Source organism: Primulina eburnea, chromosome 15 (assembly GCF_022965805.1).
Source record: "Primulina eburnea isolate SZY01 chromosome 15, ASM2296580v1, whole genome shotgun sequence".
Lineage (NCBI taxonomy): Eukaryota > Viridiplantae > Streptophyta > Magnoliopsida > Lamiales > Gesneriaceae > Primulina > Primulina eburnea.
In genome coordinates, this window is record NC_133115.1 from 25474722 (window position 1) to 25546810 (window position 72089).

At 35.4% G+C, this 72089-nt stretch overlaps 2 protein-coding genes and 3 long non-coding RNA genes across 5 annotated transcripts; 4 read left to right on the plus strand and 1 right to left on the minus strand.

Moving 5' to 3' along the window:
* Nucleotides 1-11954: 11954 nt before the first annotated feature.
* On the plus strand, nt 11955-19403 carry LOC140815296 (uncharacterized). The gene is made up of 8 exons (XR_012114331.1): nt 11955-11969; nt 12086-12198; nt 13056-13152; nt 18103-18247; nt 18322-18773; nt 18873-18997; nt 19133-19211; nt 19337-19403. It is a non-coding gene; the product is annotated as an uncharacterized lncRNA (long non-coding RNA).
* Nucleotides 19404-19561: 158 nt separating this feature from the next.
* LOC140815298 (uncharacterized) lies at nt 19562-20259 on the plus strand. Its single transcript, XR_012114332.1, has 3 exons — nt 19562-19717; nt 19827-19947; nt 20028-20259. It is a non-coding gene; the product is annotated as an uncharacterized lncRNA (long non-coding RNA).
* A 4054-nt stretch (nt 20260-24313) lies between these two features.
* On the plus strand, nt 24314-39149 carry LOC140815582 (AT-hook motif nuclear-localized protein 5-like). The gene is made up of 6 exons (XM_073174659.1): nt 24314-24818; nt 25673-25740; nt 26032-26163; nt 36761-36977; nt 37068-37099; nt 38479-39149. The coding sequence occupies exons 1-6, from the start codon at nt 24473-24475 to the stop codon at nt 38686-38688; spliced, it is 1005 nt and encodes a 334-aa protein (XP_073030760.1). The 5' UTR covers nt 24314-24472; the 3' UTR covers nt 38689-39149.
* Nucleotides 39150-56332: 17183 nt separating this feature from the next.
* LOC140813506 (uncharacterized) lies at nt 56333-57620 on the plus strand. The gene is made up of 3 exons (XR_012113964.1): nt 56333-56551; nt 56648-57004; nt 57410-57620. It is a non-coding gene; the product is annotated as an uncharacterized lncRNA (long non-coding RNA).
* Nucleotides 56580-62624, minus strand: LOC140813505 (probable copper-transporting ATPase HMA5). Its single transcript, XM_073172007.1, is given in 7 exon segments — nt 56580-57053; nt 57360-57632; nt 57634-57840; nt 57915-58037; nt 58134-58388; nt 58552-59943; nt 62269-62624. Coding segments are annotated over 7 exon segments (2928 nt in total). The 5' UTR covers nt 62530-62624; the 3' UTR covers nt 56580-56636.
* Nucleotides 62625-72089: the final 9465 nt, after the last annotated feature.

The following is a 72089-nucleotide window of genomic DNA, read 5'->3' on the forward strand; positions in this document are numbered from 1 at the left end:
AAAATAAAATAAATTATAATTCTTATGCAGGTTACATTATTTCACAACTTATACAAAATTCAATGTGATACTTTTGTCTCACATCTTAAAAATGAAATATTTAAAATGAGTTTATAATGGCTTACAATGGATTTCTATAACAATTTGGCTTAATTATTTTCGTTAAGCGATGACGGATACGAAGTAGTTTCTATAGGAGCTCATTGTGCAGTCACGTAGGCGCGGGCCCGAGCTCGGGGCGTGACAGAATGGTATCAGAGCCGGTCACCGGCATGGAAAACCGAGAAATAAGTGCTATGCGGGGCAAAGTGCTACGTGCATGAGAGCCACCTCTTGAACCTGCGGGGCAAAGTGCTACATGACGGGAGCCACCTCTTAAACCTGTAGGAGTCATCTCTAGATTCTCGGCGTTGGTAAATCGAGTGGTCAGGCCGCGACGAGGACGTCGCGTTCTGAAGGAGGGGTGATTGTGATACCCTTGTCCCACATTTTAAAAATAAAATATTTAAAATGAGTTTTTAATGGCTTACAATAGACTTCTATAGCAACTTGGGTTAATCATTTTCGTAAAACGAGGACGGATACGAAATAGTTGCTATAGGAGCCCATTGTACAGTCACGCAGGCACGGACCCGGGCTCGGGGCGTGACACCCAAACTTTTAGGATTGTGGTTGTGTTTATTTAGCCTAAAATCAGTAATAAATAAAGTATACAATAATTTTGCAATTTATGCGGTTTGTTTTGATTTTACAATTTGGTTCGGTTTCTGAATACAACTAGTTAGTACATAAAAGGGTTATGATATCATACTACTAAAAAAGTATTTGATTATTTTCGATTTTTTTTTTAAAAAAACAAAATCAAGCATTCTCCAAATATACCATATGTTAAAGTTTGAAATATCATAAGTGTTAGGGTCGAACATACGAGTGAAAGTGTTTAGAAGGAGGTTGAATAAACACTTTAATATTTTCAAATCTTTTTTGATGTGGTGAATTAATTTAGTGATAAACTAAATTCAAAAAAAATCTTGTTGTCGATGTCAATCAGTTAACTAATACAGTGCGAAAATAAACTGACTGACTGAAAGATTGAATACTAAAAATAATTAGATCAGAGAACACGGAGATTTTACGGATGTTTGGAGACTTTAAATGCTCCTACGCCCCTTCTATCACAAGGATATGATTTTATTAAAAGACTTTGATTAATTATAGAAACTGTAATAACCCACTTCAGTTTGATCTTAAATACTGCCAAACTGAAACTCTTAGTATCTTTACAAATTTATCAGTAAACTACTGATATTCTTTTCTTAGCACAACTGATTTCAAAATATTGAATACAATAAAGAAATGTGCTAGTACTTTTGTTCGAAAGATAGCCTGAAAGCTATGAATGTATCTGATAAGTGTGAGCTTTTTCGTAACTGATCTTTGAAAACTTTAACTCACAAAATTTCTTGGAATTGTTGTACACAAAGTCTTTTCCTCAGCTGAACTCCTCAACTATTTATAGGCTTTGCTTCTAACGGTAATATTGAATACATTTGAATGATCTATATCTGTTGATTTGTCCTTTCTGATTGTGTCAATATTCTTCTGACAATAGTACACTGTAGCATTCTGATATGTGGCACTCCCACTATAGGTTACAGCCTGCCATGTACAAATTGTCGGTTGTTAGATATTTTTCAGCTGATGACGTGTTCAACTGATTATCAGTTGAATATATAGCCGATTAGATGTGATGAGTATAACTGACATCTCATAACTGACAGTTCAGTTGTCTTCATACATTTAGTTGGTTTTGATCAGTTCGGTTTGCTTTTGATTATTTAACACATCATTTATCAGTTCAGGAAACTTCCGTTTGAGTAGATTCAGTTAAACTGATCAGTTCTGCAATCTTCAATCATTTAATTTGTCAAACTCCGAAATTATGATTCCAACAATAAGTTTTGATAATGATAAAAACAACATCGAGTTGTTTCAAGGTCCAACTGTCGCTCTTATGTATTTAATAGGTTTCCAACTGTTTAACAAGTCATGTTGCTCATCGCATTATCAGAAACTCAAGTTGCAGACATCTTCAAAAGAACATCACTTAGATCTAGTTGTTCTAACCAGATCGTTTTATCGATGAAGTATTCATAATCAAACCATTCAAACTCTAACTGCTCTCCAATCGATTAGTTACAAGCCGATTAATACGGATACTTTAGACTCGAGCTACTCAATATCATCATATTAAATGTTATAGACAGTATCCTACCAACTCTTGATTTGACAGGAATGTTTCCTAAAATATCAAGAGTCAATCAAATTTTCAGAAGTTAAAAGTTCCAAATCCGTAAAAATCAAAGAAACATTAAATTAACATTTATTGCAGTGTATGATGAAGAGAAATTGACAATATCATGTTATATAAGACAATATTGATGATCGTTGAAAAAATTCCCGATCGTTGGGAACTTTGGATACTTATATGCAAATTCAAAACATCGAAGATAACAAGATTTGAACATTTTTCAATCTGCAATATACAAGATTTCGAGCACTTTTATTCTTTCAAATATCAAACCGCTCGTTAGCACAATCTTAAATTATACATTAGATCATAAAATTTTAACTTGTGCTACCTCAATAGCTCTAAAGATTCAAAGTTGATCGTTGGAAGGCTCGTTGTTTTTAGTGAACCAAAGGTTTCTTAAACAACCAAAGTTTGTTGTGTGAAGTTATCACTAAGAGTTTCGATTTAGGCAGTGATAAATTCTAATTGAAGTATAGCTTTGTACAAAGGTTATACCAATTAAGGTTTTTTAATGGATTCCTTTCTAAGTAGAATAGGGAGTGAAAATCAATAAAATTTTGTTCCTTTTACTTACTCATTTATTTTTTTTTTCCTGTTTATTTATCTAGACGATTAATTATTCGATTTTTTGCATTGAATATATAATTTATCACTAACTAGTCGAATTGTTTCCGTATTGAAATTATTTTCAATGATCCAGTTCAATCTAGTCATTGAAGAAAGGTTTTAAAAGATAAAAACTATTAAAACCAAATAAAATTGAATAAAATGTTTTAAAGTGTTTATTCACCCCCTCTAAATATATTTGTGATCCCAACATCATACTTTTTTTGTTTTTAACATATAAAAAAAGAAAAAAAATATAACTATAATTAAATGAATAATAATAATGAGAATAGTTTACTCCACATTTCACAAATAACAGTTCACTTTTACCTTTTACTTTTTTAGTTGACAAAAGCATCCCTAAAGATTTCTTTTAATCTCACAAGAATATAATCTCGAAATTTTCTAATGTTGTGTTTGAATTGATAAACATGATTTGGAGAGGAATTAATTTGGAGAAATATTTGAAAGATGTATTTCAAACCAAATATTTTAAAATGCATGAATTTTAATTGAAACAAAAATATATACTTGAGCATCATAAATGATTTCAAATCATTTATTTAAATTTTTAGCGAAATGAATACACTTAAATACTTCGTCATAAAATTTATTTGAGATGTGCATTTGAAATCAATCTACTCAAATCCTTCCATCCAAAATACATATAGATTTTTTCAATCCAAACAAATAAAAAAACTACAAATTAACGGATTTGAATCCAACATCTTAAATCCGTCAATCCAAATGCAAACTTACTTAGTCGCCCATTGCGATCTTAGTGGCATGCAATTAATTTAGTAAAACAAGATTGTAGGACCGAGTGCTTACCGCTTTACCAAAAGCTATAGCTAGTGGTAGTGATGCAACTCAAATCTTTTAAACCGCACAGCAGCACAAGCACCACGGTTTGATTGCTTTACCAAGTAGGGACAATTATTACACCCAACAAAGATTATCAATCTTAAACAACAGAAACATTGTATTGAATAATCCTGAAAATCCAACATTAACTTCCTCTTTATTTGTAAATAAATGCATTAATTAAGATTATTAAAAATAACCTGATGGGAAGTACTTGTAAGTTACTATGACAAAATGGTCTTTTTATCCATGTTAAATTACACATATATTCTTTAAAATACTTTATTTTTCCTTTCACCTTCAATTTATAATTAGGTTTCTCACCATCCATATTGATATTATTATTATTAATTTTCCTCTACAATGTACAAAACTAGGTCACGAATAGACAAGAGAATTATTAATTCGACTTTAGTTTTTTTAAAATATTTAGCGATTTATTTTTTAAATTATTTATATATTAATTTAATAAAAAAATAAATTAATCATCATAGGCGATTTGCCCCAGCAAACCTATAAATTAAAAAAATCCAAAGAAATGTTAATGAATAATTCATTCCCCTCGTATAGCTTTGCATCATTTTCTTCTCACACATCTATAGACACAAAATCCAAATGGTTATGGCCACTGTCATTTCCCCTTATTTTTCCACTTATTCCCAAAACCCACACAAAGCATGATTTTATTTCACATAAACTCGTAAGATAATATTATGGATCAATTTTGTAAGACGTATTTCAAGCCGACTCATGTAAATATATTATTTTTTATGTCAAAAATATTACTTTTCATACAAATATGAACTGAATCGACCAGTCTCACGGATCTTATATTTTTATTTTTTTATGTCAAAATTTTCTTGTATTCTCTTCGTACACAAAAAAAAAAAATTTGATAAGATCAATAGGGTAACAATAATTGAGTTACAATAGTTTGGTTTTAGAAATATTGAATATCGATTAATTAAATCGAGTTTGGTTTTCAAACTAAGCAGAAAATATTCATAATAATTATATATAGAAACCGATTAAAAATTTTGGCAAATTATTTAAAAGATAAGCAAGAGTCTATGCTACACCGGGAGATCTATTCTCGGTTTTTGTTTTGTATAAAATGATCGGCTGACGTAGATGATGCGAAATCGGCCTCTGATTTTGTATTTATGCTCGATGGTATGGTTGTCTCTTAAAAGAATTCCTAACAAGACACTGTTGCGGATTCCACAACTGAAGCTGAATATATTGCTATATCTGCTGCGCCAAAGAGGCAGGTTGGATGAGAAATTTCGTCGAAGAGTTGGGTGTTATTCCTAAATAAGTTGATCCAGTCTCGGTGTACTGCGATAACACTGGTTTCATTGCACAAGAAAAGGAACCAACATGCAAGGTCTCATGTTGCATATTTTCCGCTCGCAAGCGCATGATTTTATAGTTTTCATATAAGAGAGTAAAGTATCGTTCTCACAAGGAGTGTATATAGAAAAGTATATCAATGCTTGTAATTAAAATAGTCATGAATTTATTTAGAAGAATTAATAAAAGTGTTGGTCTAATTAAAATGAACTAATCGGAAATAAATATGAATCAAATCACGGAATTGAGAAAATATCAATGAAAGAAAATATCTAGATGAGTGATTTCACTTAGTTTCCATGATAATCATTCCCAGTTACTTTTTATTCATGAATTCCAAACGTTTAACAGTCAAGAACAATTAATTATTTTATTCATCTTTTTTCAAGTGACGAATAAATTGTATCATTCAAAATTTGATTCAAACATCCCTAATAAAAATCTGAGTTCAAATGATATATTAAAATGATGATCTTACCTAGATCTCGCTAAAGTTATACGCCTTCAAAACAATATAAACATTTAACTATGTGTCTCTAATTATCCATAATTCTAGTCCCTTTCCCAAGTTGTATAATTAATCAAATAACAATCTATTTATGGCCAGTAAATTGAAATCGAATAAGAACTAGAAAATACAAATAAATCAAAAGAAAATTCAACCATATAGACAACTGAGACAGAATTATTGTGTAAACAAAGGTAAACCACGAATGTTTGAAAGTCTAGACATCGCAAACACAAGAAATTAAAGGTGAAAGAATTAGATGACAAATCAGAAGTGGCATCTCTGTCCCCAGATTCGTCGTTCTTTGTCGTTGCGATCAATTCTTGTGCTCAAGTTCTTTGTCTCGTACGTGTGCTCTGCGTTTCTCTCACCTTTTTTCTTCAGAAAAGTGGCCGTCCCTTTTTGTTCTAGCTTTTTTTTCCCTTTTATTCACTCTTGGCGGCTCTAAGTTGGTTTCTACATGCCTCTTGCGCGCGGGTGCATGTGATCCGGTGCTACCGCGTGCTTGTTACTGGAGTGTGCATCTACATTGTGTGTGTGGCTACGCGTGATCCGGCGCGGCCATGCGTGCCCTTCTGCCTTTCTGCTGCAACCCGTGTGCGCACTCTGTCCGAATAATGCTTCTCTGTGTGCGCTGCTGGGAGTGATCTGGTGCGGCCGCACGCTTTCTTCTATTTTTCTTGCATCAATGTGGCTTCATGTACATCTTTTTCTCCATTCCTGTATTGACATTCAAAAAAAAATCCAAAAACGCATAATTCCGTTTGAAACTAATGCAATTCAAATAGATTCTCGTATAAATTACTTGCAATTTTTGCACATACCGTTCATCGGCGATCCAAACATATGCTAAGGAAATTCTACATCATCCGGGAAATTGTGGGAAGAGGAGATATTTTAGTTGAGACATTCGCCTTTGCAGATAACATTGCTGATCCACTTACAAAGCCTTTGTAGGACCATTGTTTGAAAAGAATCGCGAAACAATGAGATTGAAGTTTATGGATAGTTGGCTCTAGGGTAAGTGGGAGATTGTTAGAGTAAATGTCATGTAAGTCAATGATTGGCTAAGGAATTTATCAACTCAGTTGTAATTAACGGTCATAATTTTAATATATAATTTATACATCATGGTTTCATTTTACTTTATATGTATACCCATGCAGTCAGCATAGATAAAGTCCTTGATTATGCTTTAATATAAATGAATCATAATTCGAACATATAATTCGTTCTTAGTCGATTCAGGCGGTTAAAAATAAGGATAAACGCCTCTTGAGCTTGAGACTAAAATATGTGATATTGTATATTGTGTTTCATGGTAAGAGCATAGAGATGTCCAGTCATTCGGATGGGTAATCATATGATGATTGTACCGAATAACCCTCCATTGGACTTTCCAAGTGGTTATCATTCATCGAGAGGAAAATCCGTAGTTGTGATTGTACATTATTAGTCCTTAAGACCCGTGACAACACTGATGCTCTATATGCTAGGATTGTGCTTTGACTCGTTTACCGACTCCGCGAGGGTCACAAGGTGGTGAGGTTGGGTGCAATTGCGAAGTATGTAGGAGCCAGTGCATTGTAGTCAAGAATTCACTGCTCACCTACGGGTGTTGATATATTATGTGATATAACGAAATAATTGTACATGAAATATCTTGCCAGAGTGCGAGATATACATTAAGGAAAGAGTTCTCTAGTTGTGCATGTGATGACACTATGAATATTTCATGATTGTATCACATAAACTATCGAATTTAACATGCAACCCTCGATGAACCAATGGTTGCATATTCGATCGATATATATATATATATATATATATATATATATATATATATATATACATATATATATATATATATATATATATATATATATATATATATATATATATATATATATATCGATCGAATATGCAACCATTGGTTCATCATGGGGCGATTCTATTAGATGCTTTCTAATTATCAAATGTTGGTGAATAGAATATGGCATTTTAGGGTAAGCCCGAATTAAAGAAAAAGTCCTGAATCACAAAGAATTGTGAACCCACGGTTAGCTGTATCCCTAAACCATTGAGGATTACACAAGCACTGAATTATATGTTCACGTTGAAAGAATAAATTCAAGAAGTTGAATTTATAAAATTTGAGAAAATTGCATTCCAACGCAACATGGCAACACTTGTTGTTGAGGGAATTTTGTGATTTGTGGTATTATAAGCATTTTTTAAAACCATGAAGAAATAAATATTTTGATCAACATGGAGTCATGCCGCCTGACTTTTCTTAAGGAAGATGTTGGATGTATATTTAAAATTACACTCAATCTCATATTTTATACTATAAATTACAAAAGTACTATTAATTCCAATCAAATATTTTTTTCACTATCACATATGAAATGGAAAATGTCATATTTGTTTGTTATATCTAAATGTACATCTAGTATGATTCTTTTCTTAAAGCCATGATTACTTCCCTACGTACAAGTTTTAGCGGTAAATCACTGACTTTGAGATAAAACTCTATTGCTCACAATGACGTCTTTTACCATTATACAAAGAGTTTAGAACTAATCCTTATTCACATTGCCAAAATATAAAGTATTTTGTTATTGTATGTAGAATAAAAAATTAACTAGTGTTGAAACTTTTCAAGTTCACAATCTTGATTTTGATGATAACAAAACTTGTTAATTTGTGTTACTAAAAATCTACCTTAGTGTGCAGTAGCTAGGATCACTCACGAGCTGTTTACATCGCAAGCTGAAGACCCAACTGATCGCACAAACTGAATCAGTCAAACTGTTACGTCATTTGAGCAGTTCAGCTGATTGTCCAGTTGATAGGTGGTTCAGCAGGAGAACCTCTGAAGCCTGGTTAGCCAAATGAGTGTTCAATTGATGAAGAAACCCAGCTGATCAGTTCAACTGAACGAGAGTGAAATCAGTTCAACTGATGTGTCAACTGATTTAACCAGCCCAACTCAAGATCAATTCAGCTGACCAGTTCGAAGCATCAGTCAGAATCTTTCATTTTTAGATGAAGAAAAACTCTTTCAGTGGATTCCAGCTATGCGTGAAGGTACAAGGATATTGTACAGTTAAAGGACAATAATTGACGTTGAATCAGAGCATTATATTAAAGACAAAATGTTTCAGAAGGGCAGTCAAAAAGTCGAGACACAAAGTCCAAGAAACGAATTCAAGATGCAACATATACAATAAATGAATCTCACTGTACGTTCAGTTTTCCCGCCTATATAAATAGAAGATCAATGAAAACTCAATAAGAAGAAGCTAAAGAAAAAGAACGAGATACAAAACAAAAAAAAAGCTTCTTCAAGAGAGAAAAGAAAGGGCACACACATTGCACATCAGCTTTCAGAAGCAATCAGCCAGAGGGATACCAAAGATATATCAGCTTAGATTAGAAGCTATTTTCCCTCAGTGTGTGAGAACATCCTTGTTCAACACAAATTCTTTCAACCACTCAAATATTGTCTTACACAAAGACGTTAAACTTGTGCATGTAGTCTTTGGCACATAGACGTTAAAGAAGTGTTGGCTGGAAGGTGTTGCCTTCAGTCGTAGCTAGGAGTTCAGTTTAGGAAGTAGTGTAAGTCCTAGCTGAGTGAGTTTGTACGAAGTGTTGTATAAATTAAAGTCTTCTAGTGGATCCTACCCGAGGCGGTAGAAAGGGTGACATAGGAGCAGTTGAAGTCTCCGAACATCCATAAACATATCTTTGTATTTAACTGGTTAACTGCTGTTTTCAAACTGTTTGGATCAGTTGGAGTATCCGTCAGTTCAGTTGTTACCATAAATGAACTGATGAATGCAAAAACCAATCTAGTCTCTTTCAGTTATTCAATTTACATGATTTAAAATGTTTTCTAATATAGCAGTCTTGTTTATGAAGAATTACTTCGAGTTTTCTCCGCTTAGTTTTAAACCAAACTCGATCTAATTCATCGGTATTAATATTCTTAGAACACGAGCTATTGCAGCTCATTGGAGAATATAGTGTTTGAAATGTCTTCGAAGACATTAGCACACTTGATCCTTCAACTAGTAACACTATCAAGCATGCACAAAAGAGTATCATAAATCAAATAATAAGAGAGTCTTAATTAGATCATAAAAATAGAACAAACACCGTCATATTTTATATAATAAAATATAATACATATATAATACATTGGAGGTAAATTTTGTTATTCGAATTAGATATATTTGAGCTCGATCACAATTCGAAACTCGAATATTTTAAAATTTTAGCTCGAATTAGAGTTAGAGTTAGAGTTCGAATTCAGTTCTAAAATATTCAAACATGTTCACGAGATATATTAGTAAAATATTAAATCTAGTGAATGACAGGAGGACTAGCAAATATAATAATTTAGGCTCGAATTCGATAATTTCAAATACAAATCAAGTTTTTTTTCGAGCTAGATTGATTCATTTGCATACCCATATTAAAAATCGAGTTTGACTCGAAATACTCGATCATATTTATGAGCTATTTAAACTATTACTTGAAAGTAAATACTCAAAATATATTTATTTAATACTATTATTATAGCTTATTCCTGCTTCAGCGTTGACATAAACTTCTTTACTAAATACTTACTAGCCCATAAAATGGCCCCATATTATGAGATAGGAAAAAGCAACTTAGTTTTTTTTTTTTTTTTTTTTTTTTTTTTAAGTCAGTCAATTGCACCACGCCTTACGTATTTATATTTGAAACTTCTATAATAAGCATATTTTAATCATTTAAAAAGAAGTAACATAACTAAGGATAATAATTAAAAAATAGATTATAAAAGTATTGAATATTTTGGAAAAAAATTCTAAAGACATTACAGTCGTTAATTTAAAGTACAATGGATAGTAAAAAGTTAAAATATTACCCTCAAATTTTCCACAACACATTCTTTACAGTTTATTGCAATTAGTTATTCTTTAGTTATTTTAATATTTCAAAAAAAATATAACTATAAATGAGACGGTTTCAAAGATACCAGGTAAATTTAATGATACGAATATCGACCTGACCCAACTCATAAAATAATATGATTTTTAATAAAAAAAATATTAATATTATTCATGATAATTATAAATTTGATTAACCAATATCACAATTATACCAATAAAACTATATGATAAGATACTTAAAAAATTTTGACCCATTCTTGTCCCATGACTATATTTTCTTTCAATGCATGGACGAAATGCTACACATCTCATCTTATTTTCTGTTGTACATATTATATTAAGATATGTGGATCTTTCGTTTTCATCGTTTTTACACAAATGAGATGTTCGTCGACGAAAATAACGGGGGATTTGAGATAATTAGTCATAGTATTGTCGTCCATATTTGATATATTGAACAAAATGAATGCATTAAATAAGTGAAACAAATCAAGTGTGAACCAAATTTATTTATATTAGATGGGACAATGATTTTTTATATTACAACACACGTGGGAAGAGGAATCGAACCCGGGGAGGGGAGCCAACTAATCTGACGGGTGAGATCACTGGACTACGAGCCCGGTCTCTAGTGGGACAATGATTAAAAGCCTAATTCTTCTCCTGAAACAAAACAATGTGTTGGGCATGATGTAGTGTGACTTTGGAGCAAGAGATACATTTTTACAAGAAAAATTGTTTTTTATTTTTGGAGGGGGAGATTTTTGATTGGTTTTTTTTGAAATATTTAAAAAAATCCAATAGTAGGAAGCCAAAAACAACTGATCCTGCGGTTTCTCTCTCTATTTCCCTTTTTTAATATTTAAAAAATCAATCCAAAAATTTAAAATTGGGTTTAATTAATTTTTTCAGTTTAAAGAATATCTATATCTACTTCTACTATACTAAAAGAGGGAAAAAGTTGGTGATGGCCAGTTTCCTTCCGGTTGCAGGTGAAGCAAAATACACGTGTGTGACATACCCATCTCCACATCGATAAAATTGATTTCTCACATCGTGAACAGATCTTGAATGGTATTTACCCAACCTCCTCTTCACAGCAACAAGGGACAGATCTCGCGTAGTAAATCGGTGGAAGGAAGTGCAGTAATCTCCTCTCTTTCGTCCTCACAACTTCTTCGGTTCTACTCCTGCTTCGCTCGACGACCTTCTGCTGCTTAGGTTCAAGCTTTGTCTAGGTTTGTTTCCTTGTTCTTCTTTTTGGGTTTTCTGTGTTCGTTCTATTTTTTGTGTTTTCGGTTGCACTCCTGCTTCGCTCAGCGACCGTCCGCTGCTTCGATCGGCGACCGTCTACTGCTTCGGTTCAAGCTTTGTATAGGTTTGTTTCCTTGTTTTTCTTTTTGGATTTTCTGCTTTCGTTCTATTTTTTGTGTTAGGTTCTAATTTGGGCATTTATTCTTCTTTTTATGTTAATTTCTGGTTTGGGCATTCAAGCTTCTCGGTGTAAGGAAGTGCAGTAATCTCTTCTCTTTCGTCTTCACAAATTCTCCAGCTCCAGTCATGTTTCTCGGTGTACCGTCTGCTGCTTCGGTTCAAGCTTTGCCCAGGTTTATTTCCTTGTTCTTCTTTTTGGGTTGTTTGTTTTTTTTTTCATTCTTTTTGTTCTGGTCGTTGGTTTTGGCATTTAAGCTTCTTCCATATGTTTGCTTGTTCTTGTTTTCCCATCGTTATCAATTGGGTTTCTTTTTAAGTTTCTTGGTTCGATCTTCCTAATGAACTAAGTTATCAACTGGAACAAGCTTTGGGATTTTTTTTTTGGGTTTGTGAATTTCTTCGGACTACCAAAGCTCGTTAGCTACATCAACTTGCTACAACAGATTCCTCTGCCTCTGGTTTAGAACCTAATACTGACTCAAACTTTTCTAAAGCCTCATTGTATTTTCCAATCCTTCAGTATTTTTTCAAAGAGCTTAAATTTTGAGCAGGAAAATAGCTACTATTGTACCATAGTAAATTAATACTATTTGTGCAGATAATGATAATATAATATTTTCAATCAATATAACTAAATTATTTCCTCGATTGGCTCCAAATTAAGGGTTTCCAGAACACCTTCAAAACTGACAAGGGCATAAACACTACTAAATCATCTTCGAACTAAATCATATACAATATTAGTCTTTGACAACAAACAATGTACTCGTAGAAAACAAGAGGAAAATAAGAAGTATAATCCAAACGACAAACTGGCAAAAAAATCCCTTAAATCTTCCAACGATTCAGTAGATGCTTAGCCGAAACACCTCGCCCAAAAATAAATATTTTTTTACATATTGGATTACACTTTTGGTAAAACTAAAATGCTGACTTTGCCTCTGTTAATTGTAATACTTATTTTTCCTCAAGGTTATTTGGGTTATGTTGAATTTGCTTACGTTAATTGCTATACTTTTTTTTCCTCAAGGTTATTTGCGCTTTGCTGTGTGAACATAAACGATCTGCATGTGCTGAGGTATATTCTGGGAAAAAATGGCCAGCTCCTCGACTCAGTCAGCATATAGGTACGCGTTTTCTTAGTGTTCGATAACATTACATTTAGGAATGAAAGCTGTATATTTTTCTTCTTCTTAGTTCATAAAATTAGCAGCAATGTCACACAACAAAATCAACAATAATTTAGATGCCAGTTGTGTAAGAAAATGTCGTAAAAGGAAATATGCCTGCCTAGAAGAACAGAGATTAGAGAAAAATTCTCGACGAGCAAAACAAAATGAAATACCAAATTTAGATACTTTTGAGACACAAAATGTTGAAGGTGACCCGTTAAAATTTATAGCAACAACTCCAGATCTGCTACCTGATGTGCCAAATTGTGCATTTTGTGATGCTAAACGTATTTATTCAGAGTCACCTGCATTTTGTTGTTCATTAGGGGAAATAAATCTCTTGTCGACAGAAATGCCTTTCGAACTGGTACAATTTGTATCTTGGTAATGCTGAAAATGCCGAGGAATTCAATAATTGTGTTCGTAGTTACAATAATATGTTTGCATTCACATCGATGGGAGTACATTGCGACAAATCTTTTGCTAGAAGAAATGCTGGAATTTATACTTTTCGTGTACAAGGTCAAGTTTATCACTTCATAGGACAACTAACACCATCAAATCATGAAAATCCCAAAAAATATTCAACTATATTTTTTTGACACTGACCATGAAATCTTGAACCGGATGCGTATTAGCTCAAAATTTAAAGAAACCCTTATAGAAAAAATGATACATATTTTAACGGTAAATCCTTATGCAAATTTTTTCCGAAGTCGTAATAGTATTGACAACCTACATGATTATAAAATCACTTTGCAAGCTGACCCTGCTATTGACCAACGAGTTTTCAATAAACCTACTGTATCTCAAGTTGCGGGAATATGGTTAGAATCTGATGAAAGCGAACAATATGCGAGTCAACATATACAAGTGTATCCAAAATATAGTCAGCCACATATAATTAAACATTACTTTGCTTGTTACGATCCCATGCAATATCCTCTTATATTTCCAAATGGAGAATCTGGTTGGCATCGAAAAATTGAAAGATTAAACCAACAACAAAAGAAAATATATCCTAGACCAACATGCAATAATGAAACCCTTTACAGGATCCAAAATTCTACGGATAAAGATTATCTCATAGACATTGAAAATCGGGGTAAGTTAGAATTGTTCCTTTTTGTTTCTATTTTGAAATTTATTCTTCACATTTAGTTGTACTTACATATTTGTTTTATTGTTTATGTAACTTTGAAAAAAAACAGCACTCAAAGATCAACAGTGTCATGTCGTGAATATTATTGTTATAAATTACAAATTAGAGATAACGACAAATCTTTTTTGCTACATACTGGTAGGCTTCTGCAACAATATATAGTAGATATGTACATCAAAATTGAAACATCGAGCTTGGACTTTTTTAAAACTTCAAACATGCAAAATCGTTTAAGAAATGAAGCATATCGTGGTTTACTAGATAGTATAACACATGGATGTGAAATGGGTGCTGATATTGGAAAACGCATAGTATTACCTACTTCATTTATTGGAGGTCCTAGAGATATGCGCAGAAGATATATGGATGCGATAACTTTAGTTCAACGTTATGGGAAACTTGATATTTTTTTGACAATGACTTCGAACCCAAATTGGCCAGAAATAAAAGCTCTATGTCTACCTTCTGATGAAATACATAATAGTCCTGACTTAATCACTAGAATATTTCGTGCAAAACTTCAAGTTTTAAAAGATGAATTGTTCAAGAAAGACATATTTGGTCATTTTATTGCTTATGTGATAGAGTTCCAAAAAAGAGGTCTACCACATGCTCATTTTTGCTTATTTTCAATCAAGCATCAAAACTCTTTTGTCCAGAAGCATTTGATAGATTTGTTAGTGCCGAATTACCTGATCCACAAACTCAACCATATTTGCTTTCATTAGTTGTAAATCATATGATGCATGGACCTTGTGGTTTGCTTAATCCATCGTGCCCTTGAATGAAAAAAAATTCCTGTAAATTTAATTACCCTAAAGACTTCTCAGAGTGTACAAAATATGGTACAAATTCATATCCAATATACCGTCGTAGAAATGACAACCATATTGTTATTGTTAGGGGTTCACAACTAGATAATCGGTGGGTAGTACCTTACAACCAATATCTATTGGCTAAATTTAATTGCCATATTAATGTTGAAATATGTTCAACAATCCAAGCTATAAAATACATTTACAAATATATTTACAAAGGACACGATAAAATTTTATATACACTAGCTACAGATGAAAAAGAGCATGTGGTTGATGAAATCAAACAATTTCAAACTGCAAGATGGATTTCACCTCCTGAAGCTGCTTGGCGAATTTTCAAATTTGATCTGAACCATGTGTATCCATCAGTAATATGTTTACCTATTCATTTAGAGAAAGAAAAAGTTATAACTTTCCATGCTAATCAATCATTATACAACATTGCTAATAACCCTACAAATAAAAAAACAATGCTAACCCAATTTTTCTACATGAATAAATACAATGAATATTCTAAAAAAATGAATTGTTTATACGTTGAGTTTCCTGAATATTTTACATGGCACATTGATTCAAAAGAATGGGAACCGCGTAAGAAACATGAGGTCATTGGTAGGATTTTTAATTGTCGTCCTTCAGACGGTGAAAAGTTTTATTTGAAGTTGCTATTAATGTATGTTAGGAAACCAACATCTTTTACAGACTTAAGAACAATCAATGGAGAAACTTTCAAAACTTTCAGAGAGGCTGCACAAATATTAGGCTTAATAGAGGCTGACAGAACTGCTGATATGTGTATGCAAGAAGCTGCTGCTTACTTAATGCCTCATGTTTTACGACAATTATTTGCTACTGTTCTTGTATAATGTAATCCAAAAAATCCCCAACATTTATGGCTCAAATTCGAAACTTTTCTTTCAGAAGATTTTAAATACAACAATGCTCTTTCTCCTAACGTAACTAAACACAAAGTTTTAACCATTCTTGGTAATTATTTGTACTCGATGGGAAAAAAATTAAAAGACTTCTTTCCTGCAAATGACGACCTAATTAGATGTTGTCATGATAATATGACAAAAGAATTACAAAATGAACAAAACATAGTTATACCTGCTGAAGATCTCTTAGCTGTTGAACAACTAAATATAGAGCAAAGACAGGCATATAATCGAATAATGTATCATGTTAACAATGATTTACCAAATGCTTTTTTTATTGATGGCCCTGGAGGCACTTGCAAAACTTTTTTATACAAAGCTATCCTTGCAACTATTCGCTCAAATGGTCATATAGCACTTGCTACAGCTACTTCAGGAGTAGCAACATCTTTGCTTCCAGGAGGACATGCTTTACATTCAAGATTTAAAATACCTTTAGATGAAAATGATTCGAATTCTTGTAGCATTAGTAAACAAAGCACATTAGCTCATTTAATCAAGCTAGAAAAATTAATTATTTGGGATGAAGCTACAATGGCTAAACGTAGTACTATTGAAAAGTTCAACAAAATGCTTAAAGATGTAATGGGTTTAGATAGATTATTCGGTGGTAAAATTGTTGTGTTCGGTGGAGATTTTCGGCAAACCTTACCAGTAATTCTTAAAAGCACTAGAGATGCGATTATAGATGCCTCAATTATTATGTCACCTTTATGGAAAGAATTTGACAAAATAAAGCTCAAGGAAAATATGCGAGCATTTCTCGATCCTGAATTCTCATCTTATTTGCTCAGAATTGGTAATGGAATCGAATATACTAATGAGAAAGAGGAAATCCAAATACCAAATAAAATAAACATTCCATTTGTAGATGATGTTACTTCTTTACATGCATTCATAGACATGGTATTTCCAAACATTTCTAATCCGAATATTGATTTCTCTTCATTTGTTAAACGAGCTATACTTACTACAAGAAACGAATTCGTTCACGAAATAAATGATCTCCTAATTAGCAAATTTTCAGGCGAGGAGAAGACATATTTTAGTTGTGATGAAAACACAAGTAATTGTATCATACCAAACCAACAAGAATTATTCCACTGTTTGACTCCCCAAGGGCTTCCTCCTCATAAATTAACTTTGAAAATAAATTCATCAATCATATTGCTAAGGAATATTAATCCTACCGAAGGTCTCTGTAATGGAACGCGTCTTTTTTGCAAAGGATTCAACAAAAATATTATATATGCTGAAATTTCAGTAGGAACTCATGCAGGAAAGCTAGTATTTATTGCACGTATAACATTAGAAGCTCCACATGACAATTTTTCAACAATTCCATTTAAAAGAAAACAATTCCCAGTACGTCTATGTTATGCAATGACTATTAACAAAGTACAAGGTCAAACTTTGGATTTTGTTGGTATCTACTTGAAAGAACCTGTTTTCTCACATGGTCAACTCTATGTTGCTTTATCAAGAGCGAAAAATATTGGTCAAGTAAAAGTGCTTATTAGACCATCAACACCATTAATTCAAAATACGAATTATACAAAAAATATTGTATATCACGAGGTTCTACAAGCTGCAAATATACATTAATATAGGTAAACTGTTACTCTATTATTTTTCTATTTGTTAGGTATTTTCAATTACGTTAAATATTGTAGACAAAGCATTGTTATATTCAAATTAGATTTCTGCCTTTTCTGAAAATTTCTTACTCACAGTGGCTACATTTTTATTTAAAACAATAAGGTTTAATTTCTTTATTACAACTTTTCCACATGTTAATTGGTCCCAAAACTTTTACATACCCTAAAAATTATTTTATACCATATTAAAGTGTTATTCTTAAGAGATATCATATCTAAGGTATAAATTATATTTGTCATTTCTTATTGTGATTGTTAACAAGAACTTATCTGTTAGAATTATCTAAAATAGCCATTTATATCTTGCTTGTTCTTCCTATACCATGCAGATCAATGGATGAAAAATGTACAGCTTTTCCAAATCTTAAACCAGAAACTCGCAACTGGTTTGTAAGGGTTTTGGTTGTAGAAAAAACCCCCTTCCGTTTTTCGAAATGGGGAAGACAGCAAAAAATTATTTTTCTGGATAAAGAGGTAACATTATTTTAAAGCATTGTAAAAAAAAATTGTTCTTCATATGGTTTAATTACACGCTTTATTTCATCCAGAATACAAGCATGTAAAGTATCATCTATGAACAAGAGGTGGACCAACTAAACAAGTTGGTTGAGCTTTACAAAACTTACTATGTCGGGAATGCCAAGATCAAGGAAATAATTGGAAACACACCGATTATGGCAGCATCAAAACATCAAATGATCTTGAGTCGAAGCACTTACATTAAACTTGCAGATGTAAAAGAAAAACTTCCCGTGGACCATGCTTACGAACTTACTCCGTTTGGACAATTCCCACAAATAGCAGACATGCCTAACAAACAAATCAGCTAAGTTTTTTCCCCAATTTTCCTTTCACATCCTGAAATGCCAACTAAGTCTTGTTATTTAATGAACAGGTCTTGTGTTTTAGACTTATTGTGCAGTGTTATGCATGTGTTTCCACCACGGTTCGTTGAGAAAACTAAAAGACACTTACATGACTTTGTCATTGTCAATGAAGAGTAAGTCATTTCATTTCAAAATATACAATGTCAATTGGTGCACTTCAGATTTTTCCTAATCATATTCAAAGAAATATTACAGTTTTATTATGCATACAGACGCAGGCCTTTAATCCTCACATTATGGGAGGAATTTCTGGAAAACGAAGCTCCTTATCTGGTTGAAAATGTTCACAACATGCCCATCATTTTGGGAATGAGGCTTTCTGTGAACACATTTTACGGTAAGATAAGCTTGATTTTATTCCATTATATAAAAACGTTACTAAGTAAATCTGAATGATAAATAGCTAAATATATATTATAGCAAGTTATATTGATATATAGTAGTCTTTGCTCATTAAAATATATTATCACAGGGTTGTCCATTGGAACAGTGCCAAATAGTACTATTTTATTTGAGCCTCCCATACCACAAGCCAAACAACTGATGCTATGGTAATTTATGTCCCCTCACTATTAGTTATGTTACTACAATATTTGCTTCATATTCCTTAATTGTATACAAAAAAACTGCTATTTTGAGTGAAAACCCAATAAATAATTTAGATTTATCTTTGTAGGATAAACAACAACAAAGAATATATTGAAAGTGTTGTTACCGAGAAGTTATATGAAAAAGAAAAACAAGCAATAGCCCCACCTCATAGCTTTCAGATACGGAAAATCAGTCAAATTCTTAGCTTGACTGAAATGGTAATTTTACATTCATTCATGCATTGCTTTACCTGCATTTACACTTCAAAAATATAAACTATTCTAAATAAATATATGCATTTACATGTCAAATCTTTTTGGATCAGAGCTACGCTGAAAATAACTGATTCTGAACATCGGTTATACTTTTTAGCTTGTCCAAGTTGTTCTAGAGCATCTGGAGGAGCCTACAAATATGAATTTACATGTTTCTACTGCAACAATGATTTCCCAAGCCCAAAACCATTGTAAGTCATAATTATAGTTTACATAACTACACCAGCAACCAACATGTTATCTTGTACTATATATTTATATTCTAATAATCTTGCATTGTAACCAATTATATATATTTAGGTTACGTTTTCAAGCAGATTTGTACGATGGAACTGGGAATTTACGTGCTTTTGTGGAACATAACGAGGCAAAAATACTATTAGGCATATCTGGCGAAGAAATAATCGAAGCAGAGCAACATGTATATTTATATAAAATCCATTTCCCTACAATAGAACAATCCCCATATCTGTTAAGATTCATTGCACTTATTTATGACAGGAAAGAAAATTTAGTCTTGATAGTATTAATGAACAATTCAAGAAACTACAGTTCCTACTTCAAATCAGAACATCAAAAAACGAACTCAGGGGGAGAGTTTTCGTTCGACATACAATAATCGCATGTCTACCAACATCTGATTCATCGTCAACATCAGACAGCTCCGAAGAAAAAAGCACATCTTTACATACGCATAAAGACCATGAGGCAGATATTGCTATGATTGAATCTCAAGAAATAGGAATGTAAATGAGCCGAGCCCAGCCGAACAGTATCAGGCTTGGGCTCGGCTCGTTAAACTATTTTCTCGGCTCGGGCTCGGCTCGGGCTCGTTACGAGCCTTTGGTTTGAAGCTCGGGCTCGACTCGTTCGGAAGTTATGAAGCTCGGGCTCGGCTCGAGCTCGGCTCGTTAATGGCTCGTTTATCTTGTTTAAGGAGCCTGGCTCGGATTCGAATCGTTAAAAAAGCTCGTTAAGCGAGCTCGTTTCTGCTCCGAATCCAACTCCAAATCACATTTTTAATATAATTTTTAATTTTTAATTTATTATTATTTATCATACATAATTATTTTAATATTGTAACTCATTAATTATCTCAAATTCGAGCTCACGATCTACCTAAACGAGCCGAGCTCGTGAACCACTTAAACGAGCCGAGCTCGAGCTCGAGCTCACGAGCCAGCTAAACGAGCCGAGCTCAATTTTGAGCTCACGAACCTATTATCGAACATGTTCACGAGCTAACGAGCCGAACATCATTAATATCAAGCTCGGCTCAACAAAATTGTCGAGCTCAAAATAAGGCTCGGGCTCGGCTCGATAAGCTTAACGAACGAGCCCGAACGAGCTTTTTAACGAGCCGAGATCTGAAAAGCTCGCGAACAGTTCGGTTCATTTACATCCCTATCAAGAAAGCCCCTCAAAAACACCAGAGGAACATCTGGCAATAGAACTTGTCGTACATCAAATTGCCTCAAGTGGTCAAAGAAAACTTGAAGCTAAGAAAGATATGACCAAAGAAGGCTTGAAGCATTCAAAACAAGACTAAGGTACTTACAAACTACACACTATAAAATACGATAACTTTCACACAACTAATAAAAGACATATTTTGGTGTCCTTGGTTATTGGAATTTGGAGCCTCTGCTTTGCTATATTTTGTTGGTGTAAATTTTTTGTTTTGTTATTCTGTGCTTTTTTTTTTTGTATACCAGCTCAACAGCGCCTTCGTTTGCAACGACTATTGGTGGTGTCAACGCGCTTGTTTTTTGTGGTTTCAATGTTCCGATTTTTGTCCAAACTCCTTAGTAATTGTGGTTTATCCAAAGTCCTTAATAATTGTGGTTGGAAGTTTCAGTTTGATTTATATGTTCTTATGCTCGTAGTTTAACTCTCTATTTTTGTTTGTTTGTGTTCGTTGTTTAGTCTTTCGCCTCACTAAATCTTGAAGCTATGATTGTTTACTACACTCTATGTGCTTCTTGGAGCTCAGATAATGTACTATAGAAGTTGCTATGTCGGGCTGCTGTTGTTAGCTTGCTAACTCAAATATGTGTGTGTCTATCTGTTTGCTTGGCTTATTGATATCTAACATTGTTGACAGTGCTTTTACCCTCCATTTTCATGTATTGTTTGTTCTTCATGGCAGCCTATCTATTGGTGCACCCCATATGTGGCCATCTTTTGTGAAAATTGTTGTTTGCTCCTAGGTAGGTTTCGTTTTCACATTTCTAAAATTCCTTCAATTTTCAGCTAGCTTTTGCTGTTAGCATATTGTGGGATACTGTTGTGTTGTGTTGTGTTGTTGTTGCTTTACCAATTAGAACAAGCATGCGTGTGTTATTGATGCTATAAAACGTAGCATCAAGAGCTTATCTAAAAAACTTGTTGTGAATAGATAAAGTTTTATTCAAGAGTGACGCATGAATATATTTTTGTGAAAAAGAGCTTGAGCTTAACTTATTTGCGAAATCATAAACTGCAAATGGTAACCTTCAAAATTATTAGATTTGTTTAAGCTTAATCTCCTGATTTTTGTGTATTATTTCTTTTACAACCATATATATTCTATTTCCACATAATATAAATGAACAGTGACTACGTGTAGTCAGACATTACATGTGGCAAAATATACTAACAAATTCTGATGACTAATCTTACATATTTACAATATTATATTACAATATAACAATTGTCAATATTGTGCTGAAATAGACAAACTTAATCTTAACACTTGTCAAAAACAAATGATGACTCGTCATATTTTGCTTACGGTATAAAAAACTAACTATAGATATCATTTCATCTAACTATAGATATCATTTCATCATCACAAACAATTGATGTCAATCGTTATTATACTTGTGTCGATTGTGGGCAATGCTACTACAACTACTTAATTCAAAAAGAAATCGAAGAACTGATAAGAAGATTTTATTCAAACCCAGTATGGACAATAATTCTACGAAGAATAATTACGATGGATGCAAAGCTTTCTCTTTTACAAGAGTTTGCCATGGATATTGGCACTGAGCTAGGTATCCATAGCATGCAGCAAAATCAAGATGTATGATAGATAAATAGTAAAATATTGACCTTCTACGACACAAAATATTTAGTTATAACTCACACACACATAAACTTATTAAAAGGTTTCAATTATATGTCGTTTTTTTGCTTGTAATATTTTTTCCCTCTTGCCTTCCAATTAAAATATAATCTTTTTGTATATTTCTTTTACATGCACTTACCAAAACTTAACTTTACGCCTACCATCATATTGAATCAAATTTATGTTATTCTCACACAAATTATATCTAATTACAATATCAAAAACCCTAAGTATAAATCCTTAATGAAATCATTTAAACATGAAAAAAACAATAAATACTCTAAAATTACACTACATAGCTGGGTCAATACCTCAAAAATTGAGGTCCTTCACCTAGTCTACTTATACTTAAAGCGCGCAAACTCTCAAATTGGCCAGTTTCTTTCCGGTGATAAGTTACCCACATACAACGTGGCTCTTCCACAACATTACACACCATGGACAATTGCACGTGGGATTACCTCAGCTCTCCACCACACCTGCACACCACAACACAACAAGTGGGTTTGCTTCATTTTTGCCTTTTCGTTTACAGAACCTCCGTCTTCGTCTTTCCACCATTGCACCGAGCAAATTTCAACAAAAAATTTGATTGTCGTCTTCTCTCCCTCCTTTTTGTTGCAATCTATCGATTTTAACTCTACTGCGGGGAACTTTGCTTCGGAGCCTCGGACTTCGTCTTTCCACTGTAGTTACTCCTTTCTCGTTACGATATTACGCGTATTCCACGCCCCTATAAATTCCAGCCCGAAACACCCTCATCACTCCGCCATCACCAATCCAAGATCTGATTGATTTTCTGTCTCTATCTCGGAAAACCATGTCGAAAACAGCAACGCCGGTGATGCCAGAGTTCAAGGATGAGTTGGATATAGTGATACTCACCATCCGAAACTTGGATTTCTTGCAAATGTGGAGGCCGTTCTTTCAGCACTACCATTTAATAATCGTCCAAGACGGAGATCCGACCAAGGTTATCAAAGTTCCTGAGGGAATTGACTACGAGCTCTACAATCGGAATGATGTAAACATGATTCTTGGCTCTAAGGCCTCCTGCATCTCCTTCAAGGATTCTGCTTGCAGGTGCTTTGGTTTCATGGTTTCTAAGAAGAAGTATATCTACACCATTGATGCTGATTGCTTTGTAAGTTCTTCGTTTTCCCGATTCTTCGATTTTTAATTTTCCGGGGTTTTGGGGATCTGGTAAGTTAACGGTCATTGAGAATATGCTTTGAAAGATATTCCTTTTAGATTTATTTAAGAGTGAACTAACCATGTATTATACGTTTGAGCATGCTCATATTACATGTCTTTCATAGAATATGCTGAACAAGGTATACCGGAATTGTACGTATTATTTAAAACTTGACTGTCTAAATGTAAAAAGATGACCAAAGATCCAACTTGGGAAGACATCAACTCATTGGCTCAACACATTCTGTAATACACATGGGCTGTTCCCGATTGGGCTTGAGTCCCCTCACGGTTATCCCATTACCCATTACTCATAGAATTTCTCCAGCCCAGGCACTAGAGATTTTGCCTTCCCAGGATTAGAACCCAAGACTTCCTGAACTTATATAGATCTTGACATCAATCCTGATACCAGTTGAGAACTTCTCCAGCCCAGGCACTGGAGCTTTTGCCTTCCAACCCAAGACCTCCTGGACTTATCTAAAAAAATCGATTTTTTGGTGTTCTTTTACCGACTTATTATATAGAAGTTAGAGAAGGTATGACATTACCTGGGTCAGCTCCATAATATTTCAATCATGGTAGAGGTGGGATTAGTGGGTCAGGTAATTCAGGGCATACTTCTAATGTTCATACACCAATGGGGAGTTCATCCACAGCAAAGACTCCTGTGTTACGCGCCCAACCTATTTTCAAGACTCTTTCAAATACCAATGTTCCAAATGTAGGCTTTAGTTGTGGTGCTGTAAGTGGTTCAGCTTTTAATGTTGAAAATCCATCACCCACTTTTTCTCATGGAATAGACATGGTTAGAGCGTCCAGTGTGTCTCAAGGGAGTGATCCATTTAAGAAAAAGAGGGGTAGGCCTAGGAAATATGGCCCAGATGGAGCTAATATGTCTTTAAAGTTGTCTCCTCTATCTGGGGAAAAACCACAGAGAGGACGGCCACGCGGGAGTGGGTGGAAGCAACAGCTTGCTCCGCTGGGTGAGTTTTAATCGATGTTCATTATGAATCTATGATTTTAAATTCTGTATTAATTGTTATGTTTGCGTAAATTGATGGATCATAATTGTTTTAACAGAGACAATGCATTAGATAAGTTGATGCATAATATGGAAACGATGTAAGAAGTGGGGGGTTCTTGATACAAGTGAACTTTTCAGAAAATGATAAGTAAAAATCATTAAATAAAATTTGGTTTGTATGATACTGATCTGGTGGTCAAGTACCTTTACATCTGGAATTTAATCGACATAGTTTGTTGATTTGATTTGATCTGTTTGGATGGAACTACTATTAGTGTTGTAGCATGTTTTTAAATTGTGGTTTTCATTGCTTTCTGGTTAATGCTGGAAGAAATTATGCTCGTTCGAGGGTTGGGGATGCGGTGGAAGCCTCAAGTGTTTTCTCAATAGTCCTATTGGTTTCATATACGTGATTGCATGATCTCTGACTGTATGCGCTATTTATGCAGTCATCTGTTTGTTACGGATTGATTACATTTCCATAACTCCCTACAGTATTTAGATTACAATAATCAGTTTGTTGTTGTGCTTTAATTACATTCCATCCCTCCTCCCTCCATATTCTCTCACCTCTAACACAACAAAATATAAAGTTATTGTTTATGGCGTGTAAACAAAATATAGCATAGTCATAAAGAAAGAGGAAAAAAATCTTTGAATTGCTGCCCTCTTCAAGGTCTTGAGTTCGATGCGACTCTATCGTTTGTCCGGCAGTAACACTGTAATATTAGATTTTTCTTTTTTTATCTCTGTATTTTGTTTTGTGTTTGTTAGAACACTATGTTGACCAAAATCTTGAACATTTTTGACCAGGTGACTGGATGAACAGCTCAGCTGGACTAGCTTTTACACCACACATGCTGAGTATTGAAATTGGAGAGGTACTATATGGTTCTGAGGATTTATGACCACAAAAATAAAATCAGATTTATATGTCTTTAAAAAATGAGGTGATGCTAAATAAACTGGCATGATTTTGATGTTCTCTTTGACGTTCTTCCTCCTGTATGATTCCCTGAATTCTCTGCTTTGTTGCTATTAGCCTTGTACGTCCCAAAATTCTGATTCTGGAAAATTTTTATGTTTATGCAAATGTTTATTTGTGATGATAAATATTTGGATCGTCTGTCATTTATAGTGGAAAGATATGTAGTCATTGCTGTTCTCTGCAGGATATTGTGGCAAAAATATTGGCATTTGCACAACAAAGGCCTAGAGCTTTATGCATCTTGTCAGCAAATGGATCAGTTTCTCTAGCTACGTTACGCCAACCTACAGCTTCTGGTGACACTGTCACATATGAGGTTTAGGCACTCATCTTATCATTTTTTATATTTAAATTGGGTTGTGCTGAAGCCTAACTCTCATTCGTGTTGAAGTAAACAGAGACTTGATTATCATGCAATGTGGTAGAGCTTCAAATTTAATGGTTCCAGCTAGTTTTTCCACTTCTATTCATCTAACCAAACCTATTTTTGTTCAATATGAAATTTACCAATATGTAACATTTTTTAGTTATGTTAATTTTGTTATTTTGGATCGATGGAATGACTTTGACTGGATGCAGTCTATAATATCATTATCAGTGTGCAACTGATGATGATATTAAATCAATTTGTTCAGACACATGCTGAATAGTTATAAGATATTTTATTTGGCATTTCTACCTTGACAGATACATATCCATGTCATAATTGAAGCAGAAACAACCTTTCCTCAATACGAATTACTCGTGAAAGTTCTGTTCCCACAGTGTGAGAGTGATGATGGTGAGTGTTGTGTGAGTCAGAATGTAGGTGTTGTGCGTAGGTGTTGTAACACCCACGACAACATGCAGCGGAAATTACAGTTTAGCAAATTAACACACAACACGAATGATACCAATACGAGAGACGAGATATAAATTATGCACAAGTATCAAATACTTGTGCGGTGCCTCAGGGCAAAATAATTCACTAGAAAAACTTGTAAGTTTACAAAAAACAATACTAGTGAAAGAATCAAACAACTCCCTTATAAAGGCGAGTAACAAATTGCATCCTCACTCTCTAACAAATCGTATAACCAAAATATGTAGGATGCATCAACTGAGAAGTGACAAATCTTCAAAACTCAACACACTAATCAAAACAGTGATTAGGTGTTGTCTACGGATGTGGTCAGCACTTCACAGCAACAAGTTATCAATGACACGAGATTGCTATGATTCGATAAACGTCTCTGCGTATGACTTCGTCTCTTCCAGCGTCACCCCAATTTTGTATCTTCTTCTCCTGTTTATACTAAATTGTCCTCGCAGTCCTATAAAACATGGAAAAACAATTTTATAAGGAAACAAACTCTTTTGAATCAAGGATAGCATATCTTAAAGATCATAACCTATCTTGAAGATATTAACGGTGACTATATTAAATCTTATAGTCTAGAAAGGCAAAACAAAAAGGATCTTTAAAAAAGGAAATTATTAAAAAGGAAATTTGTCAAGGAATAAAATTCCTTTCAATCTCCCTTTTTTTGCCTTTCTGGACAAAACCAGTCAAAAATGGTAACTCCCCCTGGATTAGTAAACCAGTTATTCAGCCAACTTCAGTTGACTCCCCCTGAAAACAAACCCAGTAAAATGTTGCAAGTTAGATGTTGTAGGTTAGATGTTGCAACACCCAGATCATAACACCGAAACAATTCATTTCATTAATCAGGAGGAACAAAGATTAGAGAAAACAAAAGGACAACTAAAGTAAGAAGTACTAGAACCATCAAGAGAGACAAAAACAGAAGAAACACTCAAAATCTCCTTTATCCATCATTACTGCCATCATCATCATCTATTTTGGCTCCACTGGTTCCAGCTGTATCATCTACTCCCCCTTTTTGTCCAGAATGGATACTAGCAGCAAGTAGAAGCTCATAATCTGCCACTTAATTTTCGTAATGATCAATGGTCTCCTTGGCATTAGCAATCTGTTGTTGACCATAGGCAATCTGAGCTTGAATGTAGGAGAGAGATAGCATAACATAACCAGCAGGAGGTGTAGGAGGAAGACTAGAAGTGTCCGGCAGAGGCTCAGATGTTGTGTCACCTGTATGGCCAACATCCGAAGCAACACTCGAACTCAGCCAGGGCAGATCGATCTTTCTGTTGCCCTTAAAATAGACAAGAGAAATCTTCAGAGTTCCTCCGACAGGACAGAGTTCTTCATCTATATTCGTGATGAATCCTTGAGATTCCATAATTCCATAAATGAGGGAAGGGTAAGGAAGCTTGGTTTGCTTGAAGTCTCCTTCAGCATATTGCAAGACTGTATGGAACACCAGCTTCCCGAAGTTGAAGGCACGGCCTGTTCCAATAGAAAATAGCACAAGGGCCTGAGATCGAGTCACCGTAGTCGAGTTGGTAGTAGGTGTCCAGTTCCAGATGGAAGTTTTGTGTAGCACAGAGAAGAAGGCGGTAAGGTTGGCAGCGCTCAACTTCTTGGGATGATCAGGGAATACTTGGATCACACCTCCCGTAAGTACAGAGGTTATAGCATGTATGTCAAGATCTTCTTCCACTTCTTCAATATCGGGAGTGTCGTAGAACGCATTGATCACTGATGGTGTGAATTTGTAAAGTCGCTCACGTACGAACACTCTGCCATATTTCACCGAGTCCTTATCTCCCACACTCCTCAAAAGATTGCAATAAAATTCCAACACAGCTCGACGACAGTAGGGCAGTACAGTGGTGACAGTGGACAGCAGCCTTCGGTTCTTCAAGAACTCAATCAAATTATGTTTCCCACACACATCAAAATCAATGTTTTTCTCCTCAATCAACTCACGATGAATAAACATGGGGCCATAACGCCAAGGCCTCTTCAGAATAAAACTTCGGGGAGAAGGACTTACTGAGATCATAATCAGTAGAGTCAGTGTTGTGCTCGGTGTTGTCAACATCCACCTCAACACCGGCAGCAGCATCAGCAGCATCATCTTCAGAAGACTCGCTGGCTTCAGAGTCAATGTCCTCAGATGCATCATCACCTTGTTCCTCAGATTCAAAGTCAGATACAAACGATGAGGAGGAGTCATCAGAGGCGCCAGGCCGGTTTTGCTCGAATTCCTTCATCATTTCTGAGTCAGGTTCATCCTCCTTAGCCATTTGTTTTCGGGCGGCCTTATCTTCTTTGAGCTGAGCAAGAAACTCTGCCAAAGATTGTTAATCATCTTCAGGTTCACCAGAAGATTGTTCTTCTGCAGCTTTATGAGAATCCATGATTGAGTTATGCTTTTGACTGCCCGAAGTAGAACCAGATTCCTTTGCGGCAACTGTTGGTTTGGGGCGAGCAACCAACTCAAAGTCTTCATCATTGGAGTCATCTCCAGACGAGAAGTCAGGGTCTAACAGATTTGAAGAAGTAGATACCCGTGGTTTCTTGGTTGGAACAAAGTCAGGGTCGAACCCTGCTTGTCTTTTGGACCTTCGGCGCATGGGAGCAGGAGGAAAGGCTTTATTCAAGGTTTCAAAATTCGGGGGATTCTCAACATTTATCTCATTCCCAGGTTCGCCAGGGGCAATTACTTCCAGCGGAGTTGGTTCTTCTGACAGACCTACAATTGCCATGCTCACAACATCGGTTGCAGCTGTGGGTGTTGTGTCAGGTGATTTGTTGCCCATGCTTGCGGCCATTTCACTTCTAATGTCTTGAGGATCAAAGCCTGCCATCTGCGAAATCAAGAGTCACAAAGTAGGGAAGTTCGAAGAAGACATAAATTTACGAAGAACACAGATACTATTGCGCGAAAAAGAAAACAAATAGTTAGGGTAGGAGAGATTTTAGAATATGAGGGAAAATAGTAAGCCGTAAAGTTGTTCCTTATTTATCCCTAATTATTTAAGCACACCCTTCTAACGGTAACATTCTGATGAGCCGCAACTCCGACATCTTTCCAAATCAGTTTTTACTCCAACGGTAACTTTCTGAAACAGTATAATCATTCTTTCAAGAAGATCAGGCAGGATGAAACGCCACATCGAATTAACCCCACTAACCGTTAGATATCAAGGTATTTCAAAATTAAGTTGGTTAGGTTATTTTTCGAATTTCATGAATTAAAAGCTGGTAGCCCACTGGACATGATGAATTCACAAAGCAGTAGTATGAATGACTTAAATTTATGCCTAAAATATGATCAAAAATGACATACTCACACATGTGATCAAACTATGATCAGTCTGTAATTAGGTGTTGGCAACACCTCTTGGCAACACTCACACGTTGGACTCAAACTTTCTTGAACATTTTTATTTCAGACATGGTAGCTTTCACTCTAGAGGAACGGTCTTCATGGGACTCCTCTAGGTAGCTTTTTCCATCTGGATTTTGACTTAGAAGTGGTAGCTCCCACACTAGAAGAACGGTCTTCATTGGACTCCTCTAGGTAGATTTTTCCATTTTCTTCTAAACAATGTTTTTGTTCCATTTTTTTTCAAATTCTTCTCCTCTTTTCTATTTTTACCTTATTGCTCAAGAATTTTCCAAGTCTTTGTCTACATTGGACAAGATCATGTAGTACACGAACATCCTCAACAGCTTTATGACTTAGATTGAGCACACTCCATACTTTAGAGAATTTTGATAGAAAGTTTGATTCACAACTGAGAGCGCACCATTCAGTATCCTTCACTTGTACAGTCTTCACACAAAACAAGATGTATGCAATATGTCTAGCATCCTAAAAATAAAATGCACATGCATGCTGAGTGTTGTCCACAGGTGTTATAACACCGAGGACAACATCCGTGAGTGATCATTGTGTACACAAGATGAGAGAATTCCTAAGATTGGAAAATCTCTCAAAATCCAATGGTTTTGTAAAAATATCAGCCAGTTGGTTCTCAGTTCCAACAAATTCCATTCGAATCATACCCTTCTCAACCAAATCTCGAATAAAATGATGTCTGATGTCAATGTGTTTCGTTCGAGAGTGTTGCACTGGATTTTTTGAAATATCAATTGCACTTGAATTGTCGCAGTATACAATTAAAGTGTCACTGTTGAATCCATAATCTTTAATCATTTGATTCATCCACAGAAGTTGTGAGCAGCAACTAGCAGCTGCAACATACTCAGATTCAGCAGTGGACAAAGACACACAATTTTGCTTTCTACTATACCATGACACCAAATTGTTACCCAGATAAAAACACCCACCAGTGGTACTTTTCCTATCATCTAAGTTTCCAGCCCAGTCAGCATTACTAAAGCCCACTAAATTGGTGTTTGTTTCTTTGGTGTACCACAGACCTAAGTAAACTGTTCCAGATATATATCGCAAAATTCTTTTGATAGCTTTTAAATAAGTGACTTTAGGATCAGCCTGGTACCTGGCACACAAACATACACTAAACATGATGTCGGGACGACTTGCACTTAAGTAAAGAAGACTGCCTATGATGCTGCAATACTGGGTGTTGTCAACACCTGCCGCAACATCTTCTTTGGACAATTTTTCAGTCGACCCCATTGGTGTTTTCATGTGTTTAGTGTTCTCGGTAGAAAATTTTTCACCAAATTCTTGGCATACTTGGACTGACATAGAAAGATCCTATCATGCATTTGTTTAATTTGTAGTCCAAGAAAGAAACTCAATTACCCTAGCATGCTCTTTTCAAATGTGGTAGACATACAGTTAACAAAATCATCAACATGCTTTTGAGAAGAAGCTCCAAAAATGATGTCGTCCACATAAATTTGACACACAAGTATTTCATGCTTTGACTTTTTAATAAAAAGAGTTTTATCAACTTCACCTCGTTTGAAGCCTAAGTCAAGCAGAAATTCCGTAAGCTTACCATACCATGCTCGTTGAGCTTGTTTAAGTCCATAAAGTGCCTTCTTCAACTTGTAGACATGGTCCGGGTGGTGTGGATCTTCAAATCCTTTAGGTTGGCTTACATAAGCTTCTTCTTTCAAGATGTCATTCAAAAAGGCACTTTTCATATCCATTTGATATAATTTTATGTCCATGTGACACGCAATGGCAAGTAAAAGTCTAACCGATTCAATCCGGGCAACAGGGGCAAATGTCTCATCAAAATCAATTCCTTCAATTTGAGTATACCCTTGCGCAACTAGCCTTGCTTTGTTTATCACAACAATTCCAGATTCATCAGTTTTGTTTTTAAAAATCCATTTGGTTCCAATAATATTCACATTATCAGGTCTAGGCACCAAATCCCACACATCATTCCTAACAAATTGTTCAAGTTCATCATGCATAGCATTGACCCAAAATTCATCTTTTAAGGCTTCATTTACATTTTTGGGGTTCAATCAGTGAAACAAAACAAGAATGGCTTACTTGAGAGTATACGGAAGTCATGCATACTACTCCCATCATTTTCCGATAATCTACCTTCTCCTTTCTTCTAGTTTGCATTCCTCCAAATGTTTCTCCGAGGATCTGAGATGAGGGATGATTTTTCTGAATCTTAGTGGGAATATTTATCCCTTCATTGGTTACATCATCATCCTGTTCAGAACTCTCTCCTTGTTCATCTTTTGATTCAGCCGGTGCAGGTGTTGTCTCAGGTGTTACAACACCGGGTACAACATCTGTGTTAGGTAGTGTCTCACTTGCATTTAGGAGCCCATCAACATCATTCTCGATTGTTTTTCCTGTTAGGTCTGCAAGATCATCAAAAACCACGTTAATAGATTCCATAGTCGTTCTTGTTCTAAGATTATACATGCGATATGCACGACTATTGGATGAATAGCCAAGGAACAAACATTTGTCACTTTTAGAGTCAAACTTAGCAAGATGGTCTCTGTCATTCAAAAGATAATATACACACCCAAAAACATGAAAATACTTAAGGTTCGGCCTCTTTCCCATGATAATTTCATATGATGTCATAGTAGAACAACTCCTTAAGTACACACGATTTGAAATATGACATGCTGTGTTTAAGGCCTCGGCCCAAAATCTCTTCGATATATTCTTTGAACTCAACATGACCCTAGCCATTTCTTGCAGTGTCCTATTCTTCCTTTTGGCTATTCCATTTTGTTGAGGAGTCTTAGGGGCCAAAAATTCATGAGTTATCCCTCTCTTTTCACAGAATGATATAAAGTGTGAGTTTTCAAATTCTTTTCCACGGTCGGTCCTTATCTTAACAACCCTCAGATTATGTAGATTAGTAATCTTAGCATGTAATTTCTTAAAAACATCAAATGTATCGGATTTTTCTCTAAGAAATCTTACCCAAGTAAAGCGAGAGAAATCATCCACACAAACACATGAATACTTCTTACCTCCAAGGCTTTCCACTTCCATTGGACCCATAAGATCCATGTGCAAGAGTTCAGGACACCGTGTTGTCCCAAAGTGTTGCAACACTTGATGGGGAACACGTGTTTGCTTACCCTTTCGACATGCACCACAAACATACAAAATTCCAGAGGATAAATTAGACATATCTCTCACAGCATCGTACTTACCAAGGTTCTTTAATGTCTTGAAGTTTGCATGTCCTAATTTTTGATGCAACAAGCTTAATTCACTCACCTTTGAATGATTGCATACCAAGTCTTCTCCAAGTTGATAGCAATTATCAGTAGACCTTGTACCTGTCAAAATACGAGTATTAGCATTATCAAACACTTCACAATTGTCTTTATCAAACTTAACATGCAAACCGTCATCACAAAGTTGACTTATGCTTATTAAGTTTGAGTTAAGCCCTTCGACATATAGCACATTATGTAAATTAGGCAGTCCATCAACATTCAAGGTTCCTTTGCCAGCAATTCTTCCTTTAGCACCACCACCATACGTCACATGACCACTCCTTAGTTCAACGTAGTCAATCAAATGATCTTTGCAACCTGTCATGTAGGCTGAACAGCTACTGTTAAAGTACCATATTCTTGCAATGTTAGTCTTTAATGAAGTATAAATAACAGAACATTAAATCTTAGCCTTTGGTACCCAAACCTTTTTTACCGTCGGTTTTCTGTTGGCAGTGTTGCGCCGGGTGTTATACAACACCAGTGGCAACACCTGTTCAGATATCCATCTCTTGTAATCATCTCTTAGTTTAAAATAGTAGGGTTTGATATGTCCAGGTCTACAACAGTAGTGACAGATAAAGTGGCGTTTTCTGGATTTGGACTTCTTGGTAGATATTTGAACTTTTGATGAAACACCTTTTTCAGTGTGTGTAGCATTCGAGGTTTCAACACTTCCTTTGACAAAAACAGTTGGTTTTCTCTCAGTATTGGAAGATTCTCCAATTTCGATCAGACTATTCGGATAACCAAGTCCAGCTTTGTCATTCTGTCCAATCATCAAAAGTGAATCAAGTTTGGATGAACTTGAATTCATTTTGGCAAGAATCTGAGTTGCTTCTCCAAGTTCTTCCTTGACTTTGCATAATTCCAGATCTTTCTTGCTTAAGATTACTTCAAGTCGTGATATTTGTGACTTCAGCTCAGCGTTCTCTTTGGAGAGAATTGCATTTCCTTTAGTTCTTTTGATCCAGTCTTCATACAGTTCTTCGTACATCGTCTGCACACTTTCTAGAGTGACTTCATCATCATCTACCTCTTGAGTTTCAGACTGACTTGACTCCCCAAGGGTTGTAGAATTAAGACATACTGAATTCGAAGAGATGTTGCGGCCAGGTATTGCAACACCTGTGGCAACACCCAAAGGATTGATTTGCATTGAGAGTTTCTCCTTGATCACAGCAGATAACGATGTGTGATTTTCAGATTCATTTGATCCTTGATCATCATCAGACTCTTCATCACTCAGGGTGACAGTCATGCCTTTGTTTCTCCGAAGTCAGTTGGCACACTCATTGGCATAGTGTCCATATCCCGAACACTCTCTACATTGCACTGAATCCAGGTTTCTGAAATTTGATTGGATTTGCACTTCGGTTTTTGGTCGAAATTGTCCTTTCATAGAAGTAAACTTTTGAGCTTTTGCAAAAGTGGTGATGTTGGGCAAGACAGATTTCTGCCCACTTTTCTTCTTCTCTTTCATGGTCTTCAAGTAATCACCGAATTTCTTAGTAAACAGATAGATCTATTCTTCACCTAAATCAGACTTTTCCACCTCTTTTGATATTTGAAGGATTTCATCATAAGATTCGGTTGAGGCTTCAAGGGCTATTGTTTTCCCTTTATCCTTTCTTTGTAAATCGAGGTTCATCTCAAAGGTTCTGAGAGAACTCATTAATTCATCCAGATTGATTTTTGAAGTGTCTTTAGATTCTTCAATTGCACACACTTTGACATTAAATCTCTCAGGGAGAGATCTTAAGACTTTGTTCACCAATCTTTCATTGGGCATGGGATCTCCAAGACTGTGAGCTTCATTAGAAAGTTGTCTCAACCGGCTATCGTACTCGAGAATAGACTCCTTGTCCTCCATCCTCAAGCTTTCAAATTTCTGAAGTATATCCCAAGCTTCTTTGGCACAGACACAATTGGTGATTAAGTTAAACATCCTTGTGTCAACAGATGAAAATATAGCATTGAGAGCCTTAGAATTAAAATTTGAAGTTTGCACTTCATCGATTGTCCATGTACTTTCAGGTTTGAGCCGAGAGTCTCCATCAGCATCCTCAATCTTTGGTGGGCTCCAACCATCAAGTACACGTAGTCAAGCTCTTTCTTCAATAGATTTTATAAAGACCCTCATCTTTACTTTCCACAATGCATAATTTGATCCGTCTAACACGGGAGGTCTAAACACAGTGTTTGTTTATGCTTCCATTTTTTTCCTGTGAAAACAAAACAAAACAGGATCTCACTTAGTAGCTTCAAGTGGAGGCTCTGATACCAATTGAAAGTTCTGTTCCCACAGTGTGAGAGTGATGAGGATGAGTGTTGTGTGAGTCAGAATGTAAGTGTTGTGCGTAGGTGTTGTAACACCCACGACAACATGCAGCGGAAATTACAGTTTAGCAAATTAACATACAACTCGAATGATACCAATACGAGAGACGAGATATAAATTATGCACAAGTATCAAATACTTGTGCGGTGCCTCAGGGCAAAATAATTCACTAGAAAAACTTGTAAGTTTACAAAAAACAATACTAGTGAAAGAATCAAACAACTCCCTTATAAAAGCGAGTAACAAATTGCATCCTCACTCTCTAACAAATCGTATAACCAAAATATGTAAGATGCATCAACTGAGAAGTGTCAAATCTTCAAAACTCAACACACTAATCAAAACAGTGATTAGGTGTTGTCTACGGATGTGGTCAGCACTTCACAGCAACAAGTTATCAATGACACGAGATTGCTATGCTTCGATAAACGTCTCTGCGTATGACTTCGTCTCTTCCAGCGTCACCCCAATTCTGTATCTTCTTCTCCTGTTTATACTAACTTGTCCTTGCAGTCCTATAAAACATGGAAAACCAATTTTATAAGGAAACAAACTCTTTTGAATCAAGGATAGCATATCTTAAAGATCATAACCTATCTTGAAGATATTATCGGTGATTATATTAAATCTTATAGTCTAGAAAGGAACAAAAAGGATCTTTAAAAAAGGAAATTATTAAAAAGGAAATTTGTCAAGGAATAAAAATTTCAACTCGCTCAAATAAAGCCCTTGTTGGCATCATTTAATTGCTTCTTAACTTCTTTTCATGTCTCATAAAAGACAAAATAAATCATACACAGTTGTGAAATCAAAATTTGAGTAGTTGCAGTTTAATATGTTACAACAAATCAGTTTCAAGATAAATTTGTGCATGAATTTTCTCAATCTTATCAACATCTTCCTGAGCCTTTCGTTTGGATTTATGCAAGTATTTTCTGTAAGCCACTGGATATTTTATTTCATATTTTGAAGGGAATTAAAATGGATATATTTTACTGTATTTAGGGTCTGTTCGAGATATTATACTTGTCTGGTTTATATTTGGTTGCTGAAATTGGCAGTCCTCGAAATAGGACTGGTGGTATAAGTATTTCAGTCTGTAGTCCTGATGGGCATGTGATTGGAGGTGCAATAGGCGGTAGGCTCATTGCAGCAAGTCTGGTACAGATGAACACTTTTACTTGGATTAGCCTTTTATTTCTGGGACTTGATTTCCAATTTGGCCACTTTGCTGCTTAATTTTTAACCCTGAGTTCCTTAAAACACTTTTTTTTTTCCGTTTAGTTCATTAAGTTAATTTTATTAATCAAAGGATTCAACGCACAATATGCTTGGCGTACTCAGGTGAATACAAGTCTGGACAACTATATCTTCAATGCAATTAAGATCCAGGAAATGACGTTATAAACAACGAAATACATGTAACTTAACCTTAACAGATAAACTATTCAAACTAGTATCAACTATTCGAATAATTTCTTGTTACATGCACTCCAAATGAAATATATTGTGCCAGACATAGGAAGATGGTGAGCACACGTGATCCTGGAGGTGTCTCAAAAAGACTTCTCGAACCATTTCAATGTACTTCTTAATTTTAGCACACTGGCACCAAAAAGTACACAATGTTCGTTGACGGATTTGGAAAATACAAAACTTGTTTTTGTAATGATGGATATGTATTTCGGGAAGGGGCTGAAGTTAAGTATTTTAAATTATTCTAATTTTGGGAGTATTTCAAATCTATTACAGCTATGGGTTCACACGAGCCGAGTTGAGCCAATCACTTGACTCACTCGCACTCCTAATCACAACCATGATAGAATGTAAATTATTGAAATAAGTGTGAATCTGAATTTTTACTTCAAGTCCTTTACCTTACCATATATTTTAAGAACATCTGCATCAAAATGATGTAAGCAGGCCGAATATTTTTGCTTCAAGTCCTTTAACTTACCATATATTTTAATAACATCTGCATCAGAAATGATGTAGCAGGCCTCACAATGTTCATATCAACTAATAACTAATTCACTCCTTTTTCTTAGCTAAAAGTGCTTTCAACTACACCGAATCATCTTTATTTTTAATATTATTTCAAGCACTTGTTACTAAGTCTGACTATACCTCTTTTAGTCAATCCAGGCATCTCATCACTTGTTGATAACTACAAAATCCTGAAAGGAAATAACCATCATAATTACAACCAATCAAAGACTTTTTCCTGAATGCATCAAGTATGGTCATGGTTGAATTTTGCGAAAACTAGAATCTCTCTCACCCCAAAAACTTTACTATGGGTTTGTTTAAATCATGTCTAGTGAAAGATTTATTAAACTTTTTTTGGTTGAGATCTGTTATTTGTTTCAAACTTGTTATAATTAGCATTCATTATCACATCTTGACTAGATTTCATTTTGGCACAAACATTTTGGATTTTACATTTTATCTAGCATCTATAAAATGTTCCCCCAAGCTCCTTTCTTTAAAATCTTTTCCTGTTGAATGCTATGATATATTTTATATTCTTTAGGGTTGTTCCTGGAATGATGTTTGTAGTAATGCTCTATCTTTCGGAGTATTTATGCTGTTTATTTTGTGCGAGTTGACAAATATGTAAGAGATTAAATAGCCTACAAATATTTATGGCACTCTTTTTTGTTTCAAAAGCTTACTGAAGTACCCTTTTTTGTAAAATCGGTTCTGTAGGTGGTTGCATGTAGTTTTGTTACGGTGGTTCAAAAGGAAAAACGAAAGCCGAGTCTAAAACGATGGAAGAAAATCTTCCGACCAACCAATCTACAGAGAATTCATTAGCACCGGAGAACGATGTTTCTGCTCAAAATCTTACTCCTAAAGCCTGGACAAGCATTTGGCCACAGGTTTCACAAGCAGAAGTTAAAAATCCAGGTATTGACCTAATGCATTCCTGATATCAGTTTAAACAGACATGAGAGTTGTTTGTACATATGCGTTGCAAATGAAACGAGTAGATGAGTTGATTATTTGGTGGCGATCTCACTGTATGGTAGATGATTTGGTTTCTATCTCAGGCGTAATCTGAGCTGTTGATTAATTATGTATCATAGGTTTATATTTTGTCTTCACAAGAATGCTTGTTTTCTTGGTAAATTGATGAAATTTCTTTCTCCATTTATGTTGTTGTCAGAAACCTTACTAATGTAGAAGTCTTAGATGGCGTAATTTTACTTTGGATTTTCAAGGGTTAAGGGAAAAATGGTTTTGCTTATTAGAGTTGAAAACGATTCTCTCCATAATTGTAAAGGAGATCTTTCGTTTTGCAATTTTAGTAATGACTGCGATATGAAGTTGTTATCGGCTGTAAACTCCATTTGCATAATCTGTCTTTGTTTCAATGTTTCCCTTTTCTTCATGTTGTGTGAGGACTTACTGTCATCATGCAAGATTAACAATGTTGGTGGCTACCAATTTCTATATGTTTCGGTGGTTTTCTTGGCCTAACTAATATATCATAACTTATTCTTCATTTTCAGTAGATTCTCTCTTTTTCATCATCGGGTATTTAACTTGAGTGTTGTGTGGTTTTGTTTCTTGAAAAATTGCAGTTCCACTTTGGTTGTGAATGCGTGAGTAGAACACACAAATAATCACTTTCTTGGTCTAGATGCATGCGTTCTGGAGACTGATATATAGACTATAGTGCTTTGACTTTACACCATTGTAAGTTTTTGTTCTTGTGTATGTATATGGAAAATGAGTGGGAAATGAAATTCGTAAATGTTAGGCACGCTAAAAACTATGCTATCTTTAAATACATGCTAAAATTGTATTTTGTTACTCTCTGTTTGTTTTTTTGCGATTTTTTTGTTATTTATGTTATCAAATTTCAGTCTTAGCCCTGAATCTTTTGATTCTGGGTAATTTTAGCTCTTTTTCATTGAGCGTGTTGATGTGGTACTACATACGTTTGTGCCATTTACCAGGATTTGGAAAGTCATTTAGGGAGTTTGAATAGCTAGTCAAAGAGTAGGGTTAACAATCCTTATAATATGTTATATTTGATTTATAAGTATGCTTATGTAATCTGCAAATGTAGAGATCCAAAAATTTAGATATATAAAATAATCAAATGTATTGCACCACTTGAATTCTGATATGCCGAACTTCAAAATTATTCCTATGTGCCGTGCCCTTCAAGTGTTAGGTCGTCGGTTCAAAGGAATATTGGTGTCTTTCTACGGTTGAGGGAGATGGTATTGGTACGTGCAGAGACGGATCTACGCTAGGGCTATACTGGGCTGTAGCCCAGCCCATTTTTTTTATTTAGCGACGGTTTTAGCGACGGTTTTTTGATAACCGTCTCTAATTTTGCGACGGTTTTAGTAAACCTGTCGCCGATGTGGATCGGCGACAGTTTTACCAAAAACCGTCGCAAATATTAGCGACGGTTATTACTAAAACCGTCGCTAAATTATTTAAAAATAAAAAAGGTGGATCGGCGGTTTTAATTAGCGACGGTTTATTCAATAGAACATCATTATCACTTTGATGTTTTTAATGCAGCAATAGATTTCATTTTGATGGAGTTAAATACTCGGTTCAATGAGTCATCGATGAAACTTCTTTCTCTTAGTATAGCTTTAGATCCTAAAAATTTATTTGACTCATTTAACAGTGATGATATTTGCAAGCTTGCGAAGAAGTTTTATCCTGGAGATTTCACAGATCAAGAAATTGTTGTTTTGAAGTATGGATTGATACATTTATAAACTCGATGTGATGCAGAATTTAAAGGAATTTTATGTTTTAAAATCCCGTAAGGCACAACTTCATTGAACGATATAATGTACTTTTTTTTAATAATATATAACTTATCATATTGAGTTCAAGCCCACCCCAACTCTTATTCCTGGATCCGTCCCTGGGTACGTGTGTTCTCTGACTAAGAAGCTTGGCCAGTTTAGCTTGGAATTCAAACATTTTATAATTAACCTTCTCATCTAATTTTTGCTTGTGTTAAAAGTGGTCGCTATAGTAGGCATTCTTTTGAAAAATGGAATATATTGGTGGGAAACAAATGCTAAGGCTATCCACATTGAGGTGTTAAAATGGGCATTATTTAACAACCCTACTCCATTGTGAGTGGGCATTAATGTTCACTCACAGGAGAGAGAGGCGTTTATTCAATTCCCATTTTTTTTTTAAATTTTTTTTAATACTTTTTTATTTGAATTTTTTTATTATTTTGTTTATTTTTTTTACCTGGATGAAGATACTCGTCCAATGGAACAGAAAACGGCAAAAAGAAAGGGAAAAGAGAGAGTAAGATCGACCATGAAAGATCTGACAATAAACTACAATAATATTTTCGCAAAGTTCACTGGGTACACAAGCATGAAGAAGTTCGAAGTCGATCTGAAACAAAAAAAACTCGAAGTAGAGGAGATTAAGGCAAAAGTTGCTTTGTCCATATCTGAAGTTAAGAATTGACGCTTGAAATTGAAGGAGTGCGGAATCTTTTTCAAAGACACCTCGCAAATGACAGATGAGCAGCTTATCATACATGAATGTCTATGTCAGGATATTAGGTCGAGATGGAATATCTAAACTATTTACCTAAAGTTCATTTTCTAGTATGATTGTATTTTTGATTGATTGTAATTTTTAGTTATTGAATTTCTCATTTCGATTAATATGATTTTCAATTATTATCATCTTTGCAAAGTTGTCATTGTAAAATAGCCGTTGAAAGTTAGCCGTTGCAAAGTAGCCGTTGGAACATCTACAAAATGATTTAAATATTGTAAAACATTTGTATTTAATATGAAAAAATTTTAAGATGATTGAGTGAACTGTGAGGCCCATAAATAATGAATATTAATGTTAAAAGGAATGTGAGTGAAAGAGATATGTTATTATAATAAGTATGTGGCAATGAACCGCATGATTTTTGATGAGTTAGTGGATGTTTCCTACACACACTCAAATAACAAGTTTGTGAATGGTAAGTCGGAAAAATTTTCTCGTGTGATACTCAAGTACGAGTGTACAAAAGTTGCAATATGAAGTGAATGAATATACCAAATGTGAAAGTCTTGATATTTATAGAGAAAAAAACAACGATGACATAGAAATCAGAGTTCCGAGGGCATATACTTGATACGATGTTTACTAGCACAAATATTTATTGTAGTCGTTCTGTAGCCTTATTTTACCCTAGTCTGGTTGAAGTCAATCCTAAGATTTACATTCACGCCGACTGAAATTTTCATGATTGCGCTGCGCCCTAAGTCAACCCTTATTGCGAGGCGCTTGTTAACTTTCTCTTAATCCAAAAAATGATTTTATTCTTCGTTTAATAACCCCTCTTCCTGGTCATAACCCAAGGCACTGTTTGATAACATGTATAAGTGGTTATTTTGTGTTAAATTCAAATTTAGTACCATGATTGGTACGTTGCCAATGCATGTGTGCTTGTCTATGGGCCCGTTATAATTAACTATATGGCATATACTATTAATACTAAAGGAAGCCCAAGACAAGTATGCAATATCTACAGTGACATGTAGTACACATACACATTTTACCGAGATAACCTCGAAACCCTAGTATTTATTTTAACATTCACCAGGAAATCTCATTTATCTTCTTTCTGCAGCCATACATGGGAATGCGGCATATCCTTGGGCCATGAAATTCCTGTAAGAATAACACTGGAAGCCATCTACTATCTTCTTACAATGGGTTAGATCTTTTCGTATCCATCATTTTTACCGAAGATCCGATTATTTTGTTTTTGTTTTTCCGGAGGCGAAGGAGGGAGAACCTACTTTGTTCACTTCTCTGTAATTGTGTTCGTTTTTACATTTTCGTAGTATATTTACATTATTTTTATGGATTTTTTTTTTTGCACAGATTATATACTTGTTGCGATATAAGTTGTTATATGGTGTTCGTGTTTTTTGTAGACCACTTTAAATGGTTTGAACTTGTGGTATAAATCACAACATTTCTAGTGGTACACCAACATTTGAGCAAGTCGTTCGTGTTCTTAGTGTTGTTAACACGTTTCTTTACGAAGTTTGTAGCACGGTCGCCTCGTAGAGACCGTATAAGAGACCGTTCTTACAATGTTACTGAGAGAATACCTGCTCAAATCAACCATCTACATAGGATTATTGAATTAGGAGATGTGCAGTGTGTTTCGAATTTGAGAATGGATCGTAATGCATTTGCTCATTTTTGTTATTTGGTAAAAAATGTAAGTGACTTAGTGGATTCGAGATATGTATTGAGGAGAAGGTGGCAATGTTCCCTATCTATTTTAACACATCACAAGAAAGTTAGAGTAATTGGTCATGATTTTTTTTACGAAGTTGACAGACAGCGAGCTCCCATTTCCATGAAGTACTCTGTTCGATTCTCAAATTACACCCCCTACTACTTTTCAAACCACTTCCGGTGGATGAGAATTGCTCCAACAATACTTGGAAATGGTTCAAGGTAAGTGTTTTTACTCATTATCACCATTTGTTTGACTCCATTGCCAAACTCATTAGTTAGACGTCATGCATTTAAATTCATCATATGAAGCCTATCAATCACAAATGTTTTTGCGACTAATTTGAAGTATATGAACAACATACGTAGTGTTGTTTGGGTGCATTGGATGTAACGTATATTAGTGTCCAAGTACCAAATAAAGACAAAGTGAAATACAGAAATAGAATAGGAACAACAACAATAAATATTTTGGGGATATGCAATCGTGACCTGCAGTTTATCTACGCACTAACTGGATGGGAAGGATAAGCGGCTGACGCCGTGTTCCACGTGATACAGTTAATCGCCAGGATGGGCTAAAGATTCCAAGAGGTTAGAAATTCTCTGTCATATTTGAGTAAGGACTATAAATGTGTTCTTGGTTATGTTTCGTTACATGAACATGTTTGATATATTATTATTTCTAACAAGGAATGAAATATATATTTTTGCCACCATTTTTTTCTATTTCAGAAAATTAGATGATGAATTTTTTTTGAAATAATATCATATCAAAGAATCTTATGCAGTACTGTATTATCCTGTCTGTATATGAATTGCAAAATAAATTAATTTGTTCATGACAAATTTTCCAACGATGTATTATGACCAATTTTTTTTTTTTTTTATAAATTTCTTCTTTAGACAATTTTTTGGTATAGTTGTAATATCATTTAATATTTATTGATTTAATAAGTCAAGTTCTGATAAGTATTCAATGAATTAATAGTTCGCGCACATTATTTGATAATTGTATTTGAAATATAATTTGTTGGTAAGTCACTTTTGTATTTATTTATTTGTTGTCGCTAACTTTTAATACTATTGTTATTTATGACATGCTCCTCCGAAGATTTTGAAAATAAACTTTTACTTATCAAATGACATGTTATTATTACTTATGCGACAATGGCTACCCAAACGTTGAAGGATTCTTGACGTCGTATTGGAGAACTCGATACCATATGGATCAGTGGGTGGGCGGTTCTTTTGCACCCCAGAATTACAAAGAGTTTTTCAACTCTAAACATTTTCATGCTCGTAATGTCATTGAAAAAGCATTTGGATTATTGAAAAGACGATGGGCTATTCTTCATAGCCCATCGTTTTACCCCTTGAAAGTTCAGAATCGTATAGTAATGGCTTGCATTATGCTACATAATTTCATTCGCTCCGAAATGGTAGATGACCTTGTAGAAGTAGATGATAAGTCATATGTTGAACTTACAGAAACCAGAGATTTTGACTTCATTGGAAATGTTGAATCTTCTCCTTCGTGGGACACATGATGGGAAAACTTAGCGCTGTCTATGTACCATAGTACCTGATAAATTATCTTGTTCATGTATTTTTCTGTATTTGTGGTATTTTAGACAATATGTGAAAGGGTGATGATTTATGTATTATGTTGTGATTGACATTTTATGTTTTTATATATTTGATATGTAAAACTCGATGTTTGGTTGTGTATTTTACTAAATTTATGTATGGTGGTTTCATTTTCCAACCAAACTTGTTTACATAAATAATTCTGCTTTCTACAGGGATTATTATAAATTGTTCTAGTCATCATGGATATTATTTCACCTATTGCTACTGCAACTAGCACTGCTAAGAAATCTGAGAGAATTCGCCGAGTGTGGACACGTAAGGAGGATGAATTCCTCATTCAGGCACTTAAAGAATTAGTCAATGGTGGATGGAAGAGTGAAAATGGATTTCGCTGTTATTGTCTTAGAAAAATCTCTTGCCCAGGCTTTTCCAAACACCGATTTATGAGAGAACCCATATATTAACTCAAAGATACATGTCTGGAAAAGGACTCATGGTTCTTTGTTAACAATGCTTAGCAGGAGTGGAATTAGTTGGAATGAAACAGAGAAGATGATTGAAGCAACTGACGAAATGTGGGAATCATTTGTAAAGGTAATTTCTCTTGTAATTTTTTCTGGTTTCATTGTTCCTTTCTTCATAATTAGGTGCAGTGTACAACTCCATTCTTTTTTGTCATTTAATTTTGTACACTATTTAATCTCTAATATACAACCAGTTAGATAGCAGTGTTCGTTGTATAAATAAAAATCTTCTAGTGGATCCTTCCGAAAAGAAAGAAGGAGTGACGTAGGAGTTGTTATCTCCGAATTTTGTGTTTATTTATTTATCACATTTACTCATTATTACTACTGTTTTTTAGATGCATTGTTGAAGCATTATATATATATATATTTCAAATAAAAAAATATTTTATAACAAAAAATGCTTCAACAAAAAATGTTATTACATATTCAACTTGCATATCTTTTGAATTCTTTACCAAAATATTTAATCGGTTTCAACGGAAGATTATTTTGAGTTTCTCCGCTTGGTTTGAAAACCAAAATTGATTTAATTCACCGTTGTTCAATATTTTAATAACCGAACTATTGTAGCTCAATGATTATGTCCCAATCGATCCTATAAATTCATATATCTATCTAAAAATTTATAATTTTATTACGTTAAATAATTAAATTTATATTACATTTTTGAAAAAAATTAAAATTTAAACCATTATATATAATTGTTTTTCAAATTTTTTTATTTAAAACTCTAAACATAAATTTTAACTATATTTTTTTTTTATCTTGATTCATTTTTTTTATTGTACTAAATTCATATTATTAAAAAGATATTCTTAACATATTTTTTGAAAAAGAAGGATTTTTATTTATTATATGCTAGGATTGGATCTAAATTGTATATATATATATTTTTTCGAACTACGTCATATTCACCAAATTATTTTCTAAAATAAGTCATTTCACATGTACTATCTATTACTATCTCTATAAATATTCAAAATGAAATAAAGATAAAAATATGAAATTCTAAAAAAGTAAAAATATTCTAAATGATGATTAGGTTAGGAACCGAAGTCATTTTTTTTATATGTATTGTATGTTTTATATATACAGCTCGTCTTTTACGTAATGAAAAATAAAAAAAGAGATAAACAATGTCCAATATAGTAAATACATAAACTGGTGATTAAAAAAAAGATAAAATGAAAAAAAAAAAAAAAAAAATAGGCCATACCAAGTTACCAATTTGAGTTTCCCTCACCCTTTATAGTAAATAGGTGATTATCTTAAAAAATTGCTATCAAAATAAAATTATTGTTAAATATTCTTCTCAAATATTTTAAGTCAAAGTAGGTTTAAAACTCTAACAAAAAATAGTGTTATCACAAAAGGATTATCACATAGAAATCAATACATATTTATCTTTTATGTATGCTAATTTTTAAAATTAATATCAGAAACAATTAAACAAATATAAAAAAATTAAAAGGTTTATGAGAAGTCAGGCTAGAGCTTTATTATCAGGAGTCGTTTTTAAAATCCAGATATTCTTTTAAATATTTTAATATTTATTTATGTTGAAAATAATATATTTGAATGTTGAAAATAAGAGTTGTAAAAATTAGAAATTTGTGTGTGATGATGTAGGTAATGATGTATTTTATTTTTGGATTATTTGTAAAGAAATTCTATAAATAGGCTCACCATTTGTGAAGAAATTCACAATTGAGTAGAGAGAAAAATATTATAAAGTGTGTAGTTTGGTAAATTTTGAGAGTTTGAGATTTTTACTTTTTACCATAAATTTTTACTTTTTCACAACACATTATCTGCACGAAGCTCTAAAAGTCCTCCATACTTTTCCAATCTCCAAATAGAAGAAAAAAGTAACAAAAGTAATAATATTTATTTTACTGTTATTTATTTATTGTGTATATATTTAATATATAATATAATGTTATTATTAGAAATAATAAAAATAAATTTTTTCAAAAACTTGTTATAAATCCTGATAGAATGTTAAGACGATATCCCACACTCCTGGTAAGGGGTACGATAAGTATAAAAATCTATAAGGTTTTTAAACAAAATAACTTATGACACCTCATTATAATAATATGATATGATATACATAATTATTTAAACATGATTAATATTATATACATCATATTATTACAATAAAATTATACAAATACATACATTTATTTTTTGTATACCAACGGTCATAAACGATAACAAAACGGCTAGTTTTTGCCATATAAATATGATCTCACATACACATTCAATCACTACAACTTTCTCTTCTTCTCTAAAAATTATTCTTCATCAAATTTTTCGAAGAAAAAAGAAGATGACTTTCTCAAGGTTATTTTTAATTATTTTGGTTATCATACTCACGAGTCTTGTATTTATCGGAGAATATCCTCCTCGTGTGTTTTCTTTATTTTTACAAATACTTGTACTTGTTGTTTATCCATTACTTTGTATTGCAATATTCATTAACTAATAAAATACATCGTAATTTTTTAGTACCACCATGTCAAACTTGACAAAGCTCGAATTCATCGCTCTTGATATTACGGGGAAAAATTATATGACATGGACTCTCGATGTAGAAATGCATCTTGAGTCATTGAGTCTAAATGAGACCATAAAAGAAAATGGCATATCGACATCACAAGAAAAGGCAAAAGCCAAGATATTTTTGCGTCGACATCTCGACGAGGGATTGAAATTTGAATATCTAATTGAAAAAGATCACATGAATTTGTGGAAGGGATTAAAAGAAAGATTCGAACATATAAGGGAGGTTATACTTCCGACCGCCCATGATGAATGAAATACGTTGAGATTCCATTTTAAAAAAGTCAGTGATTACGATTCGGCGATGTATAGAATAATCTCGCAATTAAAATTTTGTGGACATGAGGTTATAGAATCAGAAATGCTTGAAAAAACATTTTCCACGTTTCACGCATCAAATATAACTCTACAACAACAATATAGAGTGCGTGGATTTGCGAGATATTCTGAACTCATCGCATGTCTTCTTGTGGCGGAAAATAACAACGAGCTGCTAATGAGAAATCATCAGGCACGACCCACTGGTTCAACGGCATTTCCTGAAGTAAATATCGTAAACAAAAATGAATTTAAATCTGGAAACAAAAATCAAAGTTATAGACAAGATTTTGGTCGAGGACGAAATCGAGGTCGTGGACGTGGACGTGGTCGTGGTCGTGGACGCGGCCGTGACTTTGAAAATAATCAAGATAGTTATTTTTATAACTCATCTCAAAAGAGCGTCCCAAACCATCCACCGAAAAGGCATCATGAGAATATGAGTGTTAATGAGAATCACTCAAAAAGATTTGAAAGTTCTTGTTTCAGATGTGGTACTTTAGGACATTGGTCCCGTATTTGTCGAGCCCCTGAGCACCTTTGTAAACTATATAAAGAATCAATAAAGGGAAAAGAAAAGGAGACCAACTTCACTGAACATGGTGAACCTTTGAGTGATTCAACTCATTTTGATGCCGGAGAATTTATGATTGATTTCTCAGACAATGATCAATTTGCTGGTAGAATAAATATGTAAAATATTTTATTTTTCCATGTACTCGTATAATAATGTTTTATCGTTTGCTATATTTTTTTTACATATGTATTGTATCGCATTTTATTTTTATAAATGTATTGTCAGTAATTTTATTTCATTGCATATTTTTTTGAAGTTCAAATATGGAAAATGCTATGGACAAAGCTGAAGTTTGCATACCCGATAGTGGTACAACCCACACTATCATCCGAGATAAAAGATATTTCTTGGAACTAAAACTAACAAAAACAATGGTGAATATAATATCATGTCCTGTAGACTTGATTAAAGGATGTGGTAAAGCACAATTTTTGTTACCTAATGGTACAAAATTTTTGATCAATGATACTTTATATTCACCACAATCAAAAAAAATTTGTTGAGTTTTAATGATATATATTCCCATGGGTATGATACTCAAACAATGAATGAAGGGAATGAGAAATATATGTGTCTTATCACATATAAATCAGGAAAGAAATATGTGATTGAAAAACTACCAATGCTCCCTACTGGATTGCAATATACACATATAAGTCCCATTGAATCATACATCGTAGTTGATAATTCTTCAATATTAACCAATTGGCATGATCGATTAGTACATCATGGTACAACAATGATGCGAAGAATTATAGAAAATACACATTGTCATCCGCTGAAAGACCAGAAGATCTTTCAGAATAATAAGTTTCAATGTAAAGCATGTTCTCTTGGAAAACTTATTATAAGACCATCACCAGTCAAAATCCAAACTGAATCACCAATGTTTGTTGAACGTATTCAGGGTGATATTTGTGAACCAATTCATCCACCATGTGGACCATTCAGATACTTTATGGTATTGATTGATGCCTCTAGTAGATGGTCACATGTATGTTTATTGTCAACTCGAAATGTTGCATTTGCAAGATTACTTGCTCAAATAATAAAATTGAGGAATCAATTTCCCGATTATACAATCAAGAAAATTAGACTTGATAATGCTGGTGAATTTACTTCCCATACTTTCAATGATTATTGTATGTCTATGAGAGTCATTGTTGAGCATCCTGTTGCTCATGTACATACACATAATGGATTGGCTGAATCATTGATTAAACGTTTGCAACTGATTGCTAGACCAATAATTATGAAAACAAAGCTACCTATTTCTATATGGGGACATGCAATTTTACACGTTGCTTCATTAATTCGCATCAGACCAAGTGCATATTATAAATACTCCCCATTACAGCTTGCATTTGGTAAAGAACCAGACATTTCTCATCTGAGAATTTTTGGATGTATGGTGTATGTGCCTATTGCACCACCTCAACGAAAGAAAATGGGACCTCAAAGAAAGATTGAAATTTATATCGGTTATGATAGTCCATCAATCATTCGACATCTTGAACCTCATACATGCGACGTGTTCACAGCACGTTTTGCTGATTGTCATTTTAGTGAGGAAATATTCCCAATGTTAGGGGGAGAACAGAAACATACCGAAAAAGAAATTACATGGTATGTATCATCATTGTTACATTTTGATCCAAGAACAAAACAATGTGAAAATGATGTACTACAAATTGTGCACTTGCAAAGAATAGCAAATCAAATACAAGATGCATTTGCAGACACAAAAGGGGTAACTAAATCATATATACATGCTGCAAATGAGCCCTGCTCAAATTGAAATTCCGATAAAACAAATTGAAGATACTCATGATGTCATTAAACGCCTGAAGCGTGGAAGACCAGTCGGTTCCAAGGATAAAAATCCTCGAAAAAGAAAATTCATAGAGAAACACGATGATCACAAAATAGAGAATGATGTTCCTGAAGAAACACATGATGATGAAAATGTTCTGTCAGAACCACAAACTGACGAGAATCATGAAATCTCTATCAATTATATTAATACTGGAAAAATATGAAACCGAAAAGATCTAGAAGAAATTGATGATATATTTTCTTATAATGTGGCAATCGACATCATAAATGATAATGAATATCATGAACCAAAATTTTTTGGTGAATGTAAAAATCGACATGATTGAATAAAATGGAAAGAATCCATCCAGGTTGAATTGGATTCGCTAAATAAACTTATTTTTTTGGACCTGTAGTCCTTACACCTGAAGGTGTAAAACCTGTTGGATACAAATGAGTTTTTATTCGAAAGCGAAATGAGAAAAATGAAATAGTATGATATAAAGCTCGACTTGCACAAGGTTTTTCTCAAAGGCCTGGAATTGATCATGAAGAAACGTATTCTCCCGTGATGGATGCAATTACGTTCCGGTATTTGATTAGCTTGGCGGTATCTGAAAATTTATAAATGCTGTCTTGTGGATGTTGTTACAGCTTACTTATATGGATCACTTGATAGTAATATATATATATGAAAATCCCTGAAAAATTTAAGATGCCTGAAGCACAAAGTTCAAAACTCAGAGAATGTTATTATGTGAAATTACAAAGATTATTATATGAGTTAAAGCAATCCGATCGAATGTGCTATAATCGAATAAGTGATCACTTGATGAAAAAGGGATATATAAATAATTCAATATGCCCTTGTGTTTTCATTAAGAAAACAACATCCAGATGCGTAATTATTGCTGTATATGTTGATGATTTAAACATCATTGGAACGAATAAGAAAATTCAAGAAGTTCTGTCATACTTGAAGGAAGAATTTGAAATGAAGGATCTTGGAAAAACCAAGTATTGTCTGGGTTTACAAATTGAACAAAAAGAACGTGGAATGTTTGTTCACCAGACAAATTATACAGAAAAGATCCTTAAACGTTTTAATATGGATAAATCAAATCCTTTAAGTACTCCAATGGTTGTTAGATCATTAAATATAGAAAAAGATCTATTCCGTCCATGTGAAGATGATGAAGATATTTTTGGTCCAGAAGTACCATATCTAAGTGCTATCGGTGCCCTTATGTATCTTAAAAATTGTACAAGGCCTGATATATCTTTTGCCGTAAATTTGTTGGCAAGATTTAGCACATATCCAACAAAGAGACACTGGAACGGAATTAAACATATATTCCATTATCTACGAGGAACGACCGACTTGAGACTTTTATATTCAAAAGATGCTAATCTAAGTATAATTGGTTATGCCGATGCTGGATACTTATCCGATCCACACAAGGCACGTTCCCAAACTGGATATGTATTTACTCGTGGAGGCACTGCAATTTCTTGGCGTTCACAGAAACAAACGCTCGTAACAACTTCATCAAATCATGCCGAGATTATTGCACTACATGAAGCAAGCTGTGAATGTGTGTGGTTAAAATCAATGACCCTAACATATCCAAATCTCATGCGGATTATCATTCGACGGGAAGCATGTGATACTATATGAAGATAATGCTTCATGTGTTTGCTCAAATGAAAGAGAGATACATAAAAAGCGACAGAACTAAACATATTCCTCCTAAGTTCTTCGCATTCACCAATGAGCTAGAGAAAAATAAATGTATTGATGTTCGTCACATTCAATCAAGTGAAAAATCATCAGATCTTTTCACAAAGGCACTTCCTACGTCAATATTCAGAAAGCACATATATAATATTGGGATGCGCAATCCACGAAATTTGTGAAGAATTGTTCGTGTCAACATGAGGGGGAGTTTACGTGACTGCACTCTTTTTCCCTTACTATGGTTTTTATCCCAATGGGTTTTTCCTAGTAAGGTTTTTAACGAGGCAGTACAAAAACACGTAATGAAGACATCATCGTATCATGATCATCATCACAAGGGGGTAAGGATGTAAACAAACCAAACCGTTCGCGAGCTATTCGGAGGTCGGCTCGATAAAAAGCTTGTTTGAGTTCGTTTGTTAATCATATCAAACCAAGCTCAAGCTCGATTTTGAGCTCGACAACTTAATCAAATCAAGCTCAAGCCTAAGCGTATTCGGCTCGTGAACTCGCAAACATGTTCGTTAATAGGCTCGCGATCTCGAACTCGGCTCGTTTAGGTGGCTCGTAAGCTCGAGCTCGACTCATTTGTTGAGTTGACAAATAAAAATATTAGTACTAATAAAAGTTAAACTTTTATGTTTAATATAAATTAGTTCATAGATATATTTAATTTTAACAAGCTCGAATCAAGCTCAAATTCGAGCTCAATTGTATGTTTTACGAGCTCGAAAACGAGCCGAGCTCAAGTCAGGCTTGTTAAATATGATAAACGAGCTATTAATAAACCAAGCTCGAGCCCGGCTTGATTAACATGATAAACGAGCTTTTAACGAGTCGAAATCGAGCTTTTCACAAGCTTAGTAATTTCAAGACAAGTCGAAGTCTAGCCTGATGATAGAAGCTCGAATAAAGCTCGAGCTCGAGCTCTATCAATCTTAAACGAGCCAAACCCGAGCCAGATGATAAAAGCTCGAATCAAGCTCGAGCTCGAGCTTGTTGTTCGGCTTGGTTTGGATCATTTACATCCCTACAAGGGGGAGTGTTGAAAATAATATATTTGAATGTTGAAAAAGTAATAGCTGAATATTTGAATTTTAAAATAAGAGTTGTAAAAATTAGAAATTTGTGTGTGATGATGTAGGTAATGATGTATTTTATTTTTGGATTATTTGTAAAGTAATTATATAAATAGGCTCACCATTTGTGAAGAAATTCACAATTGAGTAGAGAGAAAAATATTATAAAGTGTGTAGTTTGGTAAATTTTGAGAGTTTGAGATTTTTACTTTTTACCATAAATTTTTACTTTTTCACAACAATTTATTTATTTTAAAAAACACAATTAATTAAGAGTAGGTCTCTTGTGAGAAGGATAACGAATTTTTATCTGTGAGACGGGTCGATCATACCGATATTCACAATAAAAAGTAATAATTTTCAATGGATGACCCAAATAAGAGATCCGTCTTACAAAATACGACCCGTGAGACCGTCTCACACAAGTTTTGATTAATGCCTTATAAGAACTTTCATTTTTGCTTTGAGCATAGAAACGAAAGTTCAAGGTAATTTCCTAAGACAATAAGTCAAAATAATAAAAAGCAAATAACCAAGCTTCCAGGAAATATACGTCTAACCATTTTTCTAGGAAAAATACCATAAAAAATCAATAATCAAAGTTTAAAAACACAGCTTTCTTAGTGATTTGAGTCCTTCTGCATTGAATTTCCCACCTTTCTTACAATGTCGAACCAACCATGCTATCATCGTCTTGACATGTGAATAATATGGTCGGAATCGAAAAAGTTCTGAAATTATAGTTTTGGAAAAATTTCATTTGAAATTATATACTTTTTACAAATACATATATATATATATATATATATATATAAAATGCACATATTTGAAAATACCATACAACACTACGTTTCTTGACGTATTTTTATTATAATATTTTCGAAATACTTTCAAATATGATTCTCAAAGTTATATTTAAAACTAACGAAAATCTAATAAAATCCAAAACCGATAGAGACCATGGCCAAGGGAGAAATCAAGTAAAAAAACTTTATTTTTGAAATTTGAATGAAACAGTTACGTTGTCTACAATACTCTTAAAAGTGTACTTTACTTTTCTCTTATTTTTTTTTTTAATATTTTTGATAGGAATGATAACCGCTGGGGCTCTTTCGTGCGTTAGTTTTCGGGTTAATACATTAACCAATAAACTAAGTTAGGCAAATAAAACCGTGCTGGATAAATAATGTGCGACATGCCAATCTATTGGGTCCAATAATTGTCCATACTTGGTAGAGTGATCGAATCGTGGTGCTTGAGCTGCTGTGCGATTTAAAAGATTTGAGTTGCACCATTACCACCACCTATAACTTTTGGTAAAGCGGTAAACGCTCGGTTTTACAATTGGTATAAGAGTCAAGGTCACGAGTTCAATTATCATTGATTGTAAGGAGTGCAATTATTGGGAGGAAGATTGTTGAGTACAATAATTGTCCCTACTTTGTATAGCGATTTAACCGTGGTGCTTTAGCTGCTGTACGGTTTAAAAGATTTGAGTTGCACTGTTACCACCAGCTATAGTTTTAGTAAAGCGACAAGCGCTCGATCCTAAACAACCTCAATAATTATTGGTCAGATGAATCAAATTCCAAAATTTAGTCAAACGTCTGTATACTCCACCAACACTTAACACATCTTCAAGACCATGTACTTTACTTTCTTCTACTCACATAACATTAGGAAGGTGAGAAGTTTGACAAACACTTATCTTTTTATTAGAAAGAAAATATAAAAAAGGAGTATTATACCCCACGAAAATATGTAAAAGAATATTAGTTGTTTGATATAATTTTACAAGAGCCCAAATGCGTTTATTATATTATATTTATTGTGGGTCTTACGTGCATCAACTTAAGATAATAATATAAAAATAAAAATAAATTGGACACCAAAATCTACGTAGAAAACTCTAAAAAATTATTAGGGTAAAAACCACGTACAAAATGAAAAGAAATCTACTATAATATTTTATGGTATATAACCACTCACTGTATTTTCAAAGATTACACACTACTCTCTTAATACAAGAGAACAAAGAGCTCATAAATATTATTGAACTAATAAATTAAATGCTCTAAAATAAGAGAAAAAAGAGAGAACTCTATTTATAGAGAGCCCTTGTTCCTCTGAAATGGAATCGAAGAATTACAGATGATCCTACAAAAAGAATTAAATTCTATGTAAAACTATCATAATATTCACTGTTGGAAAATTAATTACTATCTAAGATTCACGTCTTAAACTGAAAAATTAAATTAGGTCAAAATCTAGGTCGATTATTACATTAAAAATTTAATCGCTACAATCAGTTTCTAGTGGAGTGGATTAGAGTTGGTTCTTCGACATGCGCTGTAGCCTTCCATGAAACGCACGTTTAACCTCCCTGCATCTTCCGCCAAGCTTCACGGAGGAAGGAAAATCTAATGGAGCAGTACAGAGCTGGGTGATTATGTCAATTTTCAATAAAATTTATCCCACCTGATTATAATTTTTTTTGGCTTTTTACGAACTGATCAGATGTCTACTAGTCTGCGCAAGCATCGGAGTTTTGTTTTGTTTTGTTTTTCTGATTAAATTCTGGGCTGCTAAATATTGACATTTTCTTTATGTCCTTCGTTGTATCCCCGAAACATATGTATATACATTTATCAAAACTTAGTGATTTTCATTCTTTGTTGAGTTTGATGGTGAAAGGATCTTCTTTTTGGTTTTTGGCACATGATCCCAGAAAATAAAATGCAAGTAGACGACAATCCGATGGCTCCGGCATACGTAAGATTTGTAGGTTCATGATTAAAATAATTAATTATGGTGACAAGTGTCCTCTTGTTCTTGTTTAATCTTGTGTCATAATGGGAGGGATCGAGATTGGTACACTTGACTTTATGATCAATGTGTTGGTCTACTTAACGAAGCTTCCGGTGTAGTTTCAGTAAATTGTGCCGTACAAAGTTCCTATTTAAGAGGTCGTTGGAAGTTCTGTGCCGCCTGTTTTAATTACTTTGCTGAATTGTTTCTGTCACTTTAAAACTGCTCAAGTTTTTGCATTTGATGGCACTGAAACGATAGCTTGAGGAGTGTTGTGAGTTTCAGAATGGTGGGTTTAAACGCAGACAAATCCTCGCGAAGTGGGTGAACTAGTACTTGATGCATTTGATAGTTTTCCTGTTTAATATACGATTTTGTTGATTTTCTTGAATGTCCTGTTCTTTTGCACTGCACTTGAAGAAGCGGACAATGCGGAGGTTACGGGATATTTTACAGCTATCTTGGAACCCATGATAAGAAAATGCGTGTGATGTTTCTTTTCTGTACAGAATGGTGGGTTTAAAAATCATATACATTTAAATAAAATAAGCAGTGCGACAAATCTTGACTGCAAATATGTATATTACAAGATTCTTTTTCATTGCACAGTTATTTCAGTCACCTCAAACATATTCAATTCCTTGGGTCTCTTGTAACTTTTCAAGAAGAGTGAGCTGCAAACAACACTAACTGAAGATGCAGCCATTGCTGCTCCGGCGATCCATGGAGGTAACCGCAGTCCGATGGCCGGGAGTAGAGCTCCGGCAGCTATGGGGATAGCGAGCACGTTGTACCCGAATGCCCACAAGTAGTTGAGGCGGATTCTGGAGAAGGTTTTTCTTGAAAGGTCTATAGCAGTCACAACATCCTCCAGATTGCTTCTCATGAGAACAATGTCGGCTGCCTCAATGGCAATGTCGGTGCCTGCACCGATAGCTATTCCAACGTTTGCAGCTACGAGTGCCGGTGAGTCGTTGATCCCGTCTCCCACCATTGCTACAATTTTACCTGCTGCCTGCGTATTGCATTGAATAGAAGAAATATAGTTAAATTAAACTGCAATACAACACGAGATTTTACACGGTTCGACGAAGAAGATCTACACTGATGACGAGACAATAGTCGACTACTGACATCTTAGGATAAAGATGGTAGGAAATGTATCACAATTATTCATAGGAAGCAGTATGTTAACATGTGTAAATACAAGTAAATCAAACTATAGGAGTTTTTGTTCCTATACCAAACAATAGAGTGTGTGGAGTTAATTTATATGTGCCAATACTACGAGACTATACAGAAATCAACGTAATATTCCTACCTGTAGTTCTTTCACTTTCTCAGCTTTATGCTCTGGTTTGGCTTCTGCAGCAACTGTATCGATCCCGACGTCTTTCGCAATTGCAGAAGCAGTTCCCCAGTTGTCACCGGTCACCATTATACTACTCACATTCATCGACTTGAGAATCGCAACTACTTCACTTGCCCCAGGTTTCAACGGATCCGATATGGCAAGTATCCCCTCCAGTTCCCTGTCAATACTCACAATAACGCCAGTTTGAGCTAATCTTTCTATTTCTGCTAGTATTTCCACATGCATCAACTCGAATAGCAACATCCCTATCCAACATTAAGTTCTTATTCCCCACAAGAACTCGTTTGCTGTTCACGAACGCCTCAACACCATAGCCAGTGATTGACTTAAAATCCTTGGCTTCAGGCCAAACATGGTTTTCTCCATCCCCCCTCAACTTTTTGACATGCTCCACTATCGCTTTTGCTAATGGATGTTCGCTGTTTACCTGATGAATGAAGGAACAATGAACAAATGGACACGTTTTACAAAATTCTGAAGGGTGTAACCAAGAAGTAATACCTCAGCAGCAGCAACCAGCTCGAGAAATTCATTCAGATTCATACCATTCAAGAGCTTTATGTCGACAACCACCGGTTTCCCCAGAGTGAGAGTTCCTGTCTTGTCAAAAATGATGCAATTCACCTATATTTTTGACAAGATTGAACAAGTTATATAAAGAAGTCGTCGCACTTGGTGTATTGAGCCGTAATAACCTCGGCTAGATTGTATGATTTCTACCTTATGAGTGATTTCTAATGCATTTCCGCCTTTAATTAGAACACCTTGAGAGGCACCTATTCCAGTGCCCACCATTACAGCTGTTGGAGTAGCCAACCCCAGTGCACAAGGACAAGCTATGACCATCACAGAAATGCCAAACTGAAATGCAAGCTCGAAGCTATCCATGGAAGACGGAATCCAAGATTTAGGATAGCTGTTCAATTTTCCAGCTAAAAACCAGGCAAACCAAGTTGAAAATGAAAGAACTATAACCTGCAAATCGCACAGAAGCATTCAACTTTAAACTACAGGCAATATTCAATGTGCGAGCAACAAATAGAAGCAACGAGGGGAGAGTACGATGATCACTCCCTCTAGTAAAAATGCATGGTCAGCAATACAGTAACTAGAATGGATAAAGTGGTTTTTCACATACTAAAGGAACGAAGAATTTGGATACATGATCAGCAAGTTTTTGAACCGGTGCTTTGGCCATCTGCCCTGATTCGACTAATTGAACAATTTGAGCAAGAGCACTTTGTGATCCAACTTTGGTTGCCTTAACGTGCAACACCCCATTTGCATTCACAGTTCCTCCAATCACCATATCACCCTTCCTTTTAGCCGCTGGCTTCGATTCCCCAGTTATCATACTCTCATTCACGTAACTTTCACCCCATACTACAACACCATCACAGGCTATTTTCGCTCCGGGGATAATCTTCACTACATCATTTTTTTGTACTAACTGGCCCTCTATTTCTTGCTCTTTCAACACATTTCCTTTGCTGTCAAGGGTTAAGAGTGTTGCTGTTTCTGGAGCCAAATCCATGAGCTTTGCTATGGCTTCCGATGTCTTCCCCTTCGCCAAAACCTCAAGATATTTTCCAAGAAGAATAAATGTGATGAGTAATGCACTAGTCTCGAAAAAATCGGATGACTCAAAGTTTTGAGAAGTCAAGTCTCTCAACACTGAGTAAACGGAATAAAAATAGGCCGCGTTCGTTCCCAAGGCAATCAGAACATCCATATTTGCTGAACCATGGCGCAATGCTTTGTAAGCGCCAATATAAAATCGTCTGCCAATGACGAACTGAACAGGAGTAGACAAAATCCACTTCAAAATGGCACCAATGCTAAGCATGTTCACTAATTTGGTATCAAGTTTTCGACCAATGCTAGGGATATACATAAAAACCATTGACAATAAAAAAAGGGGAATCGCGAAAACCAAGCTCCACAGAAAAGATTTGTAGTATTTCCTGATTTCTTCCACTCGATGGCCTTCTCTTCCATCCCTTTCCGGATATATCATAGCCTTGAAACTTCCCTTATCAATTGATTCGATGACTTCGATAAAGTCTCTAGGTCCTGCCAAATCTGGTTTGTAAGAAATGGATAATTTTTTGAGGCCTGGATCAAAGTTCAGTTCTTGAACTCCTGGAAGTGCTTGAACTGAGTTTCTAACAATTTTCATGGAATGTTCGGAGTGAGCTCCATCAACTTGCAGTTGAATTTGACATACATCTTCCCCTGTGCTAATGACAACAGCATGAAATCCAAATTCTGATACTGCTTCCAATACCTGTGTGTGGGAAAAAAATTTCGGATCATAATGAACTTCAACCTCTTCTGTTGCTGTAGCAACTCTTGTCATTTGTACACCATTTACAGCTTGCAGAATGAATTCAATAGTTGTGGAACAAGATGTGCATGTCAACCCCGTTACATGAATTCGACATATTTGGATGGACTTCTCGTTTATCTTTTCTGTGATCAAAGTGGATTGAAAGCCTGCGTCATCTATCGCCTCGCGGATCTTCTCCTCCTAAAATTTGAAAGGCAACTACTATAAGCACTCTTCACAAAAATGATGTCTAAAATATTTGCTGTAAATGTTGAGTAAAGGTTGTGGAGTGACATATTGTCATGTCTAGAATCAGCAATTGATGCAACTTAAACTAGAGATAATTCACGCAAGACTTTGCTTAAGATTCTGATTTGAAGGAGGGGGATCTGAGATATAAGACATAGGACAGATAAGTGAAAGGACATAGGGAATTTTTCTGCCAAGCAACTAAGACACTCAAGTCAGGATTATCAATGAAGCAAGAAATTGAAAGGCTATCTCTTAACTTTATTGTACATGAATAGTTATAGGCGAAAGAAATTCAAGATATACAACCATTGATAACGTGAAAACAATATGACCAAGTGAGCCGACCATGCCTCTACTATATACCGAAATGGACATTCGAAGATCCTCAAGGACCACGTCGATTTCGGATATCGAACAGACGCCATAAAATCCAAAATGGTATATAGTAGAGGCATGGTATACAGTCTTAGATCTTTAATAGATGGGAAAGTAGAGACTAATAGCGAAAGGATATGCATTGAACTATGGTACAGAAACGAGGAATCTTTTTCACTAATTGTGATTCTAAAGTACATGAGAATTTGGCTAGCCATGTGTGGATGATATGACTTTGAGATCGTACAACAACTGAAACGCTACATTTCGATCGTTGTCACAAAAATATCAATTATTGCATCTCAACGATATAACATTCAACTAGAAACTAACAGTAAAATACTACGACCCAATAACATCCCATCTCTAAAACGACCAAACTTTTGAAAATTGGCATTATTATACCAAGTGCTTGAAGATATTTAATTATTATTATATATTTGTCTTAACAATCTATATCTAGTAGTGGTGAAATTTTTGCAAAAGTAAAATGCTTTCCTTTGCATAATTATTAAGGTAATGTTCATATTGGCCACTCGACATCACAGAGTTCACGACCCTAAAGAATATATTTTTCTAGGAACGATTTTTTCCACCCAAGAATCTCGATGCCAAAGCGCATATTTTAAAGAAAAGATAGATTATAATTAGTAAATTATTATATACTTTATTAAAGTTGAAAATGTAATCAAATGGTCATTATCTACTACTCCACTATATTGTTGGAATCACACTCCTCCATATAATAAATATTTTTCTAAACAATTTTTTTTTTAAGTAATTTGATCGATTCTTTTCCATTTTTTTAATTAAAATTTTAATTTTATTTTTAATATCTATATTCTGTTAATTTAACGGGCCAAAGACTTTTGTATTTTATTAAAGATCTAAGATTTTTGTTGTTTAATAAGAGTAATTTTATTAAAAAAAATGGTGAAACCTCTGAAATTCTCAGGCTTCATAAATAACTAATTAGTGCTTGATCAGTGCCACAATAAACTATTTTGATGTGAAATAAATACGTAGAGATTATATTAAAACTAAAAGTTTAGAGGGTTGTTTAAATAAAATTTTGTATACTAATTATATTAATATTAAATATGATAATTTTAGCTATTTTTGAATTTATGATGTTCTTTTAACAATTTTTTGTACATGGAATACTCTGATCATTTAAATTTAGATATAAAACTGAAACAAATCTTACCGTTAATTTTGGATAATATTTTTAATAATTTTTTTCATATTACTCGTTTTGCCATTTCGTTGGTGAAAAAGTACTATTTGATTACTTCAAAAAAAAAAAAATGTTCTATTTGATACATCATTCTCGGACTTATATCGGTATCAATTTGAAATCTAGTTGAACCTAATATGTTAAAATACACAAAATATATAGATATTATTCTATAAAATATGTAGGAACTTCAATGATTGCTCAAGCTCGTGTCATGAGAGGGGTACATTATTTTGCATCCTAAATCCTTAAAACAATAACCAGAAATAAAAATAAAATGTTATAGAGAATTATTTTTTTCAATCCCATTCTAAAAATCATTTTGGTATTGTATGCTTGTTTTGTTCGATTTTGTGTTTTATGTTGTTGAATTTCAGTCTTAATCTATTATCTTAACTTTTTCGTAATTTTAGCTTCTTTCGGCGTGGCACTCTTGCAGCGCTAACATGATCCTGACGTGTGTAGTGACAGATCAGCACTCTCAATTAAAAAAATATTAAAATTGTCGAAAATAACATCATACGGTACTAAGACTGAATTTTATAACAAAGATAAAAGACTAAAATTAAATTATAGAGAAGCTAACATAGTCAACCAAAATTTCAATTTTCCCTAAGAATTTCTATGTCAAATCCAAAAATTTTACTATATTGACGGCTTACATTGACAAGATTAGAGTAGAAGGTGACTTGTGCCCGGTTGTTCAGAACGTCAACCACCGCCTCCTTGATTCCCGGGAGGCGTTTGACTGCCTTCTCCACCGAGCCAGCGCAGGCGGAGCACGTCATTCCGGTGACCGAAAATAGGGCTATTTTCTGCAATCCTTTTCCTTTCTCCTCCGGTGGAAGGCTGGCTTCTTTAGAATATATTGGCAACAATGAATCCTCGGTACGGCTCGCCGTGCATGGCCGCTTTGCTGCCATTGGGATTCTGTGCAAGGATTATTTTCGTGTATGTTTTGTGTATATATACACACAGAGTGTGTTCCTGCTTTGCGAGGCGCTGCTTTTTAAAAGCATGGGGCAGGATGATTTCTAAAATCCTACTTTTATAGCACATTCATATGAATAGTTCGTGGCGAAGAAAAATACTTTAAAATCCACGCACACAAAATAATAAGATAATATGTGTTTATGCTGCATGATTAAGATTCTCAATGAAAAGTCGGATGCTTTTCTCTAATTGGTAAACTTGATAAAGAAAATAAGATTTTATTCAGATGCTTGAAAAACATATGAATATCTTTTTATATGGATTCAATTCAAGCGAAAAATAATTTTAATGGTGGAGAATATCATATGAAAACTCAGAATCCATCATGTAATATCATCAATAAGTTAACAAATAAACTGTAGCGGAAGTATATTTGAAACTATAATTCTTGATCAATTAGAACGAGTTGCTGATCTTTTAGATCTACGCGTTCTTCATTTGAAAAGCCCTTCAGTTTCTCCCACCATATAAATCTCATATTGGGATTCAGAGATACAGAACATGATATTGTGCGATATGAGACCATAACTATTGTTGGAACATTTCATGTTCACAATCTTGATTTTGATGATAACAAAACTTGTTCTTTAGTTACTAATTATTCTACCTAAGTGTGCAAGAAGCTGGAACTGCTCAGACGTCGAACTGATTAGTTATCAAGTCAAAACTGAAGCTATCGAGAAGCAAACTGAAAGTGCCAACTGACTGATTAAACTGAATCAGTCCAACTGATGTGTCAAGAGCAGTTCTACTGATTGTTCAGTTGATAGGTGATTCAGCAGAAGACCTTCAGAAGTTCGGTCAGCTGATGAAAAGCTCGACTGATGATAAGCCCAACTGATCAGTGAAACCGGTTCAGCTTACGAGCCGACTGATTTCACCAAACCAGTTCAAGACCAGTTCACTTTACCAGTTCAGAGTATCGGTTAGGAATCAATCAATTTCAGATCAAGACAAACTTATCTAAATGTATTCCAGCTACACACAAAGATACAAAGGCATTTGTACGATCAAAGGTACAATATGGACGTTGCAGCAAAGATTAAAGCCGATATATTCCTAGAGGCATGTTAGAAAAGTTGAGACACATATATCAAGGAACGCATTCAAGCTGCAACGATCACATGTGATGAGTCTTGGTGTACGGTCTTGATAAGTGCAAGATTTGCACTTAATTTACATTTAAATCCATTTTGAATTATGCTTGTTTCGAACAGAATTATGCGTTTTTGGTTTGTTTATGTTGTCATTTCAGGAATGGAGAAAATAGCGAACACGAGGCCAAGTGGACCAAGAAGTGCACGACCACGAGCACATCACCGGACAGATGTGTGCGCGCGGCCGCGCCACTTCACGCGCAGGCGCGCGCACACCTAAACAAATGCAAGACCAGTAAGTCGCGCGCCACCGCGCCACATCACGCGCACCCGCGCGCGCACAGAAGAAGCGAATGCACAGAAGCTTGCGCGCGGGCGCGCGAGATTACGCGCAACCGCGCGTATGCATGCACGACCAGACACAGCAGCCAATGACAGAGGACCGCGCGCCCCAGCGCAAAACTTCGCGCGACCGCACGCCCACTCAACTTCACACTCGGCAGCACACAACGCGCCCCAGCGCCAAGTCTCGCGCCCCCGCGTGCGCCGCACTATAAATTGCTCGAGTTAGGTCATAACACGGAATCAGCAGCCGTGGAGAGAAAACACGTCGTTTCGGACGAAAATACGGAGGAAGACTCGGAGCGAAGGCGAGACGAAGGCACGACACGCGAAGATCGATTACAACTACGAAGAACGACGGATCTGGGGACAGAGACGACGTTTTGGATTTGTTATCTTTTCTTTTGTCTCTTTATTTTATTGCGTGTCGATGCCTAGAACTACAAATATGTATTGGTTTCTCTTGGATTTCGTGATGAACTAAATTCCCATTCTAGAGAATGACGTAACTCTGTTGATACGATGATTTGACACCGTTATTTATTTGATTGAATTCCGCTGTCGTTTAATTGTGTTCTCTGCGTTTACTGCACTGCAATTTACTGGCCATAAATTGTTTGTTGTTTGATTAATCTTATAACTCGGGAGAGAAACTAGGATTATAGATCATTAGAGACACATCGTTAAATGTTTATAGCGTTCGGAAGGCGTATAACTTTAGCGAGGCTTAGTAAGAACATTGTTAGCATTTATCGATGAAACTTAGATTCTAATTAGGAATAATTGAATCGAAGTTGATAGATACACTTTATTCGTCACTTGGGAAAGGGTGAATAAAACAATCTAAGTGTTCTTGGCCATTAATTGATTGAAATTCAGGAATATAAATTAAACTGTGAAGAATTATCTTGGAAACTTTGTGAAATCATTTCTCTAGATATTTTCTCTCAGTGATATTTCTCAATTCGGTGATCTAATTAATTCATTGTTTTCAATTAATTCGTTTAAACAAACAAATCTGATTACTGATTTTTCTAGATAAAGTCTTGGCTATTTTAATTACAAGAATTGATATACGTTTTTATACACACTCCTCGTGGGATCGATACTTGTACTAAAAAGTACATTTTATTATAACTTGACATCGTGCGCTTGCGAGCAGTTAAGAAAACGCGCAACAAGTTTTTGGCGCCGTTGCCGGGGAGTGTCAAATTTAAATTTATATCAGTATTGTTACCAATTAGTCTAGATTTTAATTTAGAGCTTTTATTTTTATTTCATATTGATTTAGTTTTTCATTTTTTCTGCTTGACAGTGTATGCTAAGATCGCAAAGCCCTGACTTGCTTATTTTTGATCCGGAGATCGAAAGAACTGCAAGAAGATTAAGAAAAGCAAGAAGAGAAGAGATCCAAGCAATGGCTGAGAACAGAGAAAATGACAGACACATCCCGCCAGAGGCTATTCCTATCAGAGATCACTTCCGACCAGTGATCAACAATCACTACTCTGGTATTGCAAAGAGGGACGATCAACGCAAATAATTTTGAATTGAAGCCAGCCCTAATTAATATGGTTCAGCAAAACCAGTTTGCTGGGACTGCCACTTCTGATCCTCACGTTCACTTGAGGACATTCTTGGAGATAACGGATACGGTAAAGATTAATAATGTTCCTGATGATATTATTAGACTGCGTTTGTTTCCGTTTTCTCTCAGGGATCAAGCTAGGGGATGGCTCCAATCGCTTCCCTTGGGAAGTATCACAACATGGCAGGAGCTGGCGACGAAATTTCTAGCAAAGTACTTTCCCCCTGCAAAGTCTGCGCAGTTGAAGATTGAGATTAGCACGTTCAGGCAGACTGATTTTAAACAATTGTATGAGGCATGGGAAAGATACAAGGAGTTGTTGAGAAAGTGCCCAAACCATGGTTTCGAAGACTAGGTGCAGATTGAATTATTCTACAACGATCTAAATGGGCAAACAAGAGGAACAGTGGATGCTGCAGCTGGTGGCACGATTTTTGCTAAGTCTCCCGAGCAAGCATATGACTTACTTGAACAGATGACAATAAATAGCTATCAGTGGCCGTCTGAAAGGGCAGGAGTAAAAAGGACAGCTGGAGTTTATGCGGTGGATCCTATTACGTCACTCACTGCGCAGGTTTCTGCATTGACCACTCAAATAGCCGCGATGAACAAAGTGAGTACATCTGACATCGAGGGTCCATCGATGGTTACTGAGGAACTATCCACCCTTGAAGAAGCACAGTATATCAACAACAGAAATCAGGATGGATATGGAGGATATAGAGGTAACCCTCCCCCTAACACTTATCATCCTGGATTAAGAAATCACGAAAACTTTTCTTATGCAAACAATAAAAATGTGTTGAATCCTCCACCGGGGTTCAATACATCAAAGGGGGAGGGAAAGCCTTCATTAGAGGATTTGGTAGGAACATTTGTTACTGAGTCTGGCAAAAGGATGGCGAGAACTGAGTCTCGTCTGGATAACATGGAGACTCATATGGGAAATATGGGAGCCACAATGAAATCTCTGGAGACACAAATCGGACAGTTGGCCAATGCCTTGAGAGATCAGAACAGGGGTCAATTTCCTAGTAACACGGAAGTTACCCAAAAGAACCGTGCAAGGCAGTCAATTTGAGGAGTGGGAAGGAATTAGAGGAACAGAGCCCCAAAGAGAGAGTGGACAGTGGGAAGACAGTTGAAGAAGGTGAAGTGGAGGGATCCACGGCTGAAATCAAAGTTGAACCACCTCCAATGTATAAGCCGACTCTACCCTATCCTCAGAGATTCAAGAAGCTGAGTTTAGATGATCAGTTTGCAAAGTTCTTAGAGATTTTCAAGAAGATACACATCAACATACCATTTGCTGATGCTTTGGAGCAAATGCCGAATTATGCAAAATTTATTAAAGATGTGATGTCTAAAAAGAGAAAGCTGCAAGAGTTTGAGACTGTGAAGCTTACTGAGGAGTGCAGTGCCATCCTACAAAAGAAGCTACCACAAAAATTGAAAGATCCAGGGAGTTTTACTATTCCTTGCTTTATTGGCGGTTCTAAATGTAGTAAAGCTTTATGTTATTTAGGAGCAAGTATTAATTTGATGTCATTTTCTATTTACAGGGATCTGGAGCTTGGAGAGGTTAAACCAACTACTATCACCTTACAACTTGCAGACAGAAGTCTCACGTATCCACGTGGGATAGTCGAGGATGTACTGGTAAAAGTAGATAAGTTTATTTTTCCTGCTGACTTTGTGATTTTAGATATGGAAGAAGATCATGATGCTCCATTGATCTTTGGGAGACCATTCTTGGCGACTGGAAGGGCATTGATTGATGTTCATAAGGGTGAACTCACTTTGAGAGTTGGCGGAGAAGCTGTCGTTTTTAATATCTATCGCGCCATGAAAGAGTCAAATGAGGTAAGCACTTGTAAAAGCATTGATATTTTAGACTCATGTATGTCCCTTGATTGTGCAGGAACTAGGGATCCTTTGGAGAGCTGTTTGATAGGTGCTGCTGGAACTGCTGATGAAGAAACTTGGGAAGTGAAAGAGCAACGAGTGGCTCTTGAAGCACTGCAGAAGGACAGGAGGAAAGATGCACCACCTGAAGAGTTGGATATAAATGAGAGAGTCGAGGTAAAAGCACCTTCGCCTGACTTGAAGGAACTACCAAGCCACTTATGTTATGCATTTTTAGGTGAAAAGTCGACATATCCGGTAATCATCTCTTCCTCTCTTACTTGTACTGAAAAAGATAAATTATTGAGAGTATTGAGGAAATTTAAAGCTGCTTTAGGATGGTCGATTTATGATATTAGGGGAATTAGCCCCACTATATGCATGCATAAAATTTTGATGGAAGAGTCGTACACTCCTTATGTGGACCACCAGAGGAGGTTGAATCCAGCAATGAAAGAGGTTGTGAAAAACGAGGTACTGAAATTACTAAATGCTGGTGTGATTTATGCCATTTCTGATAGTAGTTGGGTATCTCCTGTACAAGTTGTACCGAAAAAGGGTGGAATAGCTGTGGTTAAAAACGAAAATGATGAACTGATTCCTACTCGCACTGTAACTGGCTGGCGGGTATGTATTGATTATAGAAAGTTAAATAATGCCACACGTAAAGATCATTTTCCACTGCCTTTTATTGATCAAATGCTTGATAGACTTGCTGGCTATTGTCATTATTGTTTTTTAGATGGTTATTCAGGTTATAATCAAATTGCTATAGCGCCAGAAGATCAGGAGAAGACTACTTTCACGTGTCCCTATGGCACGTTTGCTTTTCGAAGAATGCCGTTTGGGCTATGCAATGCACCTGCCACTTTCCAAAGGTGCATGATGGCCATTTTTGCAGATATGGTGGAGGAAATTATGGAAGTCTTCATGGACGACTTTTCGGTATTTGGTTTGTCGTTTGATCATTGTTTACATAACCTTTCCCTTGTTTTACAGAGATGCCAGGATAAGAACTTAGTTCTTAATTGGGAGAAGTGTCACTTTATGGTCCAAGAGGGTATTGTTCTTGGACATAAAGTGTCGTCCAAGGGATTAGAGGTGGACCGAGCTAAAGTCGTTGCAATCGAAAAACTTCCCCCACCAAGGAACATCAAAGGAATAAGGAGCTTTCTAGGACATGCGGGGTTTTATCGTAGATTTATTAAAGATTTTTCTAAGATCACTAAACCCCTATGTAATTTACTTGAAAAAGAATCGACATTTATACTTGATGATGATTGTTTGCAGGCATTTGAGAATATCAAAATGGCATTGGTGACCGCACCGATCATGATAGTGCCGGACTGGAAGGAGCCCTTTGAGCTAATGTGTGATGCAAGTGATTATGCAGTGGGCGCTGTATTAGGCCAAAGAAGGGACAAGATGTTTAGGGCAATTTACTACGCAAGCCGCACGATGGATGCTGCTCAGCAGAATTACACTACGACCGAGAAAGAGATGCTTGCAGTAGTATTTGCCTTCGACAAATTCAGGCCTTATTTGATTGGCACAAGAGTAATCGTTTTCACTGACCATGCAGCTATTCGCTACATTTTCGCCAAGAAAGATGCAAAACCACGCTTGATAAGGTGGATTTTGCTATTACAAGAATTTGACTTTGAGGTTAAGGATAAGAAAGGTAGTGAGAATCAGGTAGCTGATCATTTGTCGAGGCTTGAGCTGGAGGAGAATAAAGAAGAGGGAGCTATACAGGAAACTTTTCCGGATGAGCAACTCTTTGAGGTAAACACTGTAATTCCTTGGTTTGCTGATATTGCTAATTTTTTGTCCTGTGGTACCCTTCCTCCAGATTTGAGCTATCATCAGAAGAAGAAGTTTGTCCATGATATCAAGTTTTATTATTGGGATGACCCATTTGTGTACAAGAGGTGTGCTGACCAAATGATCAGGAGATGCGTAGAGGGTCTCGAAGCGCAACAAATTCTGGAGAAATGTCATTCTTCACCATATGGTGGACATTTCGGAGCATCACAAACAACAGCTAAGATATTACAATCTGGTTTTTACTGGCCTAGTTTGTTTAAGGATAGTTATACCTTAGTGAAATCATGTGATAGATGCCAAAGGTTAGGAAACATCTCTAGGCGTCACGAATTAACACTGACAAATGTTTTGGAAGTGGAACTTTTTGACGTTTGGGGCATAGATTTTATGGGACCTTTTCCCCCTTCATCTGGTTATTCTTACATTCTGTTAGCTGTTGATTATGTGTCAAAATGGGTGGAAGCAATTGCCACCAGTACTAATGACTCTCATGTTGTAGCGAAATTCGTACAGAAAAACATCTTCACCAGGTTTGGAACACCGAGAGCCATCATAAGTGATGAAGGTACGCATTTTTGCAATAGAATTTTTAACTCACTATTAGCCAAATACAATGTGAAGCACAAGGTGGCACTAGCATATCATCCGCAGTCTAATGGACAAGCTGAGGTATCCAACCGGGAAATTAAGCAGATACTGGAAAAGACTGTCAACACAAACCGGAGGGATTGGGCGTTGAAGTTGGATGATGCGCTATGGGCTTATAGAACTGCATTCAAGACGCCTATTGGGATGTCTCCCTATCGGCTAGTATTTGGAAAAGCATGCCACCTACCATTGGAGTTGGAGCATAGGGCATTTTGGGCCGTGAAGAAATTGAATTTTGATCTGAAAGCGTCTGGCGAAGTTAGAAAATTGCAATTGAGCGAGATGGACGAATTCCGAAATGACGCCTATGAGAATGCCAAGATCTACAAAGAACAGACTAAGAACTGGCATGACAAACTCATAATTCGAAGGGAGCTCAAACCAGGACAACAGGTACTGCTGTACAACTCTCGTCTGAAGTTGTTCCCTGGTAAGCTAAAGTCGCGATGGTTGGGGCCATTTGTTTTGGAAACGGTGTCACCCTATGGAGCTGTCGAGCTAAAGTGCAATGATGGAAGAACCTTCAAAGTGAATGGACAGCGGGTTAAACCCTACTATGGAACTGAAGTAAGAAATATCGACAGTTACAAGTTGATCTGATCAGACAGGGTACCGTCGGGCTGATGACGTTAAACCAAGCGCTGTGTGGGAGGCAACCTGCATTTATTTATTTTCGCATTCGCTCTGCTTCATTATTTCATTTCAATTTCATAGTTAATATTTGTAATTTTCTATATTCAAGTTTTTAATTTGAATCGCTTTATTTTGCAGGCGTTTAAAAAAAAAATGGATTTACAGACGCATGCGCGACATCTCGCGCGGCAGCGCGCTAAGGACCACTTGGATTTACAGAAGCTCGCGCGCCCCAGCGCCATGTCTCGCGCGATCGCGCGCACAGCAACTTTGCACGAAGACAGTAGGTCACGCGCGATAGCGCGACTTCTCGCGCGCTCGCGCGTGCTACTTTATCACCGATTTACAGAAGCTCGCGCGCGGTAGCGCGACATCTCGCGCGAACGCGCGCCCTCAATTATTGCCGATAGACCCAAGGACAGCGCGCCCTAGCGCGACATCTTGCGCGCCCGCGCGCCGCGTTCAGCCCCACTTCTTTAAATACCCCTCCTCGCGATTTTCTACCCTAAATTCTCCTCTCCCTCACCACTCAGCCGCCTTCCCTCACAAATCCACTCCCCTTCTCATATCAAACTCCTCTCCCACTCACAAATTTTCACTCCAACACCACCATCTACTTACCTCTCCACCTCCCTCACACCTCAACACCACAAACACTCCTCCCTCAACACATATACACACCCAACCACCACTAGAAGCGCCGCCGCCGCCCCTCAGTCGCCGCCACTCTAGCGCCGCCGCCTCCGTCCAAGCCGCCGGTGTTCTCTCTAGTCGTTGCTTCAAGTAAGGGTACCGTTCCTTCCACAATATTATTGTTTGGGGATAAATTTCAGAATTCTAGTTGTGTTGGTGGAATTGTGCTCTCGATTTGTTGATTAGTATTGTTGATACAAAGTGATAATTATGGCGCCTCGTAAAAAATCAAAGGATGGGGCTTCCTCCTCTCGTTCCTACGATGCTCACAAATTTTGGAACGAGGAAGTCTTTCGGGTATATGAGAGCACCTTGTCCAGGTCGATTATTCCAGAAAGAGGGCTAGATATGACATACCCCGACTGTGCATTCATTAGAGAGGTCGGGCGACGAGGGTGGATGGATATAGCCCAGTCTCCGCCAGACGCTGTGATATCCGTAGTCCGTGAATTTTATGCGAATTTGAGAATCAAACATGAAGAATACGGAGTTTTGGTGCGAGGGCAACTCGTCTATTTTGATTCGGCCACTATTAATGCAATCTACAATCTGCCGGATTTTGAAAATGACGGGTACACTGAGTTGATCACGGGGGATGTGAACTACGATGAGATTATCAGGACCTTAGGCATCGAGGGTGCAGAGTGGCGATTGAATCAGGGCTCCCCAGTCACTTTGAAGAAATCTGATTTACGCCGTAAACCACGTTGTTGGGCATCTTTTATTCTCTCACGGATCATGCCCTCCTCCCATCAGA

Coding starts and splice junctions, on each gene's coding strand:
- LOC140815582 (XM_073174659.1), top strand. CDS start 24,473: ATGGGGAGTTCATCCACAGCAAAGACTCCTGTGTTACGCGCCCAACCT. Junction 24,819..25,672: donor GCAACAGCTTGCTCCGCTGG/GTGAGTTTTAAT, acceptor ATTTTTGACCAG/GTGACTGGATGAACAGCTCA. Junction 37,100..38,478: donor AATATGCTTGGCGTACTCAG/GTGAATACAAGT, acceptor GGTTGCATGTAG/TTTTGTTACGGTGGTTCAAA.